This window comes from Phaseolus vulgaris, chromosome 9, assembly GCF_051622355.1.
Source record: "Phaseolus vulgaris cultivar YP4 chromosome 9, ASM5162235v1, whole genome shotgun sequence".
NCBI classification, from domain to species: Eukaryota; Viridiplantae; Streptophyta; class Magnoliopsida; order Fabales; family Fabaceae; genus Phaseolus; species Phaseolus vulgaris.
The window spans coordinates 13,280,288-13,351,301 of NC_143506.1; the positions used below are offsets into that span (position 1 = coordinate 13,280,288).

General features: G+C 31.4%; 7 protein-coding genes across 20 annotated transcripts; 4 read left to right on the top strand and 3 right to left on the bottom strand.

Annotated features, from left to right (window-relative positions):
- The first annotated feature begins 818 nt into the window (after positions 1-818).
- SERPIN1 (Serine protease inhibitor (SERPIN) family protein) lies at positions 819-3,773 on the top strand. The gene is made up of 2 exons (XM_068624615.2): positions 819-1,415; positions 2,718-3,773. Exons 1-2 carry the CDS (start codon positions 921-923, stop codon positions 3,495-3,497), a joined length of 1,275 nt encoding a protein of 424 aa, XP_068480716.2. The 5' UTR covers positions 819-920; the 3' UTR covers positions 3,498-3,773.
- A 3,328-nt stretch (positions 3,774-7,101) lies between these two features.
- LOC137820774 (mitogen-activated protein kinase kinase kinase 5) lies at positions 7,102-13,448 on the top strand. Of its 2 annotated transcripts, none has more exons than XM_068625014.2 (12): positions 7,102-7,772; positions 7,858-7,991; positions 8,379-8,901; positions 9,133-9,220; positions 10,337-10,399; positions 10,483-10,646; positions 11,103-11,178; positions 11,384-11,443; positions 11,531-11,656; positions 12,213-12,434; positions 12,771-12,880; positions 12,997-13,448. In XM_068625014.2, exons 1-12 carry the CDS (start codon positions 7,483-7,485, stop codon positions 13,178-13,180), a joined length of 2,040 nt encoding a protein of 679 aa, XP_068481115.2. In that variant the 5' UTR covers positions 7,102-7,482; the 3' UTR covers positions 13,181-13,448. The 2 variants fall into 2 exon arrangements, with proteins under 2 accessions (XP_068481115.2, XP_068481116.2); XM_068625015.2 differs by having other exon boundaries at positions 7,274-7,772; positions 7,861-7,991.
- Positions 13,449-14,663: 1,215 nt separating this feature from the next.
- Positions 14,664-23,593, top strand: LOC137820948 (uncharacterized). 3 transcript variants are annotated; one of them, XM_068625298.1, is made up of 16 exons: positions 14,664-14,992; positions 15,117-15,380; positions 15,470-15,567; positions 15,756-15,918; positions 16,012-16,122; positions 16,388-17,410; positions 17,495-17,647; positions 17,727-17,826; positions 17,953-18,047; positions 18,326-18,517; positions 18,624-18,680; positions 18,813-18,884; positions 19,038-19,136; positions 21,580-21,711; positions 21,834-22,007; positions 23,103-23,593. In XM_068625298.1, the coding sequence occupies exons 1-16, from the start codon at positions 14,876-14,878 to the stop codon at positions 23,259-23,261; spliced, it is 3,009 nt and encodes a 1,002-aa protein (XP_068481399.1). In that variant the 5' UTR covers positions 14,664-14,875; the 3' UTR covers positions 23,262-23,593. The 3 variants fall into 3 exon arrangements, with proteins under 3 accessions (XP_068481399.1, XP_068481401.1, XP_068481400.1); XM_068625300.1 differs by having other exon boundaries at positions 14,731-14,992; positions 15,756-15,910; XM_068625299.2 differs by lacking the exon at positions 19,038-19,136 and having other exon boundaries at positions 14,731-14,992.
- Positions 23,594-26,954: 3,361 nt separating this feature from the next.
- On the top strand, positions 26,955-27,673 carry LOC137822216 (uncharacterized). The gene is made up of 2 exons (XM_068627114.2): positions 26,955-27,172; positions 27,258-27,673. The coding sequence occupies exons 1-2, from the start codon at positions 26,989-26,991 to the stop codon at positions 27,503-27,505; spliced, it is 432 nt and encodes a 143-aa protein (XP_068483215.1). The 5' UTR covers positions 26,955-26,988; the 3' UTR covers positions 27,506-27,673.
- A 5,408-nt stretch (positions 27,674-33,081) lies between these two features.
- On the bottom strand, positions 33,082-33,989 carry LOC137822547 (uncharacterized). The gene has a single exon (XM_068627446.2). It carries the CDS (start codon positions 33,779-33,781, stop codon positions 33,107-33,109), a length of 675 nt encoding a protein of 224 aa, XP_068483547.1. The 5' UTR covers positions 33,782-33,989; the 3' UTR covers positions 33,082-33,106.
- A 13,839-nt stretch (positions 33,990-47,828) lies between these two features.
- Positions 47,829-49,110, bottom strand: LOC137822010 (MIZU-KUSSEI-like protein (Protein of unknown function, DUF617)). The gene has a single exon (XM_068626883.2). It carries the CDS (start codon positions 48,831-48,833, stop codon positions 48,138-48,140), a length of 696 nt encoding a protein of 231 aa, XP_068482984.1. The 5' UTR covers positions 48,834-49,110; the 3' UTR covers positions 47,829-48,137.
- Positions 49,111-55,015: 5,905 nt separating this feature from the next.
- On the bottom strand, positions 55,016-59,220 carry LOC137821704 (uncharacterized). 11 transcript variants are annotated; one of them, XR_016515697.1, is made up of 12 exons: positions 58,789-59,041; positions 58,226-58,321; positions 58,015-58,131; positions 57,127-57,382; positions 56,875-57,029; positions 56,609-56,774; positions 56,413-56,510; positions 56,213-56,312; positions 56,033-56,092; positions 55,839-55,922; positions 55,620-55,724; positions 55,016-55,443 (listed from the first exon to the last, which is right to left on the bottom strand). XR_016515697.1 is itself a non-coding variant. In XM_068626421.1 (12 exons), exons 3-12 carry the CDS (start codon positions 58,313-58,315, stop codon positions 55,144-55,146), a joined length of 1,629 nt encoding a protein of 542 aa, XP_068482522.1. In that variant the 5' UTR covers positions 58,316-58,317; positions 58,450-58,540; positions 58,789-59,041; the 3' UTR covers positions 55,016-55,143. The 11 variants fall into 11 exon arrangements, 6 of the variants coding, with proteins under 6 accessions (XP_068482522.1, XP_068482520.1, XP_068482526.1 ...); XM_068626421.1 differs by adding an exon at positions 58,450-58,540 and having other exon boundaries at positions 56,413-56,774; positions 58,226-58,317; XM_068626419.1 differs by adding an exon at positions 58,450-58,540 and having other exon boundaries at positions 56,413-56,774.
- Between the last annotated feature and the right edge of the window lie 11,794 nt (positions 59,221-71,014).

The following is a 71,014-nucleotide window of genomic DNA, read 5'->3' on the forward strand; positions in this document are numbered from 1 at the left end:
TAAATTTTTATATTTCCAAAAATGTCCCTTTGATATTTTAGATTAAGTAATTTGAAAATCATTTTTCAAAATTCGTAATTAGCTTCCGGATTACATAATCCGGAAGTATTTTTTCAGACGCATGATTAGTTTTCAAATTACATAATTTTAAACTCTTTTCTAATATGATATTAATTTTCAGATTATGTAATGCATAAGCTTTTTTCTAAATGTGTGTTCGAATTATATAATTTGAAATTTACTATCAAATCATGACTTTTTGATTATATAATCCAAAATATTATTCTAATTATGTAATTCGAAATATGAAGGTGACAAAAAAAATAAAAAAAATATTTTTATATTTTATATGATGTGTGAGAATAACAACAAACAATCTCTTATTATTCTTTTGTAATAAAATTCCTTTTTCTACTCACCCCTTCCCTTCCCTCTCCACACACCCCTTTCAATCCCTTCACAATCTTAAACATTTTCTCTTGTACAAATATTACCCCTTTTTTATGTATTATTATCTTTTTCAACTTATACAGAAATCCTCCAACCTTATCATCGACCTCAACATAATTTGAAAACCTGGTAAATATAGTTTTACATTTGAAAGATAGTTTATATATTCTTTCATCTTCTAATTTATCTAAAGACTACAAAATTATGACAAAACACTAATTTTTTTAGATATAATGATTAATCTAAGGATGCTATCACTCTACCACTTAAAGGTGGAAAAAACTTTAATTACTTGTCAAAACAAAATTCTAAATTTAAATTTTAAAAAATAACACTGGTATATAAAACTTTTACATTCCAAACTTAATCCCTAAGCATACGCGTAGCCAGGTGGAGAGCGGAGCAAAATGTCAAAGTGGGAGCACGACACGTTGCCCTGAACTGACGATACATAGAAAACATAAAAACAAATGAGGTTCGTTAATTTAGTGTTCAAAGTGTTGAAATATCCAAAAATTGGGATTCTAAAATTAGCGTCACTGCGAGCTTCAGTTCATCGGAGAGTCGAAAAAACAATGGACCTGCGTGAATCGATCAGCAACCAAACCGATGTTGCCCTGAGCATGACAAAGCTGTTGTTGTCAAAGGAAGCTCGGGACAAGAACTTCGTGTATTCGCCGCTGTCGTTGCACGTTGTTCTCAGCATCATCGCTGCTGGCTCCAAGGGTCCCACACTCGATCAGCTTCTCTCCTTCCTCCGATCCAAGTCCACCGACTATCTCAACTCCTTCGCCTCTCAGCTCGTCACCGTCGTACTCTCCGATGCCTCTCCCGCCGGCGGCCCTCGTCTCTCCTTCGCCGACGGCGTCTGGGTTGAGCAAACCCTTTCTCTTCTCCCTTCCTTCAAACATCTTGTCAATTCTGATTACAAGGCAAATTTGGCTTCAGTTGATTTCCAGACCAAGGTAACTTTCCCTCTTTTTCACTACCGAATCCTCCATCCCCTTCATAATTTTGCTTTAGAGGCTAACCCTTTATGGAGGCATTCAATAATTTGTAAACGGTTTTTGTAAGACACCTGAAAACACTTTTTTTCCAGTTCTAAAGAATGAAGAACTGTGATCAAAGTAAGATCATTAGGGTGCCTTCATCCAATGGTTGATGACTTGGATCTTCTAGAGCCTTCTATTATCAATTGATTTTATTTTAGCAGAATAAAGTTTTCCATAAAGAGTCAGTTTGGATAAACTTATCTATAACCATTTGAGATTAAAAAATGATAAGAACAAAATTGAAGAAGTTCCTCCGAGATCTTGGGCATAAAAACAAATTTGCAGAAGTTTTCTCATATTAGATTCTTCAAAAAATAGCCCAAACACTTTTATTTGAAGAAAATAAGAAAGTAGAAATAAGTGCCAGCTGAAATTAGCTTCAATTTTTGGATAAGATAAATGATTTCAAGTATTCCAAAAGCAGAAATTAGTTTATGCATATAGCTAGTTTTATGTTGGGAGAGAAACTTATTTTATTTTATTTTATTCTTATTTTCCTCTCAAACAAGACGTTATCTAAACATTGACATTAGACTATGATCAATGCCACCTTCAAACTAAAATGTTATTAAGTACAAATTTCAATGCTTCTTATTCTGTTCATACAACCTTGCCACTGCCCATAAAATATGGAAAACATCCAATTGCCATTTCTGTTTTCATTGCCAATTTAAAATTAACTATTAAAAAGTTGAATTTATCCCTAACTCAATCCTATAAATCCTATAAAACCTATCTTGGTAAAACGATGATTGTATCCACTTATACACTTGAAAATAAAATGAGGATGGTCTCCACTTATATTATGTAAATTAGTTTTCCAAAAATTACTTATGGGATCTCCGACAATAACTTAATGAGCCTCTAGTTTTTTGCTCCGTAATTTAGTACTAGATAGAACACAAATCTCTTGATCCTTCATCAAATTGATTGTAGAGTAACACCAAACTGATTGTAGAGCAACACGAGTGTCAACTTCTATTTGAATTGTTGCCTTATCGACTTGATGGTCTGATTTTGTAGCTGTCCTCATTGCGGCCTGGTACACCATATTTGATCTGTATTATAAATTCTAATTGATTTGGTAGCATAAATATGTGGGGGGAAAAAGCTTTGCAAAAACTTAAATCCTTTTTTTTAAAGTGCATGAGATAAAAAGAGCAACTGTCTATTCATACAATTGGTTAAATTTGATAATATTTTTTACTTTTTAAGGCTGTTGAAGTGGCCAGTGAAGTTAATTCTTGGGCCGAAAAGGAGACAAATGGCCTTGTAAAAGAACTTCTTCCTGCTGGATCTGTTGACAGTACAACCAGACTCATCTTTGCAAATGCGCTGTACTTCAAAGGAGCGTGGAATGAGAAGTTTGATGCTTCACTTACAAAAGACCATGATTTCCATCTTCTTGGTGGCAATTCAGTCAAGGTTCCCTTCATGACTAGCAAGAAGAAGCAGTTCATTAGGCCTTTTGATGGTTTTAAAGTCCTTGGTCTTCGCTACAAGCAAGGCGAAGATAAACGCCAATTCAGCATGTACTTTTTCCTTCCAGATGCAAAAGATGGGCTGCCAGCTTTGGCTGAGAAGTTGGCTTCTGAATCTGGGTTCTTGGAACGCGAGCTTCCTAATCAAGAAATTGAAGTAGGGGATTTCAGGATCCCAAGATTCAAAATTTCGTTTGGGTTTGAAGCCTCTGATGTGCTGAAGGAACTTGGAGTGGTTTTACCTTTCACTGTTGGAGGTTTGACAGAAATGGTGGAGTCTCCTGTGGGTCAAAACCTATGTGTTTCTGATATATTTCACAAGTCTTTTATTGAAGTAAACGAAGAAGGTACTGAAGCTGCAGCGGCTACTGCTGCAACTATAATGTTGAGGAGTGCTCGGTTTTCGTCCAAAATAGACTTTGTAGCTGACCACCCTTTCTTGTTCCTCATCAAAGAAGATTTAACTGGAACAGTACTCTTTATCGGCCAGGTGCTCGATCCTCGTGCTGGATGATATTAGAGACCAGACAACATTGGTAGAAAAATTCACTCCCTTTATCTGTTCTATTTTTTTACTTATGGTCGGATGATCTAAAATTGTTAATGTTTGACTTTGAAAGAAAGTAAAAAGAGGTACAAATGGATCAACTTTTATATTTGTTGCTGCCAACAGTCCTAGTTGTTACCTACTAGTGTAAGTAGTTACGTGATTAACCCAACATTCATGCTCTATTGGGACAGTAAAATTTTAATGAAGTTAATGGTGTGATTGAGAGAGAAGTTTCTAAAATTTGTTAATGTATTTCGTGGATTTTCTTGAAAGAATATTATTGCTTCAATGTCATATACACATGTAGTGTTTGTGTTTATACAAATTGTATGTTGTTGCAACTTTTATTTTATTGCTCATACTTAAAAATGACTCAAGGTAAAATGGATAATTAAATAAAACATGTCAGCGTGCATTTAAGTGTAAATATACACTATACATGTATTGGCAGTGGTTACTTATTCACTTCTAAAATGATATCATCGTGTTAAAAAAAAGGATGAGGAATTAATTTAGCCTTTAATACTTCATCTCTTTATTTTTATTTTTTTTAAATGTTCGTTTTTATTTATTATGGACAACAAATGATTTCACTGTCATACTAGTTTATCATTCTATCAATAATAAAACATAATTTACAACTTCATAAGAATCATCATGTATGTTTTAAATTCTAAAATTTTACTCTCATGTGACCATTTTTTATCTGAGTGTTAGGGTTTTGAATAGCTCCTTGATTAGCTTCAACAACTATTATTTACCTTACCCACTTAGATATACTAGATTTCGATAGTAACTAGGGGGAGCCCAGTAACACTTCTAAAATTTTATACGGAATGTCTCCTGTATTTTTATAAAACATTAACCTCATATGATATAAACTAAATTATATATTTTTTTTTAAAAAATACTAGTTTTTAACCTGTCAAATAACTAAATTAATTTTGTATTCTAACCATTTTTTTAATATTAATTTCTATTTTTGAAAAAAAGTTATAAATTGAATGAAATTGTGTAATAAAATATTAACTTCATGGACCAAAATATGAACGAAGTTTTAGATGGTATAAAGAATTAACTATTCTTTTATAAAGGAAAACTAACATTTATTATAAAAAGTTATTCAATAAATCTTATTCTATAAATAAGTCTTTCACTTTCTTTTTTTATCAATTAAATTTTTGTAAAGTTTATTAATAAACCTAAGCTCGTACTTATTTAATAAAACCGACATAAAAATAATTAAAGAGGATAAAAATAATTAAAGAGGGGAGGAAGAAAAGTGAGTAAATAAAACATAATGTTGTGTAGAGAATGTTTGAGCCCATTTTGGTGGTGCTTAGGAACAAGTCTAAGGCACCTAGAAGACTCTGGTGTTGAACTATTCAAGTCATTCTACACAACATTCAATAATGTGAAAGACAGAATCCGTGGAGATGGATGTGATGGGTTTTTATTTCATTAATAAAACATAGAACATATCTTAATTATTTTTAAAATATTATAACTTATGCTGTTTATTATTTTATTTTCATTTATAAATCGACTAATTTTAACCCTAACTATTGACATATACATAAACCAACATATTTGTGCTTATTAATTTTGTGAACGGAGTTAACAGAATCCACCAACCAACCAAACTAATTGTAAGCAATTTTACATAGATACTTACTTAACTCTATGCTCTAATCGTTAATGTTAATGGTAAGGAATTTACTTGAATGTTATATATATAATTTTATTTAGAATATTTAAGGGGATAAATTAAAAAAAGAAAATCACATTAGTCATTTCTTGAACGTCTTTTATGTTTTTTGAATTCTTATTATTACAAAGTATTTATCGAGATTAATCTTTATATCCTTTCTTTTCTGTTATCACAAATCCCAAAATAAATTTGTTTTTAACTCTAAATATATATATATATATATTTATTTATTTATTTACTTATTTATTTATTTATTTACGCTCAACTTTAATTGATATTTGTTGATGCTATCAAAGAGTACTTTTAAATATGCCGTGTGATGGTTTGTTTATGTGGATTTTTACTATGATGTCATCCATATATCTCTCAACACTTTAACCTAAGATGCATTTCAATTTTTTAACCTAAGAAATTTTTTATCCATCAATTGATAAGGGCCTTTACTTTTTTAAATAAAGAGACTTTATATTTTTAAAATCAAGAGACGTCACTAGTGAGAAAATTTGGTTAGTTATGTAGTAAACATTGTTCTACCCTCATTTTTTAAATGCATACACATCTAATTATATATATAATAATTTTTCATGAAATTTAATGGTTTACATGTCGACGTAACAAAATAAAATAACCAAAAGTTAACTTAGTTTAACTATAAATCATCTAAACTATTAATTTAAAAGCCATTACATTAAAGCGTAATGACTTATGAAATAACAAATAATATATATATATATATATTAATATTTTAAGAAAAAAAAAATATGATCTCAATAATATTCAGTTTAGTTAAAGTTACAAGGATTTTTAGCAATTTTATTCTTTTCTGATTATGTTTTTTTTTTATGTTTGATTTCTCACCTCGTCTACATTGTTATGTTTTTAGTTTTTTTTTTCATTAATTGTCAAATTTACTTTTATAACATTTTAATTTTACATTAAAATTATCTTATGTGAAAGAAGTATTAACGAGATTTCTCTATTATGTGTTGAATATTTGATAAGATATTTTTTTGAGGTTGACTTCTATCTTATCAAAAAATGTTCCTAAACGGATCAAATCCAACTTATAATACCATAAGTCCCAGTCTTAGACTTTGATTTTAAAGGATTATAATTAGACTCGACCTATAATATACACAATTTCTAATATTAGAATCTTATAATCGAATTCGAACTATAACCCCACAATTACTTTTGAATTCTACTATAATGTATTATATAAAAAATAAATAAAACACTTTTTTTTCTATTTTTACTTTGTAGCAAGTAATATATTTATTGAAAAACAAATAAGATGTAAACCAATACAATAATGTTAGCAATTAAAAGATTTCACCAATAAATAGAATTAGATTGACATATAAAACAAAGGGCGGATATTTTTTAAGTATAAATAAATGTACATTTAAAAAAGTTTGCAATAAACTAATATATTTCAATATAAAATAAACAATTGTTATAAAATATCAAATTAAACTTAATAAAAATGCAAACACATGCTTTTATTGCCCCTATATTTCACTAGCTTTAATATAATGAAAATAGTTTAAGAAACTAAAATAAATAAAATTATAAGACTAAAAGACCAAAAAAAAATAAAAATCAGATGAGAGAATCAAAGTTATTGTAACAAACTAAACTTTCAACAAGTTGAAAAGTATTGTCAAATACGTTTCATAAAAGATATACTCATTTGAATTAATGTTTGTGACCATTAAATGATCAAAACATAAATACAACTAAATCACGTGGATAATACAACATTAAAAGGGCTAAATAATAGAAACAAAAATGAATGTGATTTGATATGGTGTGAGAGAAAAAACATTTAAAGGGTTGATATTTGCATCTGACATTAGAAAACGTGAACCAAGTGGAGATAAGTTTTGAAGGGGGTGTGGTTTTTGAGTTAGTTTAGAGGTGGAAGCCCAAGTCAAGAGGCAAGACAAGACTCAGTGGCGTTGCTCTCTTCAATTTCCTTAATTTTGTTTGACAGATAAAACCATTAATTTAATCCAAAGTCAGAAGTGTTGACCAAAATATTCGCCATTCAACTGAAGAGCCAATTTGAATTGGAAAATGTTGCAAGCAAAGAAGGAGCGTAGGTGTTTCCTTCCACGGGCGCTTCTTCTGGGTTTGCTTTTTTGCACACCAACTTCCCAAGACGCTAAACGCAAAAGCACCACTCTCACATGACGACCTTCTTCTTCTTCTTCTTCTTCCTCTTCTTCTCAAACAATGAGCACCGCTAACTCTAACAACCCTTCTTCTCCTCCACCTACGATCAAACAACGTAGGCTCACTCGACAGGGGAGACTCCGATACGTCACTGACAAAGACGCTGGTCTGCATTCCACCACTTCTCTACCCTCTTCTCCTCTTCCCTCCTTCAAGTCCGCTTCCGATCATTGGTCTTCCTCTGCGGTTCCGCAACCGCTTCCGCGTCCAGACTCCCCGTTGACCCGCCGATACGACCATCATCACCTCGGATCTCCCCCTTTCGAACATCCTGGCTTCGCTTTTCCCAGGTAAACCATCGCTGCTGTTCCTTCCACTCGGTCAAACGTGTTGTGTTGGATTCTGAATCGTTTGCGATTGATTTTTACGTTTCAGAAGGTCGGTGGATCATGAAGCGGTGAGAAGTATAAGGTGTGCCAGCAATTTGGGTAGACCTTCTTTTGATCCGGGGGCTTCTAATGCCAAACACGATTTAAGAGTGAACATTCCACCTGCAAGAGTGTTGGCAGGTGAGTTCTCCACTCTTCATGGATAAGAGGAAAATAATTGCTAGGAAATCAATCTCTGATGAAAGTTATTGACTTATTCCAACTATTTGATTTTGAACTATATAATAATTTCATCTATTAATACACTTTTTATATAGTATTTTTTCTACTATCGACAAAGGTTTATAAATAGTTGTTCAATTTTGTGTGTCTCATATAGTTTCTAATAAATTTTAAATTCTCATAGCGATCTAGGAGCAACATATGTCCATGTTTTTTTAGTATGTGTTATGTAAAGATGAACCGGGACTTTGTAAACACTGTGGTTCTAAATGTCACCTGGGATTAAATATTAAATGTTGGAATATTTTTGTTTTTACACTTCTCGTTTTTTTGTTGTCGAGACAGGTAATACTAGTTCATGTAAAGATCACACAGAACACTCTCAAGATAATGACTCCGAAAATGTTTCCAACTTGAGATTGCATTTTTCGGCCAAGAGTGCCCCCAATAGCATATTCTCCAGCCCTGTCACTAGTCCACGTAGATCCAGCAATGTAGATTTCTATGATCCTTCTATCATTTTTCCTCAAGATTTTAATGACATTTTGAGAGTGTCACCGGCTAAAACTGCTCAGAGTCCAGATCGGACTCCTCTGCGCAGCCCAGGGAGCCTCCTCAATCCAGAGGGATGTCAGAGTCAGCTTCATAAACATAGCTCAAGAGTGTTGCCTGAAAATAATCATGTTGATGCACATCCACTGCCCCTTCCTCCTAGAGCGTCACCACCGCCAGCACAGTCATCTCCCCAGCATCAACCAAGTATCTTGCACCTCACCGTAGAAAATTCACCTTCAATGAAAGGTCAATGGCAGAAAGGAAAACTTATAGGGCGGGGATCATATGGATCTGTTTATCACGCAACCAACTTGTATGTCCTTCATCTATACTTTCGTTGCCTTCATGGGAGGTTTTATATTGTTGTCACGTCACAGTCATGGTTTCATTTGTAATATTATTGAAAATTGCTGATAAATGCAATGGAAGTGGCTGCAACTGCGGTCACAGAAATCCCAAAAACCTTGATTTTTGCATGACTGTGGACTGTATTTTAAAGCCTGACTGTTATCTGCTTTACACTTTAACTTTCTGTTTGTGTCAGAGAGACTGGAGCCTCGTGTGCAATGAAAGAGGTGGAAATGTTCCCCGATGATCCTAAATCTGCCGACTGCATAAAGCAACTTGAACAGGTTCTTCCCCCACGTGTTTTAATTTTATTATGTTTAAAAACAATATCTCTGATAGAGAAAGCAATATTATGGCTATAGTAAAAATGATATGCATACAAAATAACATGGTCAAGCCGATAGCATAATTTGATTCCTACCTGTTAATTACAAGTCCGGATTCCTCTAAGAATGAGTTATTCTCATTCAGCTTCTAGTTTTCTGCTTTTACCAATGGTGGAAATACCTACAAAAATACTTCGACGCTGAAGTTAGTCCGAATATGATTTGCAAGTGTGAGAGTTAAAAATTATCTGTGTCTCTTGGATGTCTCTCCTATTTATCCTTTCTGGTTGGATCTTTGGTGTCATGGACCCGCCCGTAGGATCCAAAAGGGGGCCAATCACGCCTTAATAATGCTTTGTAGATAATTTGACATCTTACTGTCTAATAACGTTTTAGGACCTCTTGTGATTTATGTTAATTATGCCGAGAGGCCGACGTGTTGTCGGCTTCTCGGCCATCCAAACAAGAGTTGGATTTAGCCCATTGTCACTGTTGATTAGCTGTTAAATGCCAACGTGAAATAAACACATGAGCTGAAATTATAATTGTTCAGGAATAGTTTGGAATTTTTATTTTTTGGAACACAAGAATATTTTTTTGATCTAAATATTGTCACCAGCTTTAATTTCTGTCCATTCTCCAATCCTGTCACAGGTTCAGTTCAGTTACTGTAGTGTGTTTTGAAGTTCATTGTTCTGGTAACTAGAACAAATAGTCTAAGGTTCATGGTTTCATTGTTCTAATAACTAGAACAAGTTACTATATTTGTTTAATAGTACAAGGCTAAGATTAAGTAGAGGTCACTCTCAGACAAACAGACGTTTATACGTACAAACTAGGAGAGGTTTTAAAGACAAGTGCCTTAGTACTAAAATTCGTTTCTAACTAAAACAGAAGCCTAGCTGATATAATTTGTAAAGAATTTTGAATTACTGTTTACATTTTCTCTTCCATTGGTTGTTATTTATTTTTCCATTGAACTGAAGTTTTTTCTTAAGTACTCTATAATTGTTTGTATACCTTTTCCAAATGGCTGGTGTTGAGCCTGTTGTTCTGAATAGTTTCATGTTTCAGGAAATTAGAATTCTCCGTCAATTACACCATCCCAACATTGTGCAGTATTATGGAAGTGAATTAGTGAGTTAATTATGGTTCTTGTTTTAACTTTTAACTTTGTTGTTACCAATAACATTAAATTTGTGCAATATCTTGGTTTTCAGGATGGAGATCGACTATACATATATATGGAGTATGTTCATCCTGGATCACTTGATAGGTTTATGCATGAACATTGTGGAGCTATGACAGAATCTGTCATTTGCAACTTCACAAGACATATTCTCTCTGGATTGGCATATTTGCATAGTACAAAGACTATTCACAGGTAACAACTTTGATGAAAAGAATTAATTTACCTCGTTTTATTTCTCTAGATATTATATCTCATATGCACTATATACTAACATCTGATGAACTAGTTTATTCTTCTAGCTAAAATTGTATCTCAAACAATAAAAAAGTTCTTATGGAATTTGTTCTTGATCTAGTAAAAGTTTCTTTTTTCCTTTTGGGTTGGATTCTGATAATCAACTTAATCAAGTACTTATTTAATAAACTTCTTCTCACATGAGGTGTTATACCATACATTTGATGAAACTTACTGGAATAAGCTAAAAATTTAATAAATTAACCCCAAAAAATTAATCTAAGATAAAAAAATTTATACGGTTTTCATAAGTTTAGATAAGCTGTTTTCATAAGTTTAGATAAGCTTCCCACCCTCGGTTTCTGTTTTTTTACCTAAAAGTCCTGATTGCTATTGCTGTTTATGATTCTGTAGGGATATCAAAGGTGCAAACTTGTTGGTTGATGCATCAGGCATGGTTAAACTTGCGGATTTCGGGGTGTCAAAAATTGTGAGTTTTGAATTCTGATCTTCTATTACTTTTATTTAGGTATAGACTATTCGTGTGTATTTCTAATTATTTTCTCATTTACAAAACAAGTGTTAACTTGACACAAATAGTTTATCAGTTATCTTTGATGGCAGTAATATTTATTTTTGTTTTATTTGTTTTCTTTTCTGCTGGTCTAGTAATTTTAACAATCTGCTCCTTTCAGCTGACAGAGAAATCATATGAACTTTCATTGAAGGGTAGTCCCTACTGGATGGCTCCCGAGGTAATTTATTATTTGTATTATCTATGGAGATTTAGATGGGTAATGAGTAATGACATGCCACTTTTTTTTATAATTTGTTGATTGAAGCTCATGAAGGCTGCCATAAAGAAAGAATCCAGTCCTGACGTTGCGTTGGCCATTGATATATGGAGCTTAGGATGCACTATCATCGAAATGCTGACAGGAAAACCTCCTTGGGGGGAATATGAAGGGGTGAGCACCTTATGTGAACCCATTTTAGAGGATTCCACATTTTAATTTGTTGGTTTAATTTACCAAGATCAACAATCCCTCTCTACCTATGCTAGTGGCAGGGCAATTATGTAAAACAAACATTTTCATTATCAGCAAAAGAAATACTAATGCCATGCACTACATTCTGCATGGATATTTTTTTTCCTTTTTTGCAGGAGAGTTCTTTCTAGTTTAAAATTATGTTTTCAAAATACATTCTCTGGAAACTAACATTCACATGAACTATTTTAACCACATTTCCCATTAAAATATTTCCATGGATGAGGAGAAATTCGTGATACGAGGATGTAAAAGTTGTAGGCATATGAATTATTGTCTAACTCTTCTAGAGATATTTTGGGCATGTAAAAATCACTTAGACCTGGAATACTGTTTCCGTTGTTTCAACGTTAATATATGGCTAAGCAAAACATTTGAATATCCTTACATCCCTGATATTCCTATTCATGACATTGGTATTCTTGTGTTTGGTTAATTGGAAAATTTAATGACCTGGTTATTTTCTGTCCACTAGCCGCAAGCCATGTTCAAGGTACTGCACAAATCCCCAAAAATACCAGAAAATTTGTCGTCAGAGGGACATGATTTCCTTCAGCAGTGCTTCAGAAGGAATCCTGCAGATCGACCATCGGCAGCACTGCTTCTTACTCATGCCTTTGTACAAAATTTGCACGATCAAGATGCTCTACTTCATTCACAAGGGCAAAGCTGTCCCAGAGGAGACCCTGGATCAGGAGTAAGTGCTAATTATATCTGAACTCCTTAATAATGGACCAATGTCAAGGTCCAAGGAGATTGATCATTATCAATTATAAACAACCTCTTGTTTGAGTTTATAGGGGTTGAGCTGTCTATATGGAAGAAGAATTTTTTTACGATCTAGAATCACAGTGGTTCTAGCCAATCTTTACATAAGATGCTGTTGGATTTTTCAATTATTTAAAAGAATGATAAAACAAAACTGTCAGAGAGATTGACCAAACTGGGATCATTATATCTCGTATCATATAATAACTTTTCCAATCTAAAACATGATTTGCTTATAACTTGCCCAACTGTTTTTTCTCTGTAGGATGATTCAAGTAGACATAGTCCCGGTCACAGTTCAAGAAATAATAACCGTAGTGTAGTGCCAGCCTCCATTGGCGCAAGGTTTTTGCACAAAATTCATAATTTAATAGGGTATGTTTTCGTCATTATTTGCTCTTGGTATTTGACAATATTGTAAATGTTAAATTTGGCAATATGCTCCTGCTACCTCATTGCATAATTCTCTTTGTTGTTTTTGTATTTGACAGTGACACTTCGAAAAAATATGACAGCGAGGAATCTAATCATGTTACTTCTTCTCGTAAGTCTGCATGCTCGATGACAGAAATAAACAGTCCTCAATCTCCTTTGAAATCTGGTGCCCTCAATTACATGGCCAATTCCAGCAACATACCCCTCACCACCGTTATGAGAATCATCAGGCACATTTGAAGCCTGTCACAGCTAAGATTTGATTAAAAGTTAGAATGATAACTATCATATATATATATATAGCAGGGATTTGGCAGCTAGGAGTCCTCAATGATGTTGAAAAAATATGAAGCTGGTGTGGTAAAACCAATGGGAAGTTCATATTCCTTTGAAATTGCTATTATGTACATAAGGACAAGGTTAGTTTAGTTGAACTAATTTGCACTCATGTAATTCACATGTAAATTTAATTTATTATATAATATTTTAGGAATAACTTCTCAGACCATTACTGTTTTGCTTTTAAAAGTTTTTTCTTTTATGAAAATAAAACTTTATTTAATTACTATAATTAATTTGGATAAATTGAATTTGAGAATTTAAAACCAAAGATATTTCCAAGAATAGTTAATACATTATTCAATTATGAAAAGTCTCATCAAGAAAGAAAAACAATCAAATTTCTATTATATACATAAGGACAAGGTTAGTTTAGTTGAACGTAGGCATATAGTTAATTTAGTTGAACGTACGCATATAGTTAATACATTATTCAATTATGAAAAGTCTCATCAAGAAAGAAAAACAATAAAATTTCTATTATATACATAAGAACAAGGTTAGTTTAGTTGAACTAATTCGCACTAATGTAATTCACATGTAAATTTAATTTATTATATAATATTTTAGGAATAATTTCTCAGACCATTACTGTTTTGCTTTTAAAAGTTTTTTTTAATGTATTTTTTTTTTATGAAAATAAAACTTTATTTAATTACTATAATTAATTTGGATAAATTGAATTTGAGAATTTAAAATCAAAGTTATACATTATTCAATTATGAAAAGTCTCATCGAAAGAAAAAAACAATAAAATTTCTATTATATATATAAGGACAAGGTTAGGTTAGTTGAACTAATTCACACGGATGTAATTCACATGTAAATTTAATTTATTATATAATATTTTAGGAATAACTTCTCATACCATTACTTTTTTGCTTTTAAAAGTTTTTTATGTATTTTTTTATGAAAATAAATCTTATTTAATTATTATAATTAATTTAGATAAATCGAATTTGAGAAATTAAAACCAAAGATATCTCCAAGAGTAGTTAATACATTATTAAATTATGAAAAGTCTCATCAACAAAGAAAAACAATAAAATTTATATAAATAACATATTAGAGTTATGATGATAAAAAGTATAAGCATGATTTCAAAAAATATCACAAATATAACTGTAATTTACTAATAAGACGAAGATAATATCTTTTTAACCAATTTAAAATCCTTTAAAAAAATTAGTTAAAAACAATAAATTTATTTTAAAATTATTCTTACCTATTTAAAGCTAAAGTGCTAAAGTTCTTGAAAAACTCTTTAATTTTAAATTCTCAAATTCGATTTTCTTTAAAAAATATTTAATTAAAGATATTTCCAAGAATAGTTAATACACTATTTATTTACGGTTTTTATGAATAGGAAAGATTCATATGGACTGAAGATTTGGTGTAGATTGGCCCATTCGTAACCCAACTAATACCCCGTGTTCTCCCACGCATTAGTCATGTCCGTCATTATCATTTGAAACACTCTTCACTTTCCTTTCTGTCTTTCTTTCATTTTCTTGTTTAATTCTTCTTTTTCTCTCTGCCCACCAATCGGAGCATAGTGAGTGCCCGTGAGTGTTGCTACTGATTCAGCAGATAAAAATGGGAGCAGAGTCACAAATTCCACGAAGCTTAATCCACAGAATCTACGCTCCCTTGGCTAACGAATTTCATTTTGCACCACCACTCTCTTCCTCCAGAACAAATGAACTCGAACTTGTATGCTTCTCTCTCTCCCTCTCTTTTATTCATCCTCGATTCTTGAATTCAATTTGCATTGTCATTTAATGAATGCGGCAATTCAACTGTGTGTTTCTGCATCTAATTGTCAAATTGATGAAAGGTTCGAGGTGTTCTACGAATGCTGCAAGGGTTTTCTGGTCCCCTGTTCTCTTGGGATAAAAGTGCAAAAAGTTTCCGTGCAAAGAGCGGAGTTTACGTTAGTCATCTCTCACAGAAAAGTCTCCACTCTCTTCTCAATCAGTTTATCCACGCAGCTACGTGTCTCCAATTCGTGGCGATTACACTCGATAAAGTTGAATCTGCAGTGCCAAAGTCTCCCCCTACTTTGAACGCGTTTGCGTCCTCTGCTTCAGCGTGCCTTAAGGTTTCCTTATGATCCAACTTTGCACACGCTATTCTCTCTAGAATTTTCTCTGCTCTGATTTTTAAATCAGATTTGCTTGTTTCCCTTAGCGGTTACGGAATCTTGCCTTGAAGGAGGAAACGTCATTGAGTAATGCAGATGGAATAACCACTCCAACCTTGTTAGGATTGACCAATTCTTTATCAAGGTTTTTGCTTTCTTTAAATTTTAAACTTACAGAAGATTATGTTTTTTATGTTTTGACTTGCTAGAATTTGATTTTAGGAAAGTCAGTTTTTACATTTGTAATTGTCTCACATTGTTCTTCTTGAAATGTAGTTTGTTTTGGTCATTGTGAGTTTGTGATAGTATCTGATGGTCCTTTGCTGGATTCAGTCTTTGCTCAGGGGCTGAATTTCTATTTCAAGTAGTGCATGAGGCCATTCCTGCTGTATACTTTGAGTTTGGTGTGTCTGTACCAGCAGCAGAACTCACTGTTCACGTGCTTGACTACCTTCATAAGAAGCTTGATGAAATATGTCTGGTACAAGGTGGTGAGGTCGTGACTAATTTTTTGTGCTGTACAATATGTATTTTCTGAACATTGCTTTTGGTTCAGGATGATAAACTTTAGAATCTATCCTAATCACAGGAGGAAGCTAACCAGATGGTTCTTTATATGTACGTTGGAAGCTTGTTGCCGTATATTGAGGGCCTTGATTCCTGGCTTTTTGAAGGAATTCTTGATGATCCTTTTGGTGAGGTAATGGTTATTGAAATTCTCAATTCCTCTAGGAGAAAGAAGTTCTTTCCTATGTTGTGCTAAAGAGTGTTATGGAAATAACTCATGTTATGTTGTTTAACTTTAACTTAGAATTAATACGATGAGTTTTCCGTTGGTGCAAGAATTGCAAATGAATGTCTTCCTGTCCTCCTTTCACTTTGATTGCAAGCTTTTCCAAATATAAAATAAGTTAATCTAAACATGGATTAAAATGTTGCATTGATTATGCCATCTCCCTTTGCAGATGTTCTTTTTCACTAATAAAGAAGTTTCAGTTGACGAGGCTGAGTTCTGGGAGAAGAGTTATTTATTAAGAATACTACAGCATAGCAAGTTAGGTTCAGACTTTTCTTCCACAGATTATGGCAATGATTCTGTCCCAGCATCAAATGACAAGGAAATGGACAGGAGGGATTCCATTTCTTTGTCTGGTACAACTAAAGGAAAAGAACCAAGCATTGGAGACCGTCCAGCTTGTCCCCTTTTTATTAACGATTTAGCTAAATCAATAGTTTCTGCTGGAAAATCTTTGCAACTTATGCGCTATGTACCTAACTCCTCAGTGAATTGTAGCAAAGAAAGTAATTATGAGGTTGGAAGTACCAAATGTTTTAACTATGGTTTATATCCTACTCAGAGAATGGCTGGGCTAACCTTGCCAGAAGTTTTTTCTGTATCACTAGTTGGACTTATTGGTCACGGTGACCATGTCTGTAAGTACTTTTGGCAAGAGAACTGGTATGATATTGTAACTGTTTCTTCCTATGCATCTTGTGTAAATGAGGAAAAAATAGATAATGACAATAATGAAAAATTAATTGCTCCACCTTATTCAGAGAAGACTTGGTATAAGTTTTTGATTGATACATTATTTCAAAAAAGATCAGCTGACTTAAAGCTAACATATGAACACATAAATAATGACACGTTAGAGCTGAGAGGGGCTAATGTTATTGAAGATGAAGTGCTTCTCTGGAGGTCATACGTGGAAAATCCAGTTATTACAGTATGTCAAGCAAACCTTGGAAAGAATGGGAATGCCTTGAAAGCATTGAATTTATCTCAAAAGTTCAGCCTGCCTTCATTAAATGATGAGAGTTTAAGAAGAGCTATATTTGGTGCAGAAAGTCCTGGATGTTCTGATAGTGAAGGAACAAACTATACATTTGGCTTTCACTTTGACGAATCTGAATACCTTCGCTCACAGGATGACAGAAAGCTTTTAGAAATGTTATTTCCTTTTCCCACTATTTTACCTTCATTTCAGGTATTTCTACTTGGTAGTCTGAACAACTTTAGATCTAGGATGCAGTACTTTGGTATATTGAACAGATATTTGATTTGAAAACAGGATGATGTTCCTGTGTCGGAACTCTTACCTTTCCAGAGAAACAGTAGTCTTATTTCAAGAGTTCTTCGATGGATGCAAAATGTTGACTTAAGAACTACTCCACTTCCTCTAGTTATTATGCAGTACTGTCTAACCTTCTACATTCAGAAACAGGTGGATTAAATTAAATCTATCTATCATTCAAGATTTAAGAGTATAACAATATATAATTGCTATATTTTTAATTGGACAGGTGGATTATATAGGAGTGAATATACTGTTAAAGTTAATGAATGAATGGAGATTGATGGAGGAGCTTGCAGTATTGAGAGCTATTTACTTGCTAGGTTCAGGTATTTGATTAGTATTTAAATTGCTATCATATTGTGCTCGAATTTGTATTTTATCACTTTAAGCAGGATAGGAATGGAGTCACCCTAGGTTTCTCTGTTTCCTGTATTGATTTGTTTCTTGTGCAGGTGATTTGCTGCAACACTTTTTGACTGTAATTTTCAATAAGTTAGATAAGGGTGAAGCATGGGATGATGATTTTGAATTAAACACAATATTGCAGGTAAATTTACTTTATTTTGTTAAATTGTTACTCTGCTGTTTCCTCTGGTATACTTTTTTTTGGTTCTACACTATAGAGTCCGTCGCTGCAATTTATTCTTAAAGTTAGACTAGATATTGGTTAAATTCTAATTTATTACATTAATTTATGCTTTGAACTTATGGAATGGGTTTTCATTTAAATGCTTGATAAGTGACTTATTTGATAAATTTAGGAATCTTTTTATGTCTTTTTATAATATTTTTTGTTCATAATCTATCTATTCATATCAACTACAGGAATCGATCAGAAATTCTTCTGATTGTATGCTGTTAAGTGCTCCAGATTCATTGGTAGTGACGATAACCAAAAATCGTGCTCACAGTGATGAGGAAGCTAGCACAGCTAGTGCTGTTTTGAGCACTCTTCGACAAAGTCAGGCCAATAGCTTTGGAATTAATGGCCTTGATATGCTCAAGTTCACGTATAAGGTCCTTCTTAGTTTTTTTTTTCCTTTCTAACTGAATTCATAACTATTTAAGAATATGAGCTTCCTTACAAAAAATAAAAGGTATATTGTAAATTTGGAATTTGCAGGTCCCTTGGCCTCTTGAACTTATTGCAAATACAGAGGCAATTAAGAAGTACAACAAGGTTTCTGGTTTGCTTTTGAGATTTTTTTATATTTTTCCTTTTGGCCTTTTTATTATTTTCATCATTTAGATTATCTGTTAGTCTTTTGCACTGATGTTTACTACTTTTAATTTAAATAAATATTTATGGTAGGTGATGACCTTCTTGTTGAAGGTCAAGCGGGCAAAATTTGTATTGGATAAAGTGCGGAGATGTATGTGGAAGGTACTTCTATAATTATTCCCCATTTCTCTTCAGTGGAGCATGTCCTCCCTCGTCTAAATCTTTCTTGGAATAAACTTAGCTATCTAGTTATGTATTTTGTTAAATTCTAGACATCTACGGCAAGGTTTTTGAAACCTCAATCGTCATCTGCAGGGTAGGGGATCTGCTACAAATTTCAGAAAGCATCATTTGTTAGTGGAGCAGAAACTCCTTCATTTTGTGGATGCTTTTCACCAATATGTGATGGATCGGGTTAGCACATTGTATTAAGATAATTATTAAAAAAGTTGCTCTGATAATATTTTCCGGCAAAACGTAGTATATACATGGGGCGTGATTAAGGGTAGGCAAAAATCCAAATTACAAAATCCAATCCATAATTATCCAAATCCATATTAGTTTTAATCCATTTAAATGAATTTATCTCAAATCCATATTTTTGGATTTTAAATCCAATCCATTTAATTGGATATGGATTAGATATAGATTGGATACATTTTTGGATTATCCAAATTGCATTTTGGGTTGGATTTTGACTTGCCACGATCGAGGTTGAGCCAAGACAATCCGGGCTAAGGTTGAGCAAAGTCGGCTCAAGTCCACGTCGAGCCGAGTCGTCCAACCCAAGTCGAATCGAGTCGCTATGGGCCAAAGTCGAGCCAAGTCGTTCCGGGCCAAAGTCGAGCCAAGTCAACCCTAGGCCAAGTCGAGCTGAGTGGCCGATATTGAGTCGATCTGAGTCGGTCAGGGCCGATATCGAGCTGAGTTGGCCCAGGCCAATGTCTAGTCGAGTCGGTCCAGCCCCATGTCGAGCTGAGTCTTTCGGGTTCGATATCGAGTTGAGCAAGCCTAGGCCGATATCCAGACGACCACACCAGGCTGATGTCCAACCGAATGGGCCAAGGTCGATATTGAGTCGAGCATGCCCGGGCCAATTTTGAGCTGAGCAAGCCTGGGCCGATGTCGAGTCAAGCGGGCCCAGGTTGATGTCAAGCCGAGCAGTCTCGGGCCCATGTCGAGTTGATTGGGACTGGGTCGATGTCAAGTCGAGCAGGCCCAAGCCAATGTCAAGCCAAGCGTGCCCAGGGCGATGTCGAGTCGTCTAGGCCCGGCCTAATGTGTAGTCGCCTGGGCCAAGTCCAATGTCGTGCTAAACGGGCTCGTGCCGATATCGAGCCGTCCGGGGCGGGTTGATGTTGAGCCAAGCAAGCCCATGTGGAGACGAGCAGTCCCGAGTTGATGTCGAGCCTAGTGATCTCTGGTCAATGTTGAGTCGAGCGGTCTCGAGTCGATGTCGAGTCGTGTGGTCCCGAGTCGATGTCGAGCCGAGCGATCCCGTGCCGATGTCGAGTTGAGCAGGCCCGAGTTGATGTATAGTCGCTCGGGCCCAGGCCAATGACGAGCTAAACGGGTCCGGGCCGATTTCGAGCCGAGTGGGCCCAGGCCGATATCGAGTCGTCCGGGGCGGGTTGATGTTGAGCCAAGCAGGCTCGAGCCGATGTCGAGTCGAGCGGTCTCGGGTCGATGTGGAGCCAAGCGGTTTCGAATTGATGTCGAGCCGAGCGATCTTGGGTCGATGTCGAGTCGAGCGGTCTCGGGTTGATGTCGAGCCGTGCGGTCCCGGGTCGATGTTGAGTTGAGCGGGCCCGAGTTGATGTGAGGAAAGTTTATGGGAGTTTGAGTGATGTGATGGTTGAGACAATTTTGAATTTTTTGAAGGTATAAAATGTTACATTACAAATTTACCCTTTTACCCTTGCCTATTAAAAAATTTAATAATGAAATGAGTTTTTTTTTGTTTAAAACATATTCATAAATTTAAAAATTATAATTAGAAAAAATAAATATGTATTAAATGTAAATGTAAATAGGTATAATTTACAAATTATAATTAAAAAAATATGTATTCAACAAATTAAATTAAAACAGGGATTTCACGTCATTTCTTAAAATATTAAACATGTATTATAAAATTCGAAAATAAATCAGAAAATGAATTAGGTACTATATAAATAAATAAAAATATTATTTTTTAATATTAAAAACTCTGTAATAATGAAAAATAAAAAATACTACAAAAAAAGGTAATTAACAATAGAAAAGAATTTCGTAAAAAATTATAATTAAATAAATTATAACTAATAAACATAATAATTATACACAAAAATTTATAATATAAACACAACAACAAATTAAATAAAAACAAAAATTCAAATAATTTCTTAAAATGTTAAACATATATTATAAAATTAGAAAATAAATCACATCTTATATAAATAAATAAAAAATATTAATTTTTAATATTAAAAAACCTTGTAGTAATGGAAAATTAAAAATATTATAACAGTAAAATAAATAAGGGTAAATTCGGAAATGATACATGTTGACGTGACTTTTCCTTTACCTCTCTTCATTTTGAGGGGGAGTATATTTGTATATCCTTTCATTCTCTTCCCCACAATATCATGGATCCAAATAGTTGATATTCCCTCACTTCTTTGTCTGTGAACAGTACATCCATTAAAGCAAACAGATCTTGAAATGACTAGTTGTAATTGCTTTTAGTGTTTCTAATTCCTTTTGTGATAATAACCCAATGTAATGTTCTCATCCAGTATACACTCTTGCTTGCATGGTTCTGCATCTTGTGAAGGGAACCTGAGCATTTTTATCTGTCACCACAATTTCTATGCAGGTATATCACAGTGCATGGCGTGAACTATGTGAAGGTATGACTGTAGCAAAATCTCTGGATGAAGTCATTGAAGTCCATGAGGCTTACATGTTATCAATTCAACGGCAATGCTTTGTGGTTCCTGATAAGCTGGTGATTTATCATATCTCTTAATTTGGGCGTTTGTGTTCTCCTTTCATTATGTTTTGACTAGTGTATTTAGGAATTTTTATGGAGCAAGCTTCAATAGTCTTAGCATTCTTTATTGCATTCAGGGGGCTCTTATTGCCAGCCGCATCAACAGCATCCTTGGCATAGCTTTAGACTTTTATAACATACAGCAGACATTAAGTAGTGGTGGAGCTGTTTCTGCCATCAAAGCAAGGTGTGAGATGGAAGTGGACCGGATAGAGAAACAATTTGATGATTGCATTGCTTTCTTACTTCGGGTATTCTTCTAAAGAATTTATTTTAACTCTGCCGCTATTGTGTGACTGTCTGTTCTATTTGGTCTTGAAAATAATTCGTTCTTTATACTATCACTAAAATATATGCGCAGCATTATTTTACTCATCTGGTGTTTATGTAAATAATAAAGAGAACTTAGGCACTGACGAAATTTACAGATCTATGATATGCTTATCGGAAATGCTTTAAAAGATTTTACACTTCATCAAATTGGTGAAGTATTCAAAACTATGGTATCAGATACGTGAAACAAATAAGATTATCTGTACTTTGTAGGTTTGAATACTTTATGGATACGTATTATTGAAATATTTTAGAGTATTGATATCAGATACAAGAAATACAAGAAGTAAATTGTATCGGTGCTTCATAACAAAATGCTCAATCACATGAATTGTTATTGAGTGTCACAGAGTGGCAATAATATTATAATCTATGATATGCTCTGTAACAGGCAGTTAGGCAGATTTATCTTATATTGACGATAACGATGTCTTCAAGTCAAGGGAAAATAATTTGGGCCTATAGAAGCCCAAGTTAGATAAGTCGATAGCAAGTTCTTCCTGCACCCAATCATCTTTCAAATTTTCCAAAATTACCTTCTATTATGGATTTGAAAATCTGGAATTAAAAAAATCCTAAATGCAAAAAATACATTCTGGAAAGTGATTATTAGTTATGAGGTGAGGAATGATTAATGTTTATGCTATTAGTCATATTTTATTACAAAATAATGATATGCTTTGTTATGGAAAGTGATTATTCCATAGATTTTTAAATATAAAAAAATAAAAGGTACATCATTAAGAATCAAAATGGAACACGATGGTATCATATAATGCTGAGGAATGATTATCTCAATATTTGTTTGGTAGGATTTTACTCATTTACCTATCGCATTGTGCAAGTAAATTTTATTTGCAATTAAGGCCGCTTGGAATGTTGAGATTTGATCACTACCAGAAGAATCTGGTCGTACCTTTACCTTTCCTTTCTTCTCCCCCTTCTTCCGGAAAAGAAAAGGTGAATGATGTTGTTTAGTACTTATAATATAACTCGTACCCTGGATTTTTCAGGTTTTGTCATTCAAATTAAATGTCGGGCACTTCCCTCATCTGGCTGATTTGGTGACCAGAATCAACTACAACTATTTCTACATGTCTGCTAATGGAAATTTGATGACTGCCTCCAGTTCTGGAAGTGTTACTTCAAGGTTGGCGAAGCCCCCTGGGTAGAGCTTTTTGATATTAAGGTGATTTGTCAAAACTTTCATCTGAATATGCAAATAATTCTGCGCCTGCTTTCGTGTTGTAAGTATTTTAGAATATCCTCCATTTGCTTGATCTTTGAGCTTAGTTAAGGAGGACAATTGGAAGCTGTTGTAACCCGTGTTGCTGTAACTGCAGAGCCACTTGTCTGGCAGCCTGCATGAGTGTGCATAGCAAGATATAATTTGTGTCCTTGTTATTGTCAGCTACGTAGGATCAACTCCTACTTTTTTGTCTCATTGTGTAAGCCCGAGTTCGGTGGGTTCTCTCTCTCTATATGTCATGCTTGGTTTAATTTATTTTAGCTTATCAGATTTTAACAAGCTTTTGAAAATAATCTTTTAATCTTAGTAATCAATGTCTCTAGGATCCTAGCAAGGAATTAATAATAGAAAGTAAGGGTGGAAAAATAATCCAAATTACAAAATCCAATTCATAATTATTTAAATCCATATTAGTTTTAATCCATTTACATGGATTTATTTCAAATCTAAATCCATATTTTTGGATTTTAAATCCAATCCATTTAATTGGATATGGATTAGATATAGATTTGATACATTTTTGGATTATCCAAATTGCATTTTGGGTAGGATTTTGACTTGACCCGATCCAGGTTGAGCGAAGTCGGCCCAAGTTGAATCGAGTGAGTATGGGCCAAAGTCAAGCCAAGTCGTTTCGGCCCAAAGTTGAGCCAAATCAACCCTGGGCCAATTCGAGCTGAGTGGGCTAGAGCCCAAGTCGGTCTGAGCCGATGCAAGTCGATAGACTAGGCCTATGTCGATATGAGTTGCCTCAGGACGATGTCAAATCGAGTGGGATGGGCTGAGTTGGTGTGGGTCGACATCAGCTCGAGCCGATGTGGAGTTGAGTCAGTCCAGGCCCATGTTGAGCCGATGAAGAGCCAAGTGGGCCCAGGACAATATCGAACCGAGAGGGCTCAGGGCCGATATCGATCCGAGTTGGCTCGAGTCAATGTAGAGTTGAGCCAGTCTAGGCCCATGTCGAGCTGAGTCTTCTGGGTCAGATATCGAGTCAAGCAGACCCAGTTTGATATCGCGACGATCGGGCAAGGGCTGATGTCGAGCCGAGCGGGCCCAGGTCAATGTTGAGCCAAGCAGGCTCGAGTCGATGTCGAACCGATCAGGACCGAGCCAATGTCGAGCCAAGCGAGCTCAATGGCCAACTGAGCGAACCCGAGCCAATATCAAGTTGAGAGGGGCCTTGGTCGATGTCGAGCCTGGCGGGTCCAGGTTGACGGTAAACCGAGCGAGAACGGGCCTATGTCGAGCCGAGTGGGTCCTGGCCGATGGTGTGCCAAGCGGGCTCGAGCCGATGATGAATTGAGCAGGCCTAGGCCGACGTTGAGCCGAGTTGCCCTAGCTGATATCGAGCCCAACGGATCCTGATCGATGTTGAGTCGAGCAGGCCTAGGTCGATGACAAACCAAGCGGACTCGAACCTATGTCGAGTCGAGTGGGTCGGGCCAATGTTCAGCCGAGTTAGCGTAACACGATTTAAAGTCTAATATATCATTATTTTTGCCTTACGTTATTTGTTTTTCTACTTCTTAGTCACATGTATTCAAAATAACATGTAAATATTAATAGAAATTAAAAGTCTATGAAATATTTGATGAGTTTGAATTTAAAAAAGTATAGCTATTACATTTTGCATATAGGTTCGAATTATACGAGTTGTTCATAAAGTTGGTCCAACTCAATCTAATTTATATATTATTTTAAAAGTATATTTTTTTAAAAATAATTATGTATTATATATTGACACAAGTTTTCAACTTAATATACAATATTTTTTTATATTAAATTTAATTGGTGTATTATGTTATAAGTAGGTTCATCTATTGTCTTGAAGGTTTTCATATCCTAACTTATGCCAACATAGTAATTACAAGTGGAAAAAATATATATTAATGGGTGTTTCAAAATCTTACTAGAATGGACATTCATATCCTCTATATCATATTAGACTATAAGTATTAGATTGAGAGATTAAGGTTTAAGTTCAACTCAACTTCTCAAAACAAACTTATTTTTTATTTTTTATATGTTCTATTAGAGAGTGAATTTGAGTTTAACTTCACTCACAAAAGTAATTTATAAAGTGATATTTACATAATATATATATATATAAATTTATCTCTAATAGATACCATATCTCTATTAGAAAAAAAATATCATAAAGTTTTAAAAATGAAAAAATTATCCTGGCTTAAGCGGATCTATTTGATTTCACGTGGAGTGTGGTGAATAAGTAACTAGTTAAATTCATCATCATACTCCCAATGTGTGGATCAATTAGTGCTACATACTCCTATTTAATAAATTGTTCTGCTTCAAGTCCTTGGAATATAACTATTAAATATTTTTGAGAAATTTTTGTTACATTCTTTTCCATAAAAAATGTGATTTAGAAAAAAATCATGTTTCTACTTATATTACGATGATAAAAAAAATTGGAAAAAATATTTTTGTTTAACGATTATCAATATAAAAGACGAAAGGTTAACCATCCAAGTTTTACAAACAAATTATTCTTGGTTATAGTTTAGTATCCAAATCTTCTTTTATGCATATTTACCATCACTTTCTAAAAAGTTACAAATTTTACTATTATACTGATAACAAATTCATATTTATAAAAAACTAATGATAAAACAACGTAGATTTATACACATTAACACTTTGTTGCATATTTAACAAGTAGATAAAATATGCTAAGATTTGAAAAACTATGATAATAAAAGGTGTGAACAAAAATAAAACAACACAATTTATAAAATAATAATATATAACAATATTTAAAGAGATTATATATTTTTTATGCATACAATTTTTTATAATTTTACCCTTTAAATAACTATTTTTTAAATTCAAATAACTATTCTCAATAAAGAAACCTATACAATTAAAAATAATAATTATTTTAATAAAAAATTATAATTTAATAATACTTTTTTATTTCAATAATTACAATAATAATAATATTATTTTCAAAAGAAAAAAGTTAACACATATTTAAGCGTATGTGTTGTTAATAATAATAGTAATAAAAAGTGAGAAAATGTCCTGGTAAGACAAAATCACAAGGCTGAGAGATGTTGCTTGACCTTTGAGGTTGTAACTGATCAACGGTTACCAACCCTTAGAATATAAGTGTCAAAAGAAAACAAAAGGTCCAAGAAAGAGACTGAAAAGACTGCTTTGGTAGTTTCTGCAATATTACCAAACTGCTTCTGGATACCCTTTCACCTCATAACCATCCACGCTACCAAATTCTATTTCTACATCACTTTCTTCTTCTAACTGCATTTTTTTTCCAATTTTTTACCTAACACCAGTAATATAAAACACTCTCAGGTATCTCCTCCGAGAGTTGAGATCTTTTAAACTTTAACAATCAATAAAAATAATAATAATAATAATAAGTGAGCAGAGTCAATTATGGTACATGGACTTCGAATTCTAAGTATGAAAATGCTCGAGATTCCAACATTTTCAGTTGGGTGAACATGCTCTGGAACAAAGTCTTTATTTGAAGTCATACTTGCCGAGTGCGTAACTACCAGAATTGAATAGAATTTGGAAGCCAACACTGGTTGATTATTGTCGAATGATGTTATATAAACCCATAGTATTAGTACCACCGAATCATATCAGACACAGCGAAGAACATGGATTTCAGTAGCAGTAGAATTTTGGCACAAGGTGTATTTGTCCTCCTTGTGCTTTCGAGCGTGGCTGAGGGGACAGAGCCCAGAACCATTTTGGTTGGAGACTCCGAAGGTTGGCGTGCGGGCACCAACTACACGCAATGGGCCATTCAAAATAGCCCCTTCCACATAAACGACACATTGGGTAAGTCAATAAATGAAAATCCAATTTGTGTAAATATAGTTATGTTATGTATTGATTGATGGGTTGGTTTTTTTGGGAGGTGAAGTGTTCAAGTATCCCCCACCAGGAAATTCGACGGTTACGCAGAGCGTGTACTTGCTCCCCGACTTGTGGAGCTACATAACGTGCGAATTCCGAGGAGCAAAGGTGTTGGGGAACGCAAGCGAAGGACGTGACGAGGGGTTTAAGGTTGCGCTGACTGAGTTGAAATCATATTACTTTGCCTCTGCAGAAGGCAACTCTTATGACTGCCTTGCTGGTCTCACCAAGTTCACCGCTGTTCCATCCTCTTAGCTCAATTCCACTTTTCACCACCAAATCAAATTTCATCACTTTCTCTTCTTTTAATAAAATTAAACTGCATTATGTGTTATGCGTTCAAAGCCCGTCACACTTTACTGTGGCCCATTGTTCTCGGCTCGGCCTGTCATAGGCCCAAATAACAATATTCTTCCTGTTCCACTTTTTCTGATGTTTAACGTTTTCACGTTCATATTTAAAATGAATTAATATTAATAACATTTAATAGAAAAATGTTAACCATACTTATTATTATTGACTAAAATTTATTAAAAATGGATTAACTGAAAGAAGCGATAAGTATTAAAGATTTATTCACACATTTTAGATTCCAGAATTTATTTCTTTTATTTACTCCAAACCTATTTTAACTGAAATAAATTCGTAGAATTAAGGTTATAACTTATATATAAGCTTAAAGAAAAAGAAAGTTATAGTTGGACACTAAAAGAAGCTATAAGTAAATCTTGGATGCAAGTTAAACCAGTGGCCCCTCCACTACATATTCTATTCCTTCTGCTTCTGCTGCTGCCTTTTAAATGCTTTACCAAGTTTGTCTATTTTTGTAGAATCATAGGCTTCATCATCCATAATCAACTACTTCAGAAATCAATAATATACCACATTATACCTCAGCTTTTGGCTGCACAGATGTTGCGTACCCACATTCTCATCATCTTCTAATATACAAATATCTTTCTTATTATTCATCTTATTTTAATCAAAACGATACTATTTTTAAAGGGTGTAATTAAAACAATCAAGTCAAGAAAAAACAAGGTCAGGTGTGTTTTAGGTTTCTTCATTCTTACTAAATATTACTTCTTTATTTTTTATTATGTTTTAAAAATGACATGGTTTTTGCTTTCAAATTGTTTTTAATATATAACTAGTGAAATTTGTTTGTTTTTATAGAATTTAGAATGTTAAGGTGGGAAAGAAAGGTATAGCGGTTGTAAGAAAATCCAATACCTAAAATGGATAAACACGCCGTTTTAAAATATGAAAACTAAGATTACATTTTGGCTGCAATTTTAAGACGTCAAACATATTTTACCTTCAAAAACTGTTTCAAAAAATTTATTATTACTTATATTAAGATATAATTTTTTTCTATTTTTTGATCTATAATAAAGACCGAAAAAAATAATTTTAGAGTATAACTAATACAATTAAAATGAAATTTGAATATTCTATTATTAAAGTGAAAAGTATATATAAAAAAAAATCATTTATTCAAGTTTCATTTCAAAAGAACTATGATCTCTCTAAAAACTCCATTTTCCTTTTCTTTGTCTTTTCTCTAAGATTTTAACTTCCTCGCTCAACAGATCAACGATCGAAATTTGTCGTTGAACTCCTAGTAGTAAACTCTATAAGATTGCTCGATCAAAATCTCAAATAAAGTAAGTTCATTTTGACTCTTTTTCCTTTGAGTTAGTTTTGATATGATTAGATTTGTCTTTAGTTTAAGCTTGCATGTGATATTTTTATCTTTAGAATTAGTTTATGTTAACTCAGGGTCCTAGTGATTTTGTTAGATTTTTTATCAGGACTCTATGATGTAGGTTAAGTTAAACTTGAACAATTATAGGATTTGGAGCTCTTAATGAGCATTTGCTCAAAATCAGGTAAGGGAAGGTAGTTTTAAATTTCCAATAAAACCCTAGGCTAGAAAATCTAGATGTGGGGGTGACGTGGTTACCAGTTCCAAATTCTGTTTGAAGGATTGATTGTTTATGAACAATGCATGGTATTGTTTGAAATATAATGTGAATATGTTGATTTTGATATGGATGATTTATGGTAGATGTTTTTGTTTGAATCGAAAAATTTGGTGTATTTATATAGTTGATACTGTGTAAGTTACTTTAGAAGTGAATGAGCTGTTAAAATTGTTTTTGTTTGATTATGAATGAGGAAACTAGGCAGAATTATGCAGATTTTTCTGCATATCTCACTCAAATGAGATAACTCTCATCCAAGTGAGAATAAAATGAAAAGATGGGGTGTTATTGGATCCGTTTTCACCTAAGCGAGAAGGAATATCGCTCAGGTGAGACTTGAGATGAAATTTTAAGTGCTCTCATATTCAATCTCGCTTGAGCAAGACCTATTCTCGCGCCAAGCAATATGATTTTCACTAAAGCTAGACTCTGTAAAAAATAAAAACAAAAAACTTAAAATTTATATTTTTGCTTTTGAAACTCTGGTTTATTATTGTTTAATTTTTTTCAATGAAAATTATAAATTTTATTTAAAATTATGGATAAAGGAACTTAGTTATGTGTTTAAGTGAATTTTGAGATATATTTAGATTGTTTAGAAAGTTTAAAATATAGTAAGATTGAATGGTGTATTGATGTGTTAAATGAAGTATGCAATGATGTGAAAGTGTGATCAAAATATAGTATTTTCAGGAAACAAAATATTGTGTTAAGATTGTTATTTGGGTGTATTGATTTGTTAAGTCCCGTTAATGAGACGATCCTAACTCTATTGATATAATGAAATCACATAGATGAAGTTATTCAGTTGATGAAAGTCAAAGGAGGTTCATATGACTTGGGTTACGATTTCAAATATAATATGGTCTTTCAGGTCATATGAATCTACCATGTCATATGAGATGATGATTTGTTTATGCGCATGGATGTGTGGATTCACAACGAGTAGCATGACAGGGTGCAGATCTCACGATGCTAATTTCAATACCCGAGTCTTCTGGAAGTCGACATTCGTAAGACACTTATTGGGGAAATGTTTAATTCAAAAAATATTTGTTGGATTTCTGATAATTTTAGCACGGCTCTAACACAATTTTGAAAAGGATAAATACAATAATTTGTTATTGCTCCTCACAGATTCTTGCAAGTTAGAAAAATTATTATCCGCTGCTTATTGTTCTTGTTGAGTTATTATTTTTATTGTGTTGAATTTCCCATTAACTTGTGCACATAAATATTTATTGTCAATTTATATAATTATATAATATGTAGATTTGTATCCTCATGTTCTACATTTTAGATATTATACGTATCTCCGTATACCTGATGTGTCCGTGTCGTGTCAATGTTCGTATCAATATCTGTGTTACATAGATAAAAAAAGAGAAAACAACATATTCTCAAGTTCTTTGTCGCTTTGGTGACCACCTCTTCACTTCTAGCTTAAAATCATAATGAACACTCTTTAAATGGTATGGAGTTACATAATACCCAGTTAGCATTTTCCTTAAAGAAAGGTTAAAGAAATTTATTTTATTTATTTATTGGTGTTAATAGTTACATTAATAAATTTTTTTATATGTTCATTCAATTACTTTTTATAATATATTCGTGTATTGTGTTTTGTAAGTAGACATCAATTTTAAAAGTTAAAAAATGATAAAAGCTTATATAAGAATTAACAAGACAACATAATTACTGTGTTTTTATTAAGTTGAATTTCTTTTCTCCGTTTAATACTTTTAAAAAAGTTAGTTTTATTATTATTACGTTTAATTTTTACTTTTATTTTTTATTAGTTGCAAATATTCTTGTAAGAATGGTATTGAGTTGTTTTATCTATTTAATTTGTTAATATTGTTATTTTATTTTATTTTTTACATCTCGTACAGTGCATGGATACTGTATATATATATATATATATATATATATATATATATATATATATATATATATATATATATATATAGAAGAAACGTTTTTCAAAATCTGCGGCATTTCACTTAAAAAATATATTTTACTGTAAACGAAAACAAAGAGATGTTATAACCAACAATTGAATAAGACCAAAAGTTTAAATTATTTTTACTTCAAATTTAATATGTTAAATCATGTCCAAATATAAAGTGAAACCGGGTAATAAAATATTCATAGGCTTACTCATCTGAGTAATTTTTCTTTAATTTTTTTAAAAATGCTAACAACTCACTATTCATTATAAGCTAAAATCTATTAAAAACTACAAAATTATGAAAACAGCTCACTAAATATAAAGTAAGTCGTATAAAAAATTGTTATTTAAGTGCATCAAGTGTGTTCCCTTGTTTTTTTATGTATATGGAATAAAGATTGAACCAATAGACACTCTTATTCACCGAAATCAAAATTAGAATAGAAAAACTTGGACAAAAACTAGAAAAAAAAATATGAAATTGTTTTGAATAGTATTTTAAAATTTTGACCAAAGTGATGATACCTAAAAATAGATCACGTATCACATACTTAACTAAACAAGTCTGTATAAAAAATAGTCCATCAACTAGAAAAGAAGTCAAATTTGGGAAATCAGTAAAATAACGTCAAAACGGGCAAAAGCTCAGTTCACAACACGTGGGTGAAAAAAAGTTGAATGCAATGTCATTTTGAATTTTTTTTCTTAAGAAAAATTATCTTCAAATATGCCGTTTTAATTTGTATTCTACTTGTATACTTGTTAATAAATATTGTTGGGTATTGATTAAATCTAAACACAAGATATATTTTTTTAAAATTAAGTTGGTTAGAACGTTAAAAAGTAATTTATTTGTAATATTCAGTGTTATTAAGTAACGATATTATGTTTAAATGTTAGTTTATATTATCTACTTTTCATGTCATTGGTTAAAAAATAACATTGATTTTTTACCATGGTTCAATGGAGATTAGGTTATTAAATCTTGAATTAATTTCTTAACAAGCTTAGTGTGATGAATTTAACAAGCTTACTGATTTCTTAACAAGCTTAGTACTGCGTATATTTTAACTACTTTTATTTTACTTTGTATGCAATGAATTATATATGCGATTTTGAGTTATAGGTGTGTATCTATAAATAGGAAATAGGAAATAGGATATTTCGTTTGGGGAAATTGTAGAAACTGTGTCATCTGATTCTCTGGATTTTGTATTAATAATTCTGTGTAAGAAACTCGTAAATGACAGCAGCAGAATGCCATGAGTAGCTTGGGTTCAGAATGTTAATAAAAGACAAGCCTTTTCATTAATTTGAATAGGAACAAGGAGAATTACAAGTTATGAAAATAGAAAGCGTGTATTGATAACGACAAAATCAGATTCTGCTCCTTTCATATTTTATTTCGGGATAATACATGCATTTCCCATTCATTCCTCATTTATGACTTACCTCCCCGTGACCTGGAATTCCTTAAAACAATTGCGTTGCAGTGTGGACTCAATAGGAAACTCTGAATAAGACTAAATGTATATCCATTACCAAACACAAAACCTATCTTGTTAAAAACTTTTTTAATCCTCAACTATTATCGTATGTACTTTTGCTTCTTTTTATTTGTCCAAGGTGTGGGACTTTGTACTTAATTCTTACCCATAACAAATGCAACTGACCCAGTTGCCACCTTCTACCATCTCACTACAATCTTTAGACATTCCACCCAGTAAGCCAAATTCACAAACATATACGTTAGATTTCCCCGCAAATATAATAAACAGCGAGGTTTCTAAAATAAAATAGTTTGAAACGGAAGAGAAAAGTGGTGAAGCCAGAAGAGTTTAATTCCCTGATCCGTAAAATCAAATTGAACAGCAGTATACTGGAAAGAGAAAGAGACAAAAAACAATTATGATTCATTTAATGAAAGTTCGAGTTATCAGAAAAACTGGAAGACACATATTCCCTCACTTCTCTCGCGATCACATCTCTCATCATATCCCAAAACCCCGCCGGCGCATTCTCCGGCGAAGCCCGGTGGTCCAGCACGGCGTCCTCGGCCACGGAAGCGTTAGAGATACCGGGGGGAGCGAGAGTCAACGCGGTCAACGGGTCATCCTCGAAGGAGCGAGAAGGAGCAGAAGAAGTGGCTCCTTCGCTGCTGGCATTATTATTAACATTAATGTCAAGAAGAGCCTTGGCCCTGCGCTTGAGCGTGGAGTTCCAGTGGTTCTTGACGGCGTTATCGGTTCGGCCCGGTAGCAAACGGGCAATGGTGGCCCACCTGTTACCATACTGGGCGTGGGCGGCGATGATGGTGTCGTCCTCTTGGGGAGAGAAGGGGCGGTGCTGGACGGTGGGGCTGAGCTGGTTGCACCAGCGCAGGCGGCAGGACTTGCCAGACCTCCCCTTAATGTAGCGGCTGATGAGGGACCAGTTCCGGGGTCCGTATCGGTCGACGAGGCGGGTGAGGATCCGATCCTCCTCGGCGCTCCATGGGCCTTTGATTCTGTGGGGGTTGTTGTGGTTGGAGTCGGAAGAGGAAGAGTCAGAGGAAGAAGAGGCGGTGGAGGAGGTTCTGTTGAAAGCTTCCATTGAGTTGAGTGAAAATATGTTATTATGGCGTAATGGGAGAAAGGAGAGAAAGGAGGAGAGGGAGTGTTGTTGTTGAGTTGGTTGGGTTTATATACGGAGATAGAAGTGAAAAGGTGCATGCAGCGTGAATTATAACGGGTAACGGGGAGAGCCAAGGGTACTTCCAGGAAAGTGGGGTTTTGTATAGTTGGTGGGTGTGGGGGTCTAACTACTGTGACTCTTGAGTTGAGTTGAGATGCGATTTGTTTTGATATCACTATCTATACTAATACTCATATACTAATACTAATACCATCTTCTCCTCAAAACCACCTTTCTCGCTGGCACCTTTTTACCCTTTTCTCCTCTTTGAAATTTCCTCACCACCTTCATTTTACATTTCTTTATTACATTCCCACCTATTGCTTTCTCTAATCACTCATATAATATTATGCTTCCCACTCTTTTCATTATTCTATTCTGTCAACTTCCCACTTTCTAATTCATAACAGTTTGCCTCTATTTAGGCATCCTCAGGTTAGAATAAGAAACATATTCTATATTCCATTTCACACGTCTATGCTACTATTAACACTCCAAACATACTCACTATATATATATACCATTGCAAAACCCCACCCTATCAAACAGCTGTACACACTCTTCTTCATTTTTAAATTCCTTCCATTCATTCTCCTAAGCACCTTAGTATCATACGAACTGAAAAGAAAGATAACAAAATCATCGTCCTTTCTTACACGAGGAGGGAAATCATTAAAAATAAATGGGATCACATCTTTACCCTTCTTTCTAAAACCAGAAAGGAAAAACTAAACAAGTGTCTTCTTCTGTGTTAACCAACTCAAATGTTTTTACTTTTTGTATTCTTTTAATTACAACCACTTATTTCCTATTATTCATGCATATTTTTTTCTACTTACTTTTCATTCATTTTATTTTCTTTTACTTCCTTTTCTATATCATTAATCACTTTCTACTCCAACCTTATTACAAGACCGAGTAAAAATTATATTTCTGTTACATTTTGTATTTCTGTCTTTGTTCACTTGAGTGCCTTAAAAAGGGGATACGGGTGGTGGGTTTGTGCAGGGAGGAGTAGGGTTTTAGGCACAGAGTGAGGTAGAAAATAAAAGGAAAAAAAGAGGGGTTGGGGTTGAATTGAAAAGTGATTATCGTAGTGAAAAATGAAGGGGTGTGTGTGGAAACGGATGATAGAATATTAGGTTTAAGGGTGGAAGTGGTTGTTAATTGGAGTTTGTTGGGTGCGTTTAAAACATGAGATGACAGGAAAAGTTGAGCTGTTTAGCACACAAGAAACGTTTTGATTTATTTGAATGTAAGAAAAATGGTAGTATAGTAGAATACAAAGATTACTAAAAAAGAGAGAGCAAGTGGGGTTGAAAGGCTTTTTGACTAGTTTTTGTTTGGCTGAGGGACATAGAGATGAGATACAGCTGTAATGTAAAAGGGAAATTGATCCATACTATGAATCTCAACTCTATCTATAACCAACCAATTATGTTGAGAGAGGAAGAAATGAGTGAAAGTGGTGTGCAGCAATGAGTGATGTTAGCTGCTGCTGCAAAACCAAAATCTTTCTTCTCATATTTTTAACCAAAATAATATTAAATAAAACACTTCAACTTCCTCCACGTAGGAAGGCCCCACTCCAGCCTGTAAGAATCTCACGTGATTCAAATTCAATCCCTTTGACTTTTTAGCCCCTCACCCCACCCTTTCCACAACACCATCACCTCTCGCACCAACTTCAATCAACCATCTCGATATAACATTTTTACTCATATTTATTTTGCTTTTCCTTATTCTCATCTCAAACCAAAAATATTATAAACCCCACATTCATTTTTAACTACTTACTTAATATTTAACGGAATCGTTAAAATTACATTTTTTATTTGTTCACATATAAGTACACCTCAAATGTTCATATTCTCTGTCACTGTTACATCAGTTTTTTTTTTTGTTTGTTAAATATTTATGTTTACGTCTTTTTTAATGCATTATCCCTACTTCTTTTGCGTTAACATTATTATGTTATTATACATTCACGTTATAATTTTATATCCTTATACGTGTAATGTGTTCTTTCTTTCATCCTTTATATACAGTGATTGAATAAAAAAAAGATACACAAACAAGTAGCATTGGTCGAGACTAATTGGTTCAACTTTTTAGGTATAAAGAACAAAATGAGAATTATGTAAAGATCTAAAGATATTTTTAAACATTGTTTTTATATATAAGTATAGGGGAAAAAAGAACTCTGAGTAGCTTGATAACAGGTTATAAACCTCTTAAGTATTATTATTTGAATCAAAACAAATAAAAATATTATTATAGAACCTCGTTTCATATCTGTGTTTATCATTACTTTTTTAGTTGGTAAGCTCGGACATACACCAAATTGTTATTTTTAAATTAGCATTAGCCATTTACTTCCTTTTTAATGAAGACGTACTTATGCTATGATATTATAATCTATCGCCCATTCGTAATATATTTAAAAAAATATTTTTAATAATTTCCATAATTTATAAAAAGATAAATTAGAGGTCATGACTTAAACATAATTTATATTATATATTTGTTATGTGATATATATGCACTAAACGTAGAACATAATCATACATTATTATGTGATTATTTTATTGTCTTCCTTTTTTGTTATATCATAATGTTTAATCTTAACAAATCGATGATTTAAGAAATCTATATTTTAAAAAAAAAATTATTATTATTTATTTATATTTTTGCTATGACAAATGTTTTTAATAGATTTGATCGTAATTTGGTGAGTAGACGATTGAAAAATATAAAAAGATTTACATTAAAAAAAGTGGGAGAAATTTTTCGGTGAATAAAAAATAGAAGAAGTTGAAGTAAAGCAGGTGCTTAAGAATAGAGTTGTTTTTGGAAGAAGGAGAGGAATGAATGAAGAAGTAGTAGCCGCCCACGTGGCATAAATAAATTTGTTTTGGAGGGTTGTCATCCTAAACAAGGGAAGCAGTTGGGCAGTTGATAAAAACAGCTGGCACCAAACTCTAACGCACCGACTTCTTCCTGTTCCGTTACAGTCCGATTATAACTACTCATGGACCACACTAATTGTGTTTCATTTTAAATCAATAACTACCATTTCTTTTAGCTCTTTTGAAGGGAAGGTAAAAAAAAACTTCAAAGTGTGTGTATATATTAAATATGTGTAAGTGACTTAAATACCTTGAAAATAAAAAGAAGAAAAACGTGATAACAAAAAGTCAAGATTTTTTATATTACGAAAAGTCATTTTTTTCATGCTTTTTCCGTCCAGTTTTTGGAGAGAGCTAAGATTATGACGGGACAAAAATCTTTCTTTCTCCCCTGTTGTCTATCATGCTTTGTTTGACCTTGGGAACAAATATTGAAAAAGTGAAAGAAAAAATAAAAAATAATTTTTAAATTGTATTGCGTATAAAAAGTAAAAAGAAAATACATGTAGAGTGGCGTAAATATCTGAAAATATATATATAGTAAATAAAGGAAACTTTGGATATTTGTTTAATCTTAAACTAAAAGAGAAAAAGAGGCAATGTTTTGGAAATTGAATTGAGTTGGAGTGGTTTTATATTCTGACAAGAGCTATATTAGGCGGGTCGGGTGCGGGTCGGGTGAGATGGGAGCAGAGAATAATGTTAGGTAGGGTACATGAGGCAGTTGCAAAGTGGGGCCTGAATTAGAGCATGAATGTTTGATGCAGATTTAAATGGGCCCGGGCGTGTCCCCTTCCAACCCATTTGCCGAAGAACTGGGCCCACTCTGTGCTAACTGCTAATTCAAATTCCAATTCTCCTCTTCTCCATTCTCCATTCTTCTATCGCGCATGCCTTCTCCTCTATTATTATTTTTCTTACGTTCTATTTATTTCTAAATAAAATATTTGTAACTTCTACACTCCCAATGGATACATTTCCTACTTTTCATTAAATATTAGGTTTATATAGTTTGCTCAGTTTATTATTTTACAATTATGAATAATAGTGAAATATATGTATCCGCATATTTTTTTTTAATCAATTTTCATAATAATAAAAATTTAATATATATGAATCGAAATTAAAAAAAATATATATGAATTGATTAAACAATTTTTTTTTCTTCTCCGGTTTGAGTCTCTCATTTCTTCAAGTTTTTTTATCTTCTTCTATTGGTAGTGTTTGGGATCGGAGAGTATTTGGGATCGAAGAGTTTGATGATGTTCACATTAAGGTTAGGATTGACTTGATGGTAGATATAAAAGAATAATGATATTACTAAAAAATATAGTTGTTTGAAATAGATTGAAGAAAGTGATTGGAAATGAAAATTATTTTATTTGATATCATATATGAGATTTGGTGTTAGAAGGTGTGAGAGTATGCTCTCTCTTTCTTCTTATTATTGTCTTCAAATAAAATAATTTAAGAAAAAAGTGGAAGAATTAGTTTGGATATAAAAACTGTACATTAATATTAATTTAAAAAATTAAAAAATAATTTTATTTTTAAATAATTCATATAAAATAACAAAATACACCATTGTACTAATTAAATTAAATAAAGATAAAGAAAAAAACAGTTATAATAGAAAATCCAGCTTTATTTTAATCTAGGATGGTCAATTTGTTTAACATATCAACCTGCGGTTACCCAGGTTAAGTCAATTAATTTAAAATAAGGGGTATTGTAAATGAGTTTAGGATTAAGAGTTTTAAATGATTGTAAATTGTATTTCTTATATTTTTTTAAATTTTAAGTCCACTCTCATGAAATAATTCCTAATAATTTTACAAAGTAAAAACAAAAGTGTCTTAAAATCGTAAAACATGTTTTGATACGTAACATTTAAGCATATGATTGTTGCACCAAATTAAAAACTGAGATATTAAAAGTGATATTGGACTGGAGAAACTAAAACCAATGTCATAAAAAAGTTGAGAGATAAAGATTTATTAAATAAGTGCTGAAGGTCTATAACCAATCAAATATGAATAATCTTAGTTCTTTCCTTTATTCTCCACTTCAATCAAATAATAATTTTATGCTTTTTTTTTTCCTTTTTTTCTTCTTTTCTATACGAGCATAATGTAGTGCTTATCATGAATTGTTAACAATTGTTTTTGTTTTCTTCCTTTCTTTTCACACGTGACATGTGATATGTTTCAACATGAGGTTTTATTCACACGAATGCTAAAATTTTACATTAAATTTATGAGAATTTAGATATTTGAAAAAAATAAGAAAACGAGTAAGTTATGTTTGAGTGGCATATCTTTATTATTCATAAGTCATCAACATTAAACACGAATAAAGACGACTCTAGTTATAAAAAATTAATTGAAAAAATTATGTTCACAGAAATGGAAATTGATTTAATTTAATCAGTAATATAAATTATATTTTTTACAAAGTTGAAGTTATAATATGTATTACTACTTCAATGTAAAAATACGTCTGGCAGAAATGTAACAACTTTTATGAAATATGTTTACCGTAAAGTTAGTATATCTTATCATGAATTCAATTAAATTTTGTTAGAATTATTTGTTTGTATAAATTAAAAATTTATGATTTAAAAAATATATATATGTAGAAAGTTATGAATATTGTTTACTTATTTTAAAAAAATAATATTATAATATATAAGTTGTAAAAAAATAGTCTTTATTATATTATAATGTATAAGTTGTGATAAAATAGTGTATAGTAATGTAAAAAAAATATATTATTTTCATAAAAACATAGAAAAATAATTTATGATAAATTAGGTAATAATAATTTTCAATTATTTACCATTTTTTTAATAAACTATTTGATTTATGTAAATAACTATTTCTATTATGTTTGATAAATAATTGAACATAATTATTACATAATTTATCACAGATTATTTTTCTTAGTTTTTATGAAATTAATATATTTTTCCACATTATTACTAACTATTTTCTCATTACTTATATATTATAATAAACAATTTTTAACCTAAGTTAAAAAATTTGTTGTTAAATCATTCATCATTATTTTACACAGTTTTTTGTAAACCATAATTTTTCAATTTATGTAATTAAAATAAATCTCAACAAAAATTTAACTCAAATCGTGATTTTCAATTTTTTAATAAGAAAATTCTATCAGATTAAACCAAATTAAAGTCATGCTTAATGAAAGAGTTCTTCAATTTATCTCTAAAAGTTGTTGTGTTCCATTATAACAACTTTTGAAGAATAAAATTGTTGTAGTCGTACTAAATTACCTATTTTTATAATTTTTGCAAATCTATCTATTCTTATAAATTTGGTACTGCATCATTTATCATTTATGTAAAATAAAATTTCAACCTTAAGTCTTATAATATATAATTGGTATGACAACTCATCACATGATTAATTTTTAATTTTCGAATTTCGCGATTTAGTGTCTTTCTACACTTAAAAGTAGCTTAATGTATTATGAAACGAGGTTAGTCATAAATCACCATTCATAAATAATGTGATAATTTTGTTGATGAAGATTATGAAATAAATAGTCCAAATTACTTCAATTTTTCGGGGTGAAATTTCAGAGTACCTAGTATAAACTTTTATCCCATAACTCATGTAATACCTTTTTAAATAAAAGATTATATGCATATCAAAGATATCAAAGTGAATAATATTTTAAACACAATGATTGACGAGTTTTCCTAGTAGAGGTCAACACCTTTTCACTTATAAACCAACTTGAAGTGTCTTAAATAAATAAAGATGTTATGTTTAACTAATTATATCTGTAAATATTCTGTCAAACATTTTAGAATTCCCAATTATTAATAAATAAAAGGTATAAACTAGATAGATGAGAGGTTTTTTTACCATATTAGGTTAAAATTAACACTGATGAGACTATTAGAGGTATCCTGATCTTACTACTTGTGAAGGTATTTTTCCGTGGGAGTATAGGATAATCTATTTGTGTTTTCTCTATGTTTCTTGAATTTCAAACTACTATAATTGTTGAGTTTTATGGAGTTATATATGTTATGAAGGAAGCTCAAAAGATGAGATTTACTAATGTTTAGCTTAAATGTGATCCTGCCTTGGTTTGTGTTGTGTTTACTGCTAGACCAATGTTCAGTGGATGTTTCGTAATCGATGAAATATTTGTCTTAATTACTGTGGAAAAATCATGTTCAGTGTTACTCATATTTTTTATGAAGGAAATGTGTATGATGATAAGTTGGCTAATTTATGATACATTCATAGATAATATACTTCCATTTAGTCTGTTCTTAAAATTCTTTATGAATAAGTATAGTTTACATATGTATCGTTTTTGTTAACATATGAGTTTTATTCTAGTCTCCCCATATATTTTGTATTTTTGTTCTTTTTTTAATAAGTTTTTTTTTTCATGGGATGACAAATGATTATTGATACTTGAGATGTTAGCCTAATTGAGATGTCAAATAGTCTAACTGAGATGTCAAATTGAATAGTGATGTCAAACATAGAAAGTTTTTATTAAAAAAAATAGATAAAGATAAAACATAAAAATATATATGAAATTACTTTTATAAAGTTAATTAGTGGTTGAAATATATTTAACGTAACATTATAAATTAGCTAAACAATTGATTTTTTTTAACTAGATTAAGATGTAAATCACACCGACTAAAAATAATATCACATAATAATATATAGTTGATTTTGTGAAATTTAATTAAAGATAAATTCACTTATTATTGAGATAGTATTAAAATCTATTTTAATCTGTTGCTAGTTACATTAAATTAAAACAAATATTTTACCGATGATATTTGATTTGAAAAACTAAAAGTAGGTAATTTTTTTTTTTTTTCAAATGTGGGTTTGCTAAAAAAGTGTTTGTTTGGATTATAGATTTGTTAAGATAAATTTGGTATATTACGAAGTTCGCAGGTAGTGGATTTTACGAATAAACAATTTTTACATGTTCAATTCTAATGCTAGTAACAGAAATTTAATCTTTTATTTTAAACACTTTGCTTTCCATATACACATATTTTATACATTTCACAGTTTCATTTTTCCACCTTACAATTTTTCTATTTGATTAATTTTCAAATATGTTTAATTTATATTTTAATTTTTTATATTTATCTATTATTTTTTCTTAAATAAATTTATTATGACGAAAGCTAATATCACAAGTTATTTACATGAGAATATTTTTCCAAATACATAGAAAAATACATAATGAGAAGTTGTCAAATTGGACTAAGCCTTAAAGTCCTAGGCTGATGATTAGTGTCGCAGTCTCATGAGAATAAAAATGAAGTGATATTGAGTTCATTATAAAACAATAATATTGATAAAGAATACAATCAAATATCATAGAAGTAATTGTTATATTTCATTGTACTTTCAAATTCAGTATTTTGTGCAAAAATATTTTACCAATTCTTTATACACACTTCTTGCTTTGGTGTAAAAAATAAATGTTATCAAAAGAATAACAAGGCCCACTTGGACCCAATTTCAAACCTATTAAGTTTTGGCCTTACTAGTATTATGGGCTTTAAATATTGTCCTTGGGGTATTTCTACCTCTATCACTACATTTTTCTTCCTGCACTCCTACACTCTTCAAAGGCAAATGATCCCTGCACCCAACACTTTTTAACCTGCACCGAACATAATTTTAAAAATTCCAAAAATACCCTTTATTCCAGAAATAAAAATTCGGAAGTGAAAATAATGCATTCCGGAAAAATAAATCCGAAAGAGATTTTTGTGTTTTGAATATAAAAATCCAGAAAAAAAAATAAAATTCCATCCAGATAAAAAAATCCAGAACTGAAAATAATACATTCCAGAAAAAATTATCCGGAAGAGATTATTGTGTTCCGGAACAGAGGGTCTGAAATGTAATTTTATATGTACCTCATTTTTTAAGGGTATTTTCGGGTTTTCCCCTGTGATTGGGTGCAGTGATATGGTGCAGGAAGCAATTGTCCAAAATTTCAAGATAAGCCCAAATATTGCATTTGGTAGAACATTAATTTAAAGGCAAATTCTTCCTGCACCATATCAATTTTAACCTTTATCAATTTTTTAAATTTTTAAAACTATCCTTCAGCACCATATCAATATTTTAAATTTCCAAAACTACCCTCCTGTACCATATCAATTTTAGTCTCCACCATATCAATTTTTTAAATTTTCAAAACTACCCTTATTCCAAATTGAAAAATCTAAAATAATAATTATAATTGAGAAATAAAAAAATACATGCTGGAAAAAAAACATAAAACTAAAAATACATTCTGGATAAAAAATTTCAGAATTCAAAAATATGTTCCGAAAATTGAAATCCAAAATATTTCAGATAAAAATTTCAAAAATAATTTTTCCATTTTTGTGTAAGGTTATTTTCGTCATTTAAGAGAGATATTTTTATCATTTTCTAGAGCTGATTGGGTGCATGCTGAAATTGATATGGTGGAGGGAGAAATTGCCTTTCTTTGTGTGCATGATTTAACGGGCTTTTGGTTTCGGCATCAATAAATTTGAACTATGTCCTCATTTTTAACATAAAATGATAAATATATTTTCTGTGAGGTTGCAAATAAAAATGTATTCAAATTTGGTATTCTGAATATATTTCTACATTTGGGTTTACATAACATTTTTCTGGATTAGGTATTCTAGAACAGATTTTTGGACTTTTTGAAATATGTTTTTAGATTTTTTTTGTTTAGAATATATTTATAGATTTTGTTTTCCAATTTTTTTTTATGGAATGTATTATTTATATTTCAAATTTGTATTTTTAAAATGAAATTTTGATTTTCCAATTTTATTTTGGAATAATTTCATTTCTGCAACACACAAAATCTGTTACAGATTTTTTTTTTAAATATATTTTTCAATAGATTTTCAATTCTATAATGAAGGAAAATTCTAAAATTTAAAAAGCTAATTGGGTGCAGATTATAATAGATTGGGTGCATGAAGCAAAAGTGGATTTGACGCTGTTAAATGGGCCTAATAGAGGAATATGTCCAGTAATACAATAGATGATTATTTATCCTCTCAAATATCTTGCTCTATTATTTGTCCCAAAGCTGAAATTAAATTGTTAAAATAACATATTTTCTCACAGTTAATCTTAATGTAACCTTACTCATGTTTATTGGAGGGAAATGAAATGAAAAGAAAAGCAAATGAAATGTTATCTGTCTCATGTTTAAATTATTGTCATTATATTAAAGATTATTATCAGAGTATTCATAGGGATATTGACCTCGGATTAATTTTATAATATATTTATATTAAGAAGTCTTCTTAATAATTACATTTGTTTGGGATTTCAAAATTTTAATTAAACGTCCTCTTTAATAATGTAATGCACTCAACAATCACGTATTCTTGGTATACCTAAGTTGTGTTAGGTATAATTTGAAATTACGAAGCATAGCACTAATGTGAGAGGTGTTTCTTATGAATTAAACTCATCACGTGAACATGAAATGAAAGAAAATATCTCATAATGGTTTCAAATGGAGTGAAAATAATTAGTTTTCATAACATATCATACTTAATTTGAATTCGTATTGAGAAAAGTGTCTACATGTAGTGTTTTAATAATATATTTGTTATTTTTTTCTTATACCCCTACTCCTTATATTAAATAATTATAAATGCATTTATTTATTCTGTTACATGGAGAGAACTGGGTAAAATTGAAAAACTATATAACTGTTTGATAAGAATAAAAAAAATGTTTATTTTTCTTGATTCTTTCAACATCACCTTAAAGATGTAAAAAACAGTGAACAGAATCTTATATTAATACTTCAAAAATTATTTAATAAAAAATGTTTCTTTATATTTATCATTTTAAAAAATTTAAGATACCTTTTTCCAATTATAGTCTTATTTTAATTGATATGGAGAAAGAAAAATTAACTATGATAACATACAGAAAAATATAATAACATATAAATGTACGTTAAAATAAAAAACCAAAAAATATAATAAATAAATCACTTTAAATTGCATTAAAAATAGAAAAAAAATCTTAAATTACTATTATAAAGAAATAGAGAGAATATTGAATTAGACCTTCAATTATATATATATATATATATATATATATATATATATATATATATATATATATATATATACTGTTACCACTTCAATTGTATTCAAGTGTGGATCTGGATATTTTAAAATCTTTGATGGATTATTTTTGTGACAAAATATTTCATCCAGTAATTTGATGAGGTTAAAATGTTTTGATAGATTAATTTGACAATCAAGATAGTAGAATAATATAGTGCTTTTTTTAAGGAGAAGATAAGAAAGAGCAAGAAAAAAAACTGATGCAGTGGAGCAGGTGAACTTTCTAATTTGTGAGGAGCCTTTTTCAGTTGGAATTCTGCACACAAATTTTATTATTTACAATTTTTGAGTTAGTTTTAAAGCAATAAATGTTAGTTAACTATTTCTTAATATATTTTTTACTATTGGATAGTTTATATAAAATCTATGAAATAGAGAGTATAACGTCCTTTTTTTCAACAGCTTTTTTGCTTAAATTTAAAACTTTTTTCTAACTCTTTTAATGAATATATTTTAGTTGAAAGACCGTTAATTTAGCTTACATAATGAATATTTTTAGAAGTATATATATATATATATATATATATATATTCTAAAAAATAAATAATATGAAATAATTATCTTGTCATAATTATATATCCACCAACTTTTGGAAAACAAATTTAAGAGTTTGAGAGTGACCCAGATAAAATAACGGACTCGTGCTATACGCGTATTAATTATTCACGTTTTCTGAAGATTTTTTTTTCCAGAAATTTATTTAATTTTAAATAAATTTAGAATGTAATTAAAGGAAAATTCCATGAAACTTAAAACAAAAGCAGAAACATATTTCAAGTATGATGAGACATGAATAGATATATAAGAGATATAGAAGAATACGCAAAAATTAAAATAGAAATCAGATTCCAAACTATGAAATTACAGACAAAAATGTGAGTGAAAAGTATATATAGATTTGATTAGATAAAAGGTAATAAAGTTCATTCAGAAGATAGTAAGCAAGACAAAAATATATGTATATCAAATGAATAAAAAATGTACTAAAATTATAATGGAATATACAAATGTAAGTATATATATTTCATAAATCTTCATATACACTTTTTATTTTATAGTTCTTCATGCACACTTTTATTAAAAAAAAAAATATTTGTAAGGTGACAATTGATCTATATAACAAGACTTGTTTATATTTACAAATATAATTATATGTTACTATTGTAATTATAAATGGATTTTCGGCTGATCTTGTCACAGATAACTTAGCAAGATAAAACAATAACTTGTTTTTTAATATTGATACATCTAACAAATTTGCAATCAGAAATTTTCGATTAAATGGCTAAGAAACCTTAAAAGATCTTATTTTAATGTACGTAGTAACAATCCTTAGTGTTTTTTTTTTTTTATCTAAAAACAACGTTTATAATTTTGTACATTTCTTAATGAAACAAGATTTATTCAGGAATTAGTAAATTAAAATCCTGAATTCCATTTTTTAGAGAAAAAAAAAAACAAAAACAAGAAGAAGAAGAGTGTCTTTGCTATAATTTTTCTTTCCGTATAACACCTTACTCCTCATCCAAACAAACTCTGCTTCTCTTTTGTCTATACCGTGAGATTGTTGGATTCAGAGTAAACATCAAATACCTCATACCTACCTTTGTCCCCATCAATAATGACTATGTTGAGTTGTAAGATAATGACATCATTATACATATTTCAAATTTCAACTTAAATCACAACTATCACCCTAATAACAAGAAACTTCGATAATTTGTACCAATCTTATGTTAAACAAAATGCTATGTCACCTATGTTTTCATGTAAGTACTCAGTGTGTCTCCTATCTAATCCTAGGGTACAACATGTGTTCAATAAATCAAAAGGAAAATATAATCATTTTTTTTTATCAAGCATTTACCTTTAATTTATGTTTCATCTTGATTTTACCTTTTATTTAATTCGATTTAATATTCTGTTAAGCTATTATTTTTAATGATACAGAAGAAAATAATATACAGAAATGCAGTTTAACAAAAAAAAAACATCAAATTAAAACAGTTTTTAAAATTAAATAAAAAGTAAAGAGAATAAAGTAAGATTAAAAGTCTTTAATTATATATTATTTTGGCCTCTAAGTACGCTGGCAAGAGGACAGGCTGCTGCTGACAGATATCTAAGTTAGCTACGGTCAGTCATGACCTACAAATCTTATAAAATCTATATTATTAAAGAAACTTTTTTAACACACATTTAAAGTAATTTTTTTAGTTTTGAAAAAATAGCTACTACTATTTCAGAAATCATCAAGTGTTTTTTAACAATCATAGCGTAAAAGTCTTGGAAGAAAAAATAATCGTAACATTAAAAAAGAAGAAAATTTACAACCGTAAAAACAAAATAACATATGAGTTATAAACTTGAAATAAGTATAAAATATAAAAAGAAATTTATTAGGTAAAGTGATTTAGTTTTTATAGATCATGTGCTTAGCAAAAAATAATATTGAATAAAATAGTTGGCTCAGCAGCTCTTAGATTCTCTGAAACTATATGAATAAACTATAGCATATTTATTACTGGATAACTTTTATTAAGTAAGAGGCAAATTGCACAAAATTTGATATGGAAAACGAAAGGCATAATAAAGGCATAAAAGTGGCCAAAAGTAAAAGTGTTAAAAAATAACTGCACGTGTATATTTATTACTTACTATATTGTTCTTGTGACTTGTCATACATTAAATTTTTCTGAAAATGTTCAGCAGAAACTCACTTTTCTTATTAACGTCCCAGCCAAAAGCTACCTAATTTTTTGTTTACAGTAGAAACTCTTTTATTTTGGCCGCCAAATCCTTCAAAGCTCGATTAAACTAGTAAAGGACAAAGGGCAAAGTGAAGAAAGACATTTAGAGAAGAAACAAATAAAACAAGTGATCCGAAATCTGTGATTAAGCAGTGGTATTCATGGTTTATTTCCTTTTGAGAAGAATTGAGGGAAGAAAAAAAGTTGTATGGTTTGTGGGGGAGTGGAAGCTAAACCTAGTTGAGAATCATAACTGGAATCATGAGAAAAAGAAGAAGGCATCTTATGTTGATGAATTGAATGACAGTTTTTGAAAAAGCTTGAGCTTACAGGGTTACAGTAACAATGATAGAATAGAGGGTAAGGTAGATAAAGATATGATGGTGGTATATATACGAATATGATAATAATTGATTTGAGGAAATCTAGTGAGGTCTAACAAAGAAGATACTCAACTCGGGGCCTTGAGCCCCATCTGGGTTTATCATATACAAGGCTTCTGAATCCTTAGAGCCAACCACCCTCTCAAACCTTGCTCTCATGTAGGTCATTTCCCCATCGGAATCCTTGTGATCCGATGCGCTGGGGAGCACCCCTGCTCCCATGGAAACCCCTCTCAAATGCTGCATCACGTGAAGCTCATCATCGCTCATTTGTTTCCTCCTGATGGAGTACCCCACCTTTCTCCCATTGCAATACACCGCCCATACGAACTCTTCCATAAGCTTCTTCTTGTTGCTCCTCGTCTCGCTCTCCAACGCAATCCTCATGATATCAGACGCCATTTCCTTGTTCAAAGCACTGGCCAGCATCGGCAACTCGATCAGAAAAATGGGCATTTGACGCGTGTCCTCTTGTATGGCCAAACTCACCCTGCCCTTGCGGTAACCGAAGATGGTGCCGGTTGTCGCACTGTCCTTTAGCATTTTCCGAGGTCTTCCCAAGAGAGCCACCATTTTGCATCCAGAAGTCAACATAGGAAACAACTTGAACATTTTCAAAAGCCCCCCTCCGCTCGAGAATTTGTTACTACGCTTACTCTCCCCTGTCGTGTGACGGAGTAAAGAGGCCAAAGCCGGGTTTTCCATCGGGTAACACGGGCTAGAATGCACTGATGGCATTATAGCATGCTATTTCTACAATATGACACTATATATTTATTGTAGGATGTGTTATGTATATATATATATATGTATATGTGTGTGTGTTGGAGATGGGATGGATACGGAGTTTACAGCTCACTATGAATGGATGCCACACACATATGATATAGAGAGGAAGAGGTGAAGGATGGTGTGCGTGTGAGTAACTAGTAATGGTTGGGTCTACCAAGCTAATAAGGTGTTAAAGAGGGTTAGGACTTGGGAAGTTAGTTGGTCACTAAATCGGGTTGTCATGGAATCTTTATAGTGGCAAGTGAGGGGGTTACTTTCAAGTTGCTTGAGTGAGGGAAAAACTGAGTGAGATTAAAGGTTGATGTGACCAAGTTTGGGAATTGATAGGGGCTTGAAGGTGATAAGATAAGGGCAGGGTGGACCACGAGGGTGGGGTTAATGAGGAAGAAAAAGCTCAAAAAAATGAAAAAAAAAAAGAGGTGAAGGGAAAAAAGGATTGTGGTAATGTTGGAGTGGCATGTGCCTCTCTGATCATTACTTAGAGTATCAACGTCAATTGCCTTTTTTGCTTTCTCAAACCTTCACTGGTAATTATTGAGATGAAGGTCGTCCTTTCCCTAACATATTTGCTGTGTGTACATGAAAATTTGCTTTTGCTTCTTAGTGACTCTCTCTTTCCTTCCTCCCTTTATTTAGTTGCTCCTTTTTTATTTTAATGTGTCAGAGCATAGGTCATATTCGACAAAGGCGTGTTAGGCAGTAGAAATTATCAACAGGCCCGGTTGTACGAAAACCACTCTTTTCTTTTTTTTTCTTTCTTTCCTTTCGTGCCTTTATTTCGATCGTATTATTTCTATTCCACGCTCATGCCTTTTGCACATATGGTCCGGGATCACTGTATTTCAAGTGTCTCTCAATTTTTACGTTTTGGTTCAGTGTAACACCACAAACTCTACCTTCATGTGTATGCATGCCATCTTTTAAACTGATATTAAAAAGGGAAAGAGAAAGATAGAGACACAAATCGGGTAAAGAGCAAGATGGGAAAAGAAAGTGGCGCATAAAAAACATTAATGTTAATGCTAAAAATGAACAAAATGGGGTTAGCCTCGAAAGTGGGGACCTTTCACGCGACTAATGAAAAAGGAAGAAGCAACGTCGGTATCAGGCTGGTACCATGAGAGGTTGACAAAGTATGCATTAAAGTTCCTTTTACGTATGGCGCACTGCTCTGTGATTTCGGCATTCCTAATTTTTCTGCCCCTTCATGTGCTTCTGTTTTATTGCATTCCCATCACTCTTCGTACTCTAATAATAAATATAATATAAATGCTAAGAAAATAAATAAAATCTGAATTAAGCTCACGATTCAGAAGGGTGTATGAAGTGGATTGTGGTTCATGTTTTGATGCGTTTGAGTGGATGTGGATTTCAAATGTGGCCAAGAAAGAATTGAAGCCAGCTATGGCGTGGATTTGATAATCTTTGATTGAATGGACCTACAACACTACTAATTTTTGTTGTAAACTGTTACAGAGCAGTGACTGATTACCAGCCACATTGTTGTAACTATGTCCTTACTTGGAGCAAACAACGCAATATTTATTCTCTGCCTTGCTTTTCATTTTTCTTTCCAACTCAAACATCAAGTTAGGCTAAACTTTGACATTATTATCAGCGCCACTTCCGAATCAGTGAATGGATTAGACTAAAATAAATTATTCTCAAATCATACTTGCATCGTTATTGCCTTCCAATTATTGGGGTGATGATGGGATCGATGATTGTACATTACTTTCTTCATCTTCTTTTTTAATTTCTGGTTTGTATTATCTGAGATTGAATTCCCCGTTTTCATTGGGGAAGGTAGACATAACACAAACATTTTACCAGAAAATGCACTTTCTGGCGAAAGCGAGAAGCTTTGGTGGGAAATGCTGCATCTCAGATTTCACTGCAACAGCTTGCCAAAAAACCAGTCACAATCACGTATTGGCCACAGTTTGTTCGTCATCCAAATTAAACTTTCCTTTCAATGTTTCAATGCAAAAATTTATAATACAATTATGTAAAAGAGTTCAAATTTCAACGGAATAATGCACCAAATTAAAGGCGAGTTAATCTTATAAAAATAAATTTCTTCTTTCTATTTCTCATCGCGCGCCAACCAACAATACTCTTATTATATAATTCATCATTTATACTTATTTTTCATCTCTATTTTAATAAATAGGAATGACTGAATATCATTTCGTCTTAAGATAAATCTTCCACAAATGAACATTTCTTTTACAAAATATTATAAAAAAATCTTCCTCAAATGTAAATTAGGATTTTAACACGATTGTCAAATTGCAATTTTAATTTTTTAGAAGTAAATAAAAATCAACCTGAAATATTGGTAATTTTCTTTTTTTATTTTATTCATATAAACTTGTTATCTTTAAATATGATATATATACAAAATTTATTTTAAATTATATATATATATATATATATGTGTGTGTGTGTTTTAATGTTAAGAATCTATATATTTATGTTTTATTTTAGTTTTTAGTATAAGAAATTATGATATCATATATTTTTAAATTATTTTGGATGTGTTTAATTGTTAAAATAATTTAACTAACAAGCATTAAACATTGGACATGTGTCTTAACTAGTTCAACAACAAATCTAATTTTAAAATTATTGAATTTTAATATACAAATAATACATGATAAATATATTTTTATGTAATAGATATTTTCTAAGAAAAAATAATATATATGCAATGGTGCCGATAATTTTATGGCAATTAATTAAAAACAAATAATGTATATAGTGATTTGATTGATTCTTTTATCATATCTACCTCGAAAAAGTCACCCTTAATATAATTGGTTGAGATTATAAAATGTCTTTACACAGTCGTATAGGGATTAAACTTTATTTTTAATACACAAATATATTTTAATTAAAAATTATATTTAAGTAAAACTAATTATTCAAGGTTGTTTCTAAGTATTGATAATTTCTTCTAAAAAATATTGAAAGTTTATATATGAAAAAAAAGAGAAATATTGAAAAAGATAAATGATTAAAAATATTAAATACACAACTAATTATAGAAATATGTAGTTTGAGACAATTGAATAAATTGTTTTTTTTTTACAAACTGTAGCATAGAACAAGAACTGCACACATCAAAAGTACACAAGAAATAATATTGACAATATTTAATTAAGAGTGTAGAGACTGGAGAGCGAAAGCATTACTCTCCAAATTTAAACGTTAATTATAGTATGAAAATAGACTAATCGTCTTTCTATTTTTAATTGCTTTTCTTTAGAACTCATTGTTTTACCTTTTAATTTATTTTAAAATACACGATTCCTTAAAAGCAACTTATCTTTAACAAATTATGAGTTTGTTTTAGAAAAGGGTGAGTAAAATAAAAAAAAAGCCACGTTAGTGTGTCACTTGTATATCAAGACGGAACATAACTAATTATATTACTATAAAAATATGTCTGGAGTTAAATTATTTTTGTTTTTATCTAGGTTTTTTTTTCACTTACAAATAACTTTATTTTTTTACCTTAATTATTTTCCCCCTTTTTTACTTTCTCATTTTCTTTTATACTATTTAAATAAAACATTAAAGACATCTTACGGTTAGTGGTAACTAATTTTAAACCGTTATCTTTAATTTTATAATAAAATTAAGATTTACAGATAAAGTCTCAAAATGGATTATAATACAATTTATTTTATATTTGAAAGTCATAAAATTAATAGTAGGAGTTAGATTAAGATAAAATAAAATAAAACTAAGAATGAGAAAGAGAGTTGTATAGACTAAAACTATGTCTAAGAAGCTTATCTACAATGTCTTACCGCCTCTATGAAATATATTACTTCTAAATATTCATATATATATATATATATATATTGAATTTTAAAATAAGATAATAATTAATTTAAATATCTTCTAAAATAGAAGGATACAATTTGCCTTAAGACACCCCTCCAGTGAGGCTTTCCTCCCTTAATAGTTCACGGAAGAAATGAAGATTGCAAAATTTTTTTCCAGTCCCTGCCAAACTTGATGTTTGTGCAAGGAAACCTTGCTCTTAGGACTTTTCATTTAACATTGTGTACTGGTCCATGTGGCATAACGTATTTGAATCTCGTTTGCCGAAGATATTCCGCAAGTCCACCACGCAAATCCTTCAACAACATGAGAGACAGTATTGAAAAAAAAGCAATACAATATAAAACAAAGATTTAAAATAAAAGATTCTTAAACTGACCACATAATTTCTTTTGATCTGAAAGGAAGACAACTCCATGTAAAAATGTTCAAAGGTACCCTTGGTCAGCGGTTCTCTTCCTTGAACTTCCTTCAAATAACTATTAACACCAATTTCACAGATCTCTCCCATAAAAACAATTATTTTCAAACAACTTTGATCCGCGTAATGGAAGAGTATAGAGTGGTCGCCTTTAAAGCCATAAATGGAACTCAAAGTCGACCATCCATCCAATATCTAGGGAGACAGTATATCCTGGTTATAATATACTTTATGCACGTTCCCTGCACTATCTGCGAGGGTCCACTCCTTAGAAAGTTCTGATTGAAACTCAACAGCGAATGCACGATCAACATAACCATTTTATCCATTATGAAAAATAAAAGTCAATAAAATGCAGTGATAAAAAAAGTAGGTATTGAAGAAAAGAAATGAACTTCTTACTTTCTCGCGGATGTACATTGATGAAAAAAGAGCTCGTGTATCAAGTTTCATAATTTCTTCAGCACTACAATCCATCGAAATGAATAATAGATAGTGGACAATGAAGGAAGTAGGGAATAGTAAGATAGGAACGTAGAAAGAACAAAAGAGTAGGATTCTGAGTGAACAAAATCCAAGTGTCTTACGTATTTATAGCCAAATATCAGTCGTGACCCTTTGATATCCATTATCTCAAACAACATGACGTTTCAGTTGAAACAATATATTCAATAATAAAGAGAGAAATAGATAATTAATAATTAATAATGAGTAATAATACTCCAGCGAGACTTTCCTCCCTTAATAGTTCAACTCAGTGGTTTTTCCAACATTGTTGTCGGCCTCATTGATTTGGGCTTTCACTGATCCAAGTCCCAATTTGGGAATTACTTCCTGCACCTGATAAAATTTGAACCTGATACATTTTGAATTTCCTTATATGGAACATGTTTCCCTCTTCTTAATCGTAATCTCTTCCGCTTTAATGTGCGACGCCGCCAGGATCTTAATTGTTTTCATATTCTCTGACCTTCTTTGAACCAAAGATTCACCAAAGGTTCCTTCACGAAGTACCCTAATAAAGACTTTTAGGTTGCTGAATTTTACAAACATCTCGTTATTAGGTTGCTGAATTTGCACCACCACCTTCCTAAATCGACAGAAAAACTGTTTTATAAACTCCTTCTTCATTTGTTTGACCTTAGCAAAAGTTCCGCAAGCATCTTAAACCTTACATCTTACATCGTCCGATTAGAAAGACGCTTAAGAAAGATGACATTTAATTAAAAACAATAATTTCTAGTCAAGTTGTTCTATTTTCTGATCAATCTTCATCTTTTTCTTATAGTTTCTCCTCCCTTCGACTGTCCGGTATCCGGTTCACTTTTCAATTGCATTTCATAATTAATATATATCCCGCATACATAGTTAATCCCAAAATTCATCGTCCCTTCCAAAAAAAATATGCAATTTTCATTAATTTCAAACATTCTAAAAAAGATTTCTACACTTAATTATTGAACTCGATCTCACACGAACTAATGGAACAAACCCATCTTCCTACGCAACGCCAATTTTTTAAAATCATTCATCCCCCAAACTCATTCAAATATTGCCTCGTGGGAGTGTGAAGACATCGGAACTCTAGTTATTTTATTTCCTAAAAGTGCATGATGGTTTTAGCCAATATTTGAATTTTGATAAAAAAAAAATTGAAATCACTTTTATTTTCCACTTTTATCTTTTATTTCAAATAAATATCTACATACCATTGAAATACAATTTAATCATTATATAGATAGTCTAAATTATATTCTAACATAACATCTAGGAATTAAATTGAACGTACTGTTAACCATTTCATTTTATTTAAATTTAGAGAATATATTGAAACTAACATAATAAGAAGGCATTTAAGAAAATCTTTAGAAGTGAGAAAATAAGAAATGGCATTTACATTATTCTCACATGTATGATCTAGACCTGTTTACTAATTGTATCCACAGAACCAATAAAACCTTACAGAAAACAGAAGCAAAATTATGTCCACAACAGGTATCTAAAATTGAACTCATGTGGCATAATCTGTACAAATTGTGAGAGGGGCTGGGTTTTTCTTTCCTCAAGGAACTTAATGGCTTCTTTCCCCACATCACTTGGTAATTGGAGGCACATCCAATCCAGCAATGATTCCAAGTCTTTTGCAAAGTCCAGTAAATACCAATCCAGCAACTTCGGGATAAGGAACTTTGATGTCGAAATTCCAACTGCAGCCTGCAAGTATTCCCTTTTGGCCATTTCAAGCTCGTTCTCAACCTGAGATGCTGTGTAAATTCTCACCTGCAATTGGCAAAATCAGCAACAAGACACTGCAAATCACGAAATTATTGAACTTATTGAGTGCAATAAAAGCAGAAGTTTACAATCAAGCAAATTAACAAAAGTAATGGGTTTATCATTGGACAATGCACTGCTTATAGGAAAAAATATTCAATGCAAAGTAGGTATCAACTTACAGCAGGAGAGGACCAAGTTCCACAGGATAGAGCAAATGTCACCAGGGGTTCTGACAATTCTAGTCCGTAAGTTTCATGATTTTTCCCTCCCTTTGATATTGTTGTCTGTTTAGATTTTAGCCGTAAGAAGCTTGGTAATTTCCAATATTCCCACCCAAGAAAAGCTAGACTTGAAATGAAAAGAACTCTCAATAATAATAAAAAATGGACAGAGCTTACAAATTTGCAGTGATAAGGAAGTCTTAAAATGCAATGTTCTATGGTTGTTGCACTTAGCAAGTGTCCACCCACATTTATTGTGGCCTGAGTAACAAGAAAACAGCATAAATTCTTGAACCTACCAATGCTATTACACCAACTCAAGGAACAAACAAAATGCATTGCCATGCAAACCAGAAGCAAACCTTTCATACCTTCTGCATCAGCGCTACAACCATTTCAGGACTCTCTGGTATGCCATTTTCTATGTATGCCTGAAGCAAAGCAGAACTTAAATAAGCTATTACCAAAATTTTGTTTGACTAAAAAAAGGTTCTGTTAACAAAGGCCATTAGATGACACGACATGTTATTCGAATGGCATAGTTGACTTACATTCATCATACATGAGTTATAGATGTTGATCCAGAATGCAAGCTTCTCCTGGTGGTTGAGATGCTCAAAGTTGACACAGACAAGTTTTCTCAGAAGAAGTCTGTAAATTTTCGAAAATTAGAATATTATAACATCTACCTGACACGAATGAAAAGTATCGAGAAAAATAATAATAATAATTTGAAAAGAATATAACATACTTCAACCGGTGCAGTAAAAATAAAGACTTTGCAGTTCGTTTTGGATCGAATGATTTGGCTTCAACTGCACGTAATTGCTTGTATGGACCAATATCCCTCTTTCCGAATTCCAAACAGATACCGTAAGGATCCCAAAAATCACTTCCTTCAACGCAGTTTTTATTAGATTTTGGAGTCCATGAGTGTGGTACATTACCTGCAGAATCCAAATTCTTCGCAGTACTCATTCTCAAGAGAATGCTTGATAAACACTTCAGAATATTTTCAGAGATTATATTTGGACTTTCCCCCCCTTTTAGTTTTTCGTGTAGACTATGGTTTCTAACTTCTGCAATTGGCTGGTCTTTCACCCTTAGTTCTTGCTGCATAATTGGAAAGCTCACATTTATTGAGTTCAGAACTCACGTTTTTTGACTAGTATTCCTATGACAGAAATTAAAACTATTTTAACACATGACACACCTGCTTTTTTGGAGGATCCCAACGTTTCTGCACTGATTTATTGTCAGTGGGAAGTTTCTTAATCGGCGATTTTGTAGTTAGGCCTTTGCATATGGACTGCTTGCTACTCTTGGAAGAATTAGTACATGATTGGTTCTCTTTTCCATGTCTATCCTCTGGCAAGATAAACAACAAGAATGAACTTAATGAAACGTATTCTCAATAACGAAACAACTTAACCTCAGTTGGTGGCACTTAATGGCCAGTACTCACTTGGAAGTGTTGTTGTAGGCCTGGTTTCAGATCTTGTAGCATTATCCATTGTCTGGGAAAGGGACTCCACTTTAACTGGATCGGGACTACTATTTGGGCTTGCATTGTTGACACCAGCTGATTGCTCAAGTTTCATCTTAGAGGATGACATGTACACAGCTTCCTGGTACAAGTCCCGCCTGAAATGCACAACCTGTTCTTCTAGCCTAACAATTTCTTCTTCCAGTACTGCCACCTCAGCCAGAAGTCCCAGTGTCTAGATTTTTCAGATTAAATACAACAGTTAATGGTCAAGTTTCTTGAACATGATAACCTCTTCTTAAAACTCGTCAAAATTTAGTTCAGATGAGTTAATTTCCCTTTCAAGCTCTTTTTAGTTTCTAAATTGTGATTTTAAGTGTATAAATGATTGATTTCATTAGAGATTAGTACTGGTTAATAAAAGAGCAAATGGTCTATCTACTTTACAATTTACACTCTTAACCAAAAATAAATACGCACATTGGTAAGTTTGAACATAGTTATTCATTTCTATAATTATATAAACTTTATCTTTTAATCCTTACATTTAGAACCATCCATTTTAACATCCGTACTTATAATTTAGAATCTGTATTAGTCTCTATCATCTAAATTCTTAGGAATTAAATGAGATTAAATATCGTATATAAGAAATAAATGGATAATTCTTAAGTACAAAGACTGAAGTAAAATTTATATAACCACACAACCAAATGAATTATTAAATCCAATGTTCTGCAATAATTACTTTAAAACCATATATGCCATGATTTTTTTATTGGTTTCCAGCAAAATAACAATTACAGTGCATGAAAAGTAAATTCTTTATAAAAAAACTGACAATGAAAAGGAAGAGAGACTACTAACATAGGGAGGAAGATACGGAGGAAGACGAGGCAAAGCTCCCAAAGGTCTGTTGAAAGCTCTCTCCAATGCTCTGTGGATGTTCTCCTCACGTCTAAGCTTTTTCTTCAACCTGTCAACCTGAAAACAAGTTGGAGAATCCATCTCAGTTGGCAATCAGGAAGCAAGAGAATGAAACCCATACAAGAAATTGGAGAAGAAACTATGCCATTACATCTTGCTGTAAAGCCAGTTTTCTATCTTTGCTCGATGTTTTTCCACCCTTAACAGCACTATTCGCTCTCCCTCGCGATCTTTCCCGCATCTCTGCCTTTTCATTCAAGGTTTCAGAGGTCAGAATCAAAGCAGGCAGCTAGGATCACAGTTTGAATTGAAAGTGCGCGTATGTCTATTGTGCCAGATTCACAAGTAAAAAGGCAAAAAAAGAGAGTTTGAAACCTTGAGGTTTATAGAACCCAATCCGATCATGAATTATGAAATAAGGGTATCTTTTCTTTTCCTCAATTCATTCCTTCTTTATGGTGCGGTACTTGTCAATAAAAAAAATGCGGACTTTTCAGAAATTGTGAGATAATTGATCATTAAAACCGAAGCCATAGTTTTGGATAAGAACTGTTACGCTATCATAATCATAATTAATAGTAACAATAATCAGAATCGTAATTAATAGCAATAATACTAATAAGTGAACATGATGTACTGTAGCAACCGTTTTTCAAAAATATGGACATAAATGAACCGGGTTTTGAGATGGAACTTTAGAACAAATTTAATTACCCTTTCATGTGACACTGTTATGAGAGGTTTCTTATGCTGCAGCCTGGGCCTGAAGCTGGTGTTCATCTTTTCCAATTTTTCCATAAGTCTCCAACTGCATGCATATATTCACCACTAGGCTCTATCCATCAAGTTGAGTGAAGAAGTAGCCACAAGATGAGCAGAAAGAAACATAGATGGTATGGTGAAGCTCAAGAGAAGAAGACAAAATGAGAATGGGGATGGTCCGATTCCACCACCACTTCAAAGCTTTAACCGCTTCAGATCATGAAAACGGTATTTAAAGGACGGTTCAGCTAAGAAAGCCACATGTTCAAGAATAAAAAAATTAAATTAAAAAAAAAAAACAATTATACACTTTATTCTTTTAAAATGCAGTTTTTAAGTGATTCCTGAGATTTGCTTATTGTTTTGCAGTGAAAGAAGGCACACATTCTATTATAGGTAAAACAAGATAATAATATATCTTCGAATAACAATATACAAGTTTTTTAAATTAAATTGTAGTTTATCTAAGATTAATTGTGTATATTATGAATATAAACAAGCTTACACTTTTGATAAATCAGAAATAATTATCATAAAAATCATGAGGTGAGTAATGAAGAATAGTAGAGATTTTTTTAATGAATATATTTATTTTTATTATAATTATAAGATCATGGGTTTAGTCCGATTATTAGTAATTTATGATCATTATCCAATCCACATGTTTAAGGTAATATTTTAGCATAAGTCATAAAATCTCAATTTCAACTAATTAGTCCGTTCAATTAAGATAGAATCATGATCATAGATGAATATGTTAGAATTCAATCATATATACATGACAATACTCTATGAAAAGAATTATCTAATATATACATATAAATAGTATATTTATTTTTAACCATCTTAAATGTTATAGGTCGAGGATAATATATATTCTTATCTAGAACACTAATTAAGTTTAAGAAAGTGAGTCTCCCTTTTGTTCTAAAAGACAAAATACTCTATAAATGAAAGGGGCTAAGGCTCATGCCATGATGAAGCATAGTGCGCTTTCCATTTAAGTCCCAATTAATTAGTATTCATTTTAACCCAAACAAAACGCTCCTCTACTTTTTTATCCTTCTACTATTTTTTTCTTCTTTGTTCATTCTTACAAAAGTAAAATTTTGATGTGGGTTGGTGGGTGGCTTTTGCTGCTGAATTATGCTTAAATTAAACGAGATAAAAGGAAAGCCAACTAAACACTTTTATTTTCTCCTTTTCGGACAAATTAAGAAAATCAATGAATTCAACCGTATTCTAAATGCTTACAACAATTGGTGGTATAAATTATGTGGCTGGTGAAACATCATAAAATGTGGTCTTTTTTTATACATAAAACAAGGCGTCGTTTGTAATATCTGGCAATTACCTACCTTCCATTTATGACTAGTACAAAATAAGAGAGGAATGTTAAATCGAATAAAGAGAAGAAGGTAGAGTATTGTTGTGATAACTTGCAAGTCGTTGTCACCTACGTGTTAAATAAATGTTGTATTTGACATGGTAACTAGTACTAAATACAAACCTTATATATAGCTCACCTATTTAAAAGCGTAACTGTGTTTTTTGCATTGAATTAAAAACATGATGAATTAAGAAAAAAACTTGTGGCAATAGAAATGGAATCGCAGATGAAACGGCAAATAGGATGATGATGATGATGATGGGTAGGTGAGAAGATATGGAAAGAAGGTAAAGCTTGTGTTTGAAACAATGGATCCATGCCCTCTTGTCCCCATCCAAAACCACGTGACGGTCACTCCAAATCACAAGCTGACGTTAAACGTATCTTTAATTTAAAAAAAAGAGGAGATTATTTGCTAATTGTTAATGTAATTTAGCATATCTCATCTCTAATCTAATATTGGTAGAAGGAGCATGTCAAGACCTTGAAAGCACCCTTGTCTTTTCATAATGTAGTTTTAGCTTTTTGGGTTGTCATGCATCTTTTTGACAGACTAGATTTGATTAGTAAGCCAACTTTATTCGCAATAATATTGTCCAACACCACTTTATTTTATTAGTTATACTAATTCTCAGCTCATTCAATTAAACCTAATATAGTTTGGAGATTTTAATAAATAACATATTTTATAATATATAAATAAATATAAATTTTATCTTATTTTATAAGATTGAGTTAGACTTAAAATTTATTTTTAATATGATATCAGAGTCATTTAGAGTTTATTATAACAAAAATTTATTAAGCTTATTAGACAATCGGATAACGACTCACCGATAAATATATAGTCACTTACATTAATTGATAGTTTTGATGTGAGAAATGTGTGTTAAAAATTTATATCTATTAGAGATAAAAATATTTTCTAACATATATAAATAGGGCAAATTTCAATCTTATAAATTGATTTTATAAAATCAAATTAGATTTAAAATTAATTTATTAATAAGTATAGAATTTTCAACCATTCATTCAATTCCTAAGTATTCAAGCCATATAATTGTATTATTATAGTCGAATTGTTTGAAATAATACAATAAAAAATATTGGAGGACGAACTTCCAATGTTTGAAATAAATAGACGATTAATTAAACGTCGGGTTAAATAGTATCTATATAGGACAAAATAGTTATAGGGTGATAACATTTGGACACTTCAATAATTCAAACATTTTATTGGCGTCTCTATTTTTTTAGTTCATTAATTAACATAAATAATCATATCAATTATTTATTTGTCAACTCTTTCCATCTATAGTAAATTCGTACTGCATGATCATGTTTTCTTCTTCTTCTTCGTATTTAAGAATGTTCCATTCTAACCTCTATAATTATTAAATAGGTAGGACAATCTGGTAGTATAATAATGACTAATCTGTATTAAAGGAACACTTCTCATAAAGGTGACTTATCTTTATAGGTGAGACTGAATGTTAGACTCTTTTTTTTTTCCTTCTTATTTAGACAGCAATATATATTAAATGAAGACTTGTTTTTTTAGATATAAATTTTAATGAATAAAGAGTAAAAAAAATCTATAAATAGTTTTATTTTTTATTTCATATAAAATTTATCTTTATAGAAATAATTTCATTTGTGTTATTTCTAACGTGTCTGAGATTATGTGTCTTACAATTATATGTTTTCATAACAAATTATATTATTTAGGAGGTGACAATTAGTAAATTGAGTGGGCTGAATATATTTTTTATTAGAGTAATTTTTTGTGTATATAAATAAATATTTGGAATTGTTAAGGGATTCAAACATTCCTATGAAGTGTAAAAATGAATTATAATAAATGTGAGCGTGTAATGGATGTTATAGATACTTAAAATAAGATATAAATTGGTAGTATTGGTAACAAGATGCTAAAACATATAATTCTATGATTTTGGACGCATAAGACTTTCACTTAAGTGGTGCATAATGATTTTTACGTACTGATATGTATATTTAAGAAGAAGAAAATATAACTTAAGTTATGATTTAGCAAGAGAGAGACTGAGATAGTTGTTTCTCATATGATACTTGACTTCAAATGTTCAAGCAATAAAAATATCACTTAAGCATTAAAGTGATAGTAGTATATGATATTTATAAAATTTGTTGGAATGTTTAATAAATAAATCTTCTCGCTCAAACAACAATAAACAACAATGTGATACTTAAAATAGGTGAGAAGTAGTTACTCAAGATACAGATTCAATTCTCTTTCCTTTAAAACTTACATTTGAAACTCACACAAGTCTTCATGAGAAAATAATATCACTCAAATAAAATAAACTCATTTACAAAATGTCCACTTGATAATATATATATATATATATATATATATATTTTGACATATGTGTTATCTTAATGTTATATTATCCAATCTTTCTAATATCAAATTGTTTTTAATAAATAAATATCTTTTATTGTAAAAAAATATATTTTGTAATCATGCAAAGAACTATTTTTTATTTACTTTATATAATATTTATAAGCATGGTATATTTGATAAAGTAATTAATTTAACGTTTAAATTTAAGTATTTTCAATTTATAAACAAAATTATTAAAGAAAATATAAGTATGTTAAAATTTATCTTAGTGGATTGAGGAGGGGATTTGTGCGGAGGGGAGTGAGTACATTTGTGAGGATTAGAGAAGATGTGAAAGGATATCTGAGGTTGTTTGAATTGAGGAATTATGGAGTGAATTTGTGAAGATGATTTATTGTAAGTTTACAAATTTATCCTTGTTATTAAAAAATATTTAAATAAATTATGATTTTTTTTATGTATGTTTGAATTAACTAAAATTTTCTAATATATAATATCCATAATTACTTATATTTTTTAATAAAAAATTAAAAAAATATAAGAAATTATTTTTTGTTAAATTTAAATAAATTTATTAAATATATTAAATTTTTTGAAAATAATATTTATTATTTATATTCCTTTGTTATTTTATTTAACTGTTGATATTATAATTTTATTTTTCTATTTTATTATTTTCATTATTTATAATTATATGTTGTTATTAATAGTATAATAAATTTTGTTTAAAATTATTAAATAAATTTATGTAATATTTAATTTTGTATATTATTATAAAATGCATGCATGAGCCTATTTGAGTAAAATACATATGAAAGAAAAAAAAAAGTCTCCACCCGATTGATGTTAATTAATTACCAAACTTAGGGTTTATTTGGTATTATAAAGTATTTTTATTTATATTTTATCAATAAATTACTTGACCTGCGGGAAAGATTGTTGTCTGTCTTTCAGGTGAAGGACAACATTATTATTTAATCAATTATTTCAATTCGTTGAAGAGTAAATTATTTTTTATATATTAACCCTTATTTAAGATTGACTTTGGCAATAAGTATGATTTTTATATAATTTTCTATATCAAATAAAATAGAATGTTTATTTATTAACAATAGAAACATTTTGTACTGAACACTAGCTAGTATATTTCCTTGTTGTTTTTATAATTAAAAATGAAAATCTTAACTAGAAGTCTAGTAGCCAGTTTTTGCAATCATACAAATATGACATTAGAGTAAGTAACTGTAATCATATGTTGCTTTCAGCTTACGCGACGATGGAAATTCCCTCTTTTTCTATTACTAATTAAAAGCGGTTAACACTGAGTAATAGTAATGATATCACAAACTCGGAGACAGAAAACAATGTAGGATCTCGTAAAACACAATTTCAAGAACAAGCAAAGTCATGCCTGTGTATCGTGTCATCTTGTGTACATAGAAAATACTCTAGTTTAAAATTTTCATAGAAGCTCTATCTTTCAACTTTTATTCTTTATACTGTGTTAGAAAAGACATCTGTAACATGTTCCAGCTTTTATTATGATGAAAAAGCTCCATGCTCCTCTCCTTTTTTCAAAATAATTATAATCTTTTGAATTTCTTTTATACAGACCATTAAGATATTTGGTGAAGCCCCACAATCAATTTAGCTTAAGCTGTTCACATATTTCAGTATCAATTTGAAATAGAAGACAGGTTATTATTGAGTAAAATTTTCCAGTTGACAATTATGCTGCTCCTTTTTTTGCTACAAAGCAAAGTCAGTGATGGTGTTTCACTACAATCCATATGACATTAGCTAAATACCATGAACTAAAATACATCAGTATGCTAATTATGTTACTGTCCCTTTCGGTTACCCTACGCCATTTACTTTTACACAAAGATCAATTAGATGCATTGAAGCCACTGTATAGAAAGTTATGCATAATTGTGCAAACAACATCTATTTTTTTGGTACAAGATTTTTGTGTGAATTGGTTTTAGTTGGTGATGATTTGTAAAATGGTTTGTGTTTGAATGTGTTTATTCTAAAATTATGACATCTCTATATACTTTTATTTGATGTAAAAATGATTTCAACTTAAAATAAAATTTTCAAAGTAAAACTAATCATACAAACATTATACTAAGGTTAACTAAGGTGAATCCGAAAGACAGTTAGAAGAGTTGCAGGAAATTAAGGTTATGCCCTGTGAGATGGAGGCGACATAATCATGTATTGTAAATACAAGTGTGATTGTACAGAAGTTAATAATTTATATGACAGATTCACGAAGGCTGGTAAAGTTTCCACTTCATGCTGGAAAGCATAAGCAGAGTCGACACACAGGAGCAATGTCCTTCTGTTATTTCCTTACACAAATGGTACGCATATTCAGACCCACTAACATCACTGCTTTTTTTTCAACTTTCTGGGGCCGCAGAGACAACATAACCGACAATGTCTAATTACGTAACATTACTTCAGAATGCATCAACAAAATAGCAATTTTTGAAATTTAATCACTGGGTCATTCATGTAATTTTTTTTAAGAACATGTTAAATGAAGCAACTTCAGATGAGTTCTTCACCTTGGGCCCTGAAAGAAATTCACCAAATTAAATGCTGTATAGTTTGTGGGAGTGATTAGTGAACTGTTGTGTATCTCATCATTATTCCTATACTTCTAAGAGCAGTTATAAAAAAATATAAGCAGATACATTTTCATTTTTCAGTTTTAAAGCTTTTGAGTATGGCGAGTTGTTTAATGACGAAATGGAATTGGATTGTGCTGCATTCATATGTGTTGTTCGGATCACTCTTATCCACGGTTGTGATGTCACCTTCTCTGAGCTTTTGTATTATTGTTAATTATTGCAGTCTTAAGCTATACACCTTTTCCGTTTAATAACGAAACCATAAGTCTGTGTGTAGGTGTTTATTTAGCTGAATGGCACATGCACGCATCCATTGAGCCATCATCCTTACTTGATCACATGGTGGTGGGGATTAGCACTGTAAATATAAGTGATGCATGGTCCTAGCCCCCCAACAAATCTACAAAATTTGCTTTTGTTGCTTCCCAATTAGATATAAGACCAAAAGGGTGGAGAGGGGTCCAACTTGTTCTACCTTTTTGTACGAGTCAAATGTCACAAGTTTCTGGAGTCTTACTTTACATTTTTATTATAGTCTGATAAGGAAAATAGAAAAACGTTGGAAATTTTCTGCAACCACTGATAAAAGGTGAAAAAGCAGTCATATCCTAGAAACACTACCTTTTTTTCCTTTCTTACTTTTTACCTCGTGGATGCGATAAGCTTTGTCTTGGCCCCCAAAATAAATTAAATATGAAATCTGCATGACTGCTATTGGGATCCTTTTGGTGATTAGGCAGCAAACAAGGATTTGGTTTCTAAGTATTGGTAATGAGCAGTGAATGGACAGTGATCCGATTTCTCAGCTCACAAATTTGGTCATGAAATTTGTCTTCAATGTCTTGTAATTACAAGACATGACATGGCTTGAATGTAGTTGAAGCTAACGTAAGAGACAGAGACAGAGACAGGTTACCTTACATTTGGTACAGAAGCAAAAGAAATGAGAAAAAGTAGAACCAAAAATAGTGGACCTTCCATGAATTCTGATAAAAAAGCAACCCAACAAATCCCATAACACGGAAGTTGCATCCACCATAGATCAATAATAATGTTGAGTAACAGTCCAAAATGGTTGAGGTAAATACTGTTAATGAGACATAGCCACAGATTAAACGGGAACCCAACTTGGTACCATTGTTTCTCAGCATTACTTTCAATTTTGCCTTTGCTTTGGGGAAAGGAGGACAAAATAAAACAAAAACACAAGTTTGATGTCCTTTATTTTCTTAAAATGCTAATTCTGTCATTTTTTTTCTGTCTGCATCTATCCAATGGGCTATGGTGGTGGTGGGAGTTGGACCAAGAAGCCCATTCCAAGATTTCCGTGTACTTATTGGGTTTCAACTTTCAAGCCTTTTATGTTTGTTTTTAATTTTAAATCAGCAACGTTTCAAAATTTACAGTAAAAACATTTTTGTATTTAGTCACTTTTTATTATAGATAAAAACTACCCATTATGAGAATTTCTATATATATTAATGAAACGTCAAGATGAACTAAAACACGTTGTCCAATGATTTCTTCTATTAATTATTTAATTCACTTAAATCCTATAGTACCTGATATTGCATTCTTAGATGATAAAATCAGTTAAAAACTATACATGAAAAAAAGAGGTTTAAATATGTTGAGAATCCTTGCAAACATGCACTTTTATATGTTTATTTTTTTTTTATTTTAAACAGTATAAAGTAATATTTTTATTATTGTAATTTTTTCTTCATTTAAATCATTTATTCTTTACTATATACTCTTTTTTCGGCTCTTGTCATCATATTAAGAGAATAATTTGGTTTTGAATCCTATCAAAAAAAATTTCACAAGAACTAATTCAAAATAAACAATATATTAAGGACTAAAATAAAAAAATTAACATATTGAAAAAATATTGACACGGATAAAAAAAATACAAAACTAAGTATAAATTATAAAAGATTTTGTATAAACTAACAGGTATTTAAACCTATTAAAAAATCATAATACAATAATTGTTTTTATTAATAATCAAGACTCGTGAAAATCATTAATTTTACCAATTTTTGGAACTAAAGATTACTTCATTTCAGAACAAAAATACACACCGAACTAAAATAGAGGGACAGCTAAAAGAAGGTAGCATAAAGAAAAAGAATTTCATATCATTTTGTCAAAAGATTATATTGAGGATGAGTGATACTAGGAATGTTCTATTGATGGTATTCTTACTCTTTTAGAAATGACTGGATCAGACATTTGTTTAGGAAAAAGGATGTAGAATCAGTTCATCCCTCCGTCTAAATATTCATTATTTGGAGACTTGTGCATAATCTCTTTACCAATAAGGATGATAATTCAAAACAAGTTGTTATGTGATTTCTCCTTGTTATCATTGTGAAAAGAATATTGAAACAGTTGGATATTTATTTTTGTCCTTGCCCTAATGCAGGTAAATTCTAGTATTGGCTTAGTTTGAGTTTTCATATTGATCATGAAGAAATTAGTTTACTTATAAAGATCATGGATACTAGTTGAACTGAACTTTTTAATACAAGCAGTTATTTACTATGTTACATAAGTCAATTGGTTCAACTGCAACTTTATATGCTTTAACAACACCAGAATTTCATACATGAAGCTTAAAAATCATATTTTTGTTAGTGTTAATCTAATTGGTAGCATACCATATGTATGCACTCTCCCACGTATAAGAACTCCAAAAATATTTAAGGCTTTCAGCATATCCACAAGCCGGGTTCTTGCATATTTTATCTTTCCTGTAACTTGGTTGCCTCGTTCTTGTTTATGGATTAAATGCAACTTGCAAAAGGTTTATTGGGCAGTTTGAGGAAGTATTTTTACAAATTTCGTTCCTGCTTTTATTAGTTGTTTTTCTATATTTATTCATATACATTAATCTGTTCATCTTGAGTTGTTGGGTGCTATATATGTTCTGGAATTTGCTTTAGAAAAGGCTGATAGAAGTTGTGGATTGAGAATGATTCTATGCTTGTGTTTCAAGTTTTTTCATAATTAAAGCATTGTTCCTAGGTAACTAAGAACGAGAGGACAAAATATGATGTAATAATACACATAATATGAACTTCATATTTCTCATATATGCAGGGGTAACCGATAGATGTGATAGATGATGGTTGTCTAAAGTACAATCTGTCAATCTCATACGAAACTGTCCTACCTATTTCTACAGCACAAATAAGAAGATAATAAAGCAAATTTTCCATTATGCATACAATAACAGGAGTGACTAAGTCACTGGATTAACAAAGGGACAAAAACAGTTATAGATGCATCAAGAAAGTTTAACACATGACTCCCCTTACATAGAACTGAACATTGAATCCAAATACGATCAATTATCTGAAGGATTGAAGTGAATATTAAATTATTAAAATTTAAAAGGGATAAAAAAGACTGAAGAAGCAAAAAGAAACTCATCGAACAGATGGTGAAGCTATTGTCAGAACAGGTGCAGCAAGTGCTAGCTTTAGAATCATATGGTCAATCTGTTCTACCGGCACCTGACAAATATGTTTGAATTAGGGAAAACAATGAAGCTCTCAGATGGACATCACAAATAGTCCACTCCAGTCTAGAAGTTGTTCCAAATGCAACAAATGGCTGGTTATGATCAAAGCTAAGCAAAACCATTTATAAAGTAAAATGATCAGAAATGACAATAAACCGTATGAATCTTTGTACCGACAGTTTATAGACACCCCATGTTCCAAGGTTATAACTTTATCAACATACATACAAAATAAATAAGTAAATATAAGAAATACATTGCAAGGACACAATTCTGTGCTTTTGTAACATTTTTCTCCAAACTGCATAATGGGACACATGCACAAAATACGTTTAAGTAAAATCATGTCCCAAACAATCATGAAATACAGGGAATTTACCATCAATAAGTAATATACTTAAATAGTTTAACCTAACTAATCATATGAAAGACCAAAAGAATATGCAGTGCTTGAAAGGAGAAAGTAGGAGTAAAACAATGTACAGTTTGTGATTATTCATCCTAGTAACCTCAAATCCACGTTTTGAAAGTCCATCCTCTGATTATATACATGTCACAGACAATTAGTATATAATTGCCTTCACATTTATTAATCCAAGTATTAAACTTCTAAATATTATCTTTTTAACAAAGCAATAAGATATATAATGTCCCAATCTCATAGCTAGCCTTTGCAGAAGCAGGATAGAGAACCGTGCATTCATTTTTCCAGTATTAAGAAGCTCAGTAGCCATAACATGCTAAATATAATCAAAACCACACTAAGTTTCATTCTAAGAATAGAAGTTTTGATTCGTTGTTTAGAAAAAACAGGCTTCAATTCAATCTCTTTACTATTTAGATAAAAACCTACTGATTAATTTTCTCCAGAGTAAAGAGCAATTGAAGCAAAGCAAATTCCTGCTCTCCACATCTAGATGTACAATCTTGGAACTTTTAAGATTAAACTACTCATCTAGTCGGTATAGTTCACACTAAGTTTTATTCTGTACATGTGGCATACGGGAAGCTCTAGGAACAGATAATAATTTCTTATTATACATATAAAAAGTTCATCAAAATTGTACAAATTTGCACAGCACACAAGCAAAAAAGTATTGTGCAGAACAGAACACAAATGTTTAGTTATTTATTTGTTATTCTCTGTATCATTGCATCTAACACCCAAGTATAAAATTTATCAACAAAATAGACCAAAACAATAAGAAGAATAAACAACTTTCTTTGAATAATTTGCATTTGCTTCTTTGACAGCTCATGCATAATCTAGATAGTAGAGCTCATACAATAGGATAAATTTTGCATAACAAAAGATATTTCAAGTACTCTTCCCATAGGACAACCAAGGGAAGTATTACATATTATTGAAACGGAATAAAAATTTAATTATAGAAGAAGGGCAAATATATCAAGTCAGTGATGTCAGTTTAGAAAATAAATTGTGAAAATTTAGCAGAAACATCAAGACACTTAAGAAACTTTAGTATAGCCCATAACTTACATTGTGACTTTGTCATTATTCTACAACTAATAAGTGCATATTTGGCTTGCACTCCACATCAACCCAAAATTGATCTTGGAGGACAGAAGGATGTGCTGATAAATTTTCAAAATCATTTGGATGTGACTGAAGATTACTTCTGCCGAAATGTTTTCCTTCATTTCAAAATAATTAAGTTGTATAAAATACATTTTATTCAAGAGCAAATTTTCACAAATTATCCAGACAAGCCCTATTTCCTGACCTCCATGCCTCTAGAAAGACTGAAGTTGCCTCAGGAGATGTTGTGAGAACCCAATCAAATGCATTGTCTGCATGCATCAAGGATGATGTGAAGAAAGGAATCAATGAAAAATGATGAGGCACTCACATGCAAGACTTGACAACATGACAGATCTTGTCATGTGTATCAGAAAAGATAACTGAGATATTACATGTAAAATTGCCAAAGATTTTTAAGTTATCATACATTCATAAACATAAAAGACCCACAGCTATACATTAGGCCAAAATCAATCCAGTCTATTTACACAATTTTTTCGCATTAGTTGGGCCAGTTATTTGACATTGAATGATGGGGATGTGATACACAACTCTAGAAGGCCCGCAATTCATAAACAAATCCATGATCATACACACAATGCTAGCAGTGAAAAATTGTGCTAAGCAGTGAAAATGTCCGCCGTGATTTGAGCTAAGCTACCAAAGGAAAGTAAAAGCAAAAAATGAT

What these genes read in the sequence shown, in the direction of transcription:
- LOC137820948 (XM_068625298.1), top strand. Translation starts at nt 14,876, where the DNA reads ATGGGAGCAGAGTCACAAATTCCACGAAGCTTAATCCACAGAATCTAC. An exon ending in CCTTCTACATTCAGAAACAG is followed by an intron (nt 17,648 to 17,726) that starts GTGGATTAAATT and finishes TTAATTGGACAG; the next exon opens with GTGGATTATATAGGAGTGAA. An exon ending in GCATTGCTTTCTTACTTCGG is followed by an intron (nt 22,008 to 23,102) that starts GTATTCTTCTAA and finishes TGGATTTTTCAG; the next exon opens with GTTTTGTCATTCAAATTAAA.
- LOC137821704 (XM_068626418.1), bottom strand. Translation starts at nt 58,872, where the DNA reads ATGGAAAAATTGGAAAAGATGAACACCAGCTTCAGGCCCAGGCTGCAG. An exon ending in GGGATCCTCCAAAAAAGCAG is followed by an intron (nt 56,775 to 56,874) that starts GTGTGTCATGTG and finishes CCAATTATGCAG; the next exon opens with CAAGAACTAAGGGTGAAAGA. An exon ending in TTGTAGCGCTGATGCAGAAG is followed by an intron (nt 55,923 to 56,032) that starts GTATGAAAGGTT and finishes CTTGTTACTCAG; the next exon opens with GCCACAATAAATGTGGGTGG.
- LOC137822010 (XM_068626883.2), bottom strand. Translation starts at nt 48,833, where the DNA reads ATGCCATCAGTGCATTCTAGCCCGTGTTACCCGATGGAAAACCCGGCT.
- LOC137822547 (XM_068627446.2), bottom strand. Translation starts at nt 33,781, where the DNA reads ATGGAAGCTTTCAACAGAACCTCCTCCACCGCCTCTTCTTCCTCTGAC.
- SERPIN1 (XM_068624615.2), top strand. Translation starts at nt 921, where the DNA reads ATGAGGTTCGTTAATTTAGTGTTCAAAGTGTTGAAATATCCAAAAATT. An exon ending in CAGTTGATTTCCAGACCAAG is followed by an intron (nt 1,416 to 2,717) that starts GTAACTTTCCCT and finishes TTACTTTTTAAG; the next exon opens with GCTGTTGAAGTGGCCAGTGA.
- LOC137820774 (XM_068625014.2), top strand. Translation starts at nt 7,483, where the DNA reads ATGAGCACCGCTAACTCTAACAACCCTTCTTCTCCTCCACCTACGATC. An exon ending in GTTTATCACGCAACCAACTT is followed by an intron (nt 8,902 to 9,132) that starts GTATGTCCTTCA and finishes TGTTTGTGTCAG; the next exon opens with AGAGACTGGAGCCTCGTGTG. An exon ending in CTTGGGGGGAATATGAAGGG is followed by an intron (nt 11,657 to 12,212) that starts GTGAGCACCTTA and finishes TCTGTCCACTAG; the next exon opens with CCGCAAGCCATGTTCAAGGT.
- LOC137822216 (XM_068627114.2), top strand. Translation starts at nt 26,989, where the DNA reads ATGGATTTCAGTAGCAGTAGAATTTTGGCACAAGGTGTATTTGTCCTC. An exon ending in CCACATAAACGACACATTGG is followed by an intron (nt 27,173 to 27,257) that starts GTAAGTCAATAA and finishes TGGGAGGTGAAG; the next exon opens with TGTTCAAGTATCCCCCACCA.